Below are 72089 nucleotides of genomic sequence, written 5' to 3'. Positions count from 1 at the left end.
TATGAGGATTTTAGGACTTGGAGAACATCTTTGGTAAGAAGGCCGCACGGTTGTGTACTCGAAGGAAAAGTATTAGGGATGGTACAATTTTCTAGTTTTATGAAGTATACGGTGAGGGACAGTAGGAGGATTGTTTTTGGCATGATGTGTGGGGTGATGAGATTGCCTTAAAAGACCTCTTTCCATTTATTTTCTACAACTGAGGTTAAGGACCCTTTGGTAGATTCTTATTTGGCCATTTTGGAGGGAGGAGTGGTTCAAGCTTGAAATTCTAGATTTATGTGTGTTTTTCATGATTGGGAATTATTGGTGGATTCCTTCCTTGAGTTGTATTCTAATCTCTTGTCCGATGGAGGGGCTAATAAGAGGATTTGGAGGCCAAATTGAAACAACGTTCAGACCTTTTATGAGGATTTGAGAGTGTTTATTGCTATTCTTTTCCCTTTGGAAGAGTATTTTGGGCACAAAGGCACCATGGCAGGTTGTTTTTTTGGTTTGGACAGACAGCTTGAGAAAGATTTTGATGGTGGATAATCTTATTAAAAGGAATTAGATTGATGTTGCATTTGTAAATGTAGTGGCAAGACAGATGATCACTATGAGAAGCTTATGGTCACTTGTTTCTTCTTTCTTTGGGGTTCATTGGGTGATGCCTGAGAGATTGTTAAAGTGCTTTTTTGTTGAAAAGGGGTGTCTCATAAAAGTTTTTTGAAGAGTTACCCCCTTTGTATTATGTGGACTATTTGGCATGAAAGAAATAAATCAGACTTTCAACAGGGAGGAGATTTTGGCAGACAAGTTAGCAGCTATATATATATTTTCGATAAGTAATTGAAATTTTTTTAAAAACGAAAGGGTTCATCCCAAGTACACAAAAAGTATACGAGAGAAACACCTAAACAAAAAATGGAAAAAGATCAATTTTTTTTTTGAAAGCTTGTAAAATGAAGACAATTAGAGGCTGATGTCCGGTGATAAGGGTTTTGAAGAAGAAGGCCTTAAGCTCCATCATCGATCTCTCGCAATCTTCAAAACTATGGTTCTTTCACTCTAGATATACCACATTAAGCAAGTCAGGAACATCTTCCACACTATTACACTTTGAGAAGAACCACATTGCCCTTTCCATCATGCGAAGAGATCCACTACATGACCCACTTTAATCCATAAAGGTTGAAAATGGAACTCCTTAAGGCATAAATAGTCTCGTAAAGGAGTAGAAGGTGATCTATAGATTCTTCACTTTTCTTGCACATGCAACATTAATCTACCACTACGAGATGGCGTTTCCTTAAATTATCCATAGTGAGAATCTTCCTTAAAACGGCCGACGAAGTAAAGAACACAACTCTCGAGGGAACCTTCACCCAATACTCTTCCAAAGAAAAGAGTCATTATCATGGGGAGTTAGGACATTATAAAACGATCTGACAACAAACAACCCTCTCTTGGAAGGGGCCCAACACAACCTGTCTTCACCGCCTCGTCTTAGCCTCATGGAATACAACATATTAAAAAACTTGATTAAAAAATCCACCTCCTAGTCTTGCACTGCTCTGATAAAATCCATGTACCATTGAGAAGAGTCACTGGTAAGCTATAAGTGGTCTACCACGAAAGCATTTTTGAAATGAGCTAAACTAAATAACTCTGGAAACCCTACCTTAAGGGAATGCTCCCCACTCTACACATCATGCCACAATTTAATCTTGGAGCCATTCCCCACCTTAAGTCTAGTGTTCCTAAAGAATTCCCGCCAACCTTTTTTGATAAATTTTCATAAACCAACACCATATGAACCATTAACCTCACCAGACCACTATCCATCCCATGAGCTGCCATATTTACAATCTACTACTGCTCTCCACAAAGCCCCTCTCTCAAAAGCATAGCGTCATAATCATTTTTCATGAGAGCTTGGTTAAATAGAAGTAAATTACTCACCCCCAACCCTCTCTCAGAAATTGGATAACACACCTTGGATCAACTGATCAAGTGATATTTGAACTCCTCACCAATGCCACCCCACAGGAAGTCCCGCTATAACTTCTCAATGCGATTGGCAATGCTAGCAAGGATGAGAAAAAGAGAATGGAGGTAGGCATATTAGACAAATTACTCTTAATCAAAGTAAACCTACCACTCTTTGACAAATACAACCTCTTTCAACCGGTCAAATGAAACTCTATCTTCTCAATTATGCCATCCCAAATAAACCTGGCCTTAAAACAAGCTCCCAACGAAAGACCTAGATACTTCATAGGTAAGGAAGAAACCCTATAACCAAAATGCGAGCCAAACCTTCTACATTACTGGCATTGCCAATAGGGACTAGCTTTGGCTTAGTCAGGTTGATCTTCAAACTTGAGACAACTTCAAAACACAAGAACAAGCATCGCAAATAACTGAGGTTAAGCCCACCAACATTCCAAGACCCCACAAAAAAGCCTAATAACAAATCCCAATTCATTGTTGCGGAAATCACTTTACTTAAAGCCTTCATAACGATGACAAACAATAAAGAAGATAAAGAACCTCCTTGTCTCAAGCCATGAGAGTTACTAAAGAATCCTGCCAACATGTTGTTCCCCAAGACAGAGAAATGTATCGAAGAAATGCAATGAGCTATCCACTTACACCATTTCTTCCCAAAGCCGCACCTCCTTAGCATATACAACAAAAAACTCCAATTCATGTGATCATAAATACCTAACTCCCCAAATTTGATCCTGCTATCGAGGCATTCATTAACAATGAGAACCGAATCTAGAATTTGTTTACCCCCAATGAATGCATTCTGAGAGTTGGAAATGATGTCCAGAACCATTTTCAACTTGTTGGCAAGAACTTTGGCTATGATTTTGTAAACTCCCTCGATAGCCCTCGACTTTTCCAGAACAATAGTGATAAAAGTGGCATTAACACTTCTTTCAAACTTGCCTCTAGCATGGAAAAGACCTTCATTATATCATCTTTTAGAACATCACAACATGCTTGGAAGAACGCCATAGAAAAACCGTTAGGGCCAGAGCCTCATTACAGTTCAAAGCTTTCACCACGTCAAAAACCTCACCTTCCTCAAACACTCTTTACAACCAATTAGCCTCTACCTCACCAATGGAGTCAAAAGTAAGGCCATCTAGCTTAGGTTGCCAACCAAACTGTTCAGTATACCAACTACTATAGTACTGCACAATGTGATCTCTAATCTCAGAAGGATTTGTAGAAATTGTACGATTAACCATCAAAGACTCAATGGAATTATTTCTTCTATTTGAGTCGGCCACTCGATAAAAAAATTTCGTGCATTTGTCACCTTCTCTTAACCACAACACCCTCAATTTCTACCTCCAACTTACCTCTGCCAAGAGACTGGTCTTCTCCAACCACTGATAACTTTAACCTTCCTCAAGTTCTCCTCATCACATTAAGTTCACTCTTCTTCCAAATGATCAAGAACATGTAACTCCTCCTAAAGAAATTATTGTTATTATTATTATTTATTTTTTATTTTTGTCTCTATATAGTGCTAAACACCTCCTCATTATAGACTTTTAAATCAGCTTTCAAAGCCTTTATTTTAATAGCCTAGATGAAACTCAAAGAACCTTGAAAGTGATAGGATGTCTACCACCGTCTCATCCTATCCAAAAAACCCTATGAACTTAACCACATGTTCTTGAACTTAAGATACCGTTATCCTCCATGAAATTCTCCATAATCAAGAAGAATAGGGAAATGATCCGAGCAAAGCCTTTGCAACCTCTTTTGAGATACTTCAGGAAACTGGGCTTCCAAAGTAGGAGAAACTAGAAATTTGTCCATGATACAATCAACTAGTAAAAAAGTAAGGAAAATATGATATGGGCTATTTCGAGAGAGCCTTGATCTCCAAAACAACCAAAAAGGTCTAGGTTTTCATAATATTCAGCATGTTTATTCATTGAGTAGGATTACACTTAAATAGATGACGGCTAGGTCATAAGACATAACCATTAGGTCTAGCCGTCATAACACAATGCAGGAAAATAAACAAAGAAGGAAATAACTAATGAAAATATATTCCTTATTAAACTAAATACTTAAGGAAATAAACCATGGAGAATATACTCCTTATTCTCTGCCGAATTGGGCTTTAGAATTGCCACATGTGCTGCCACATAAGCCCTAAAATTATGAACGTATCATCCCTCTCCCCTAATATCTTCCTTGTCCCCAAGGAAGAATTCTGGTTTTGCAAAAATCCGTCCTTGCCCTTCCAACCTTGGCTCCATCTCTTCTTCCTTCTTCCCATTTTGTTTCAGTTCTGGTTTTGTAAAAATCACTCCCTGCTCTTCCAACCCTTGCTCCATCCCTTCTTCTTTATCCCCCTTTTCCCGAGTTGCTTCAGCGTCTGCTGGTTCAGAACTCGAATAACATACTAGCAACCCAAAAATTAAGCCAGCCAAAGCACATCCTTGTGGCCAAGATACTGGTCCCACGTTACACTTGATTCTAGGAAGCATTCCTTGTTTTGAGACCAAAAGCCTTGTATTTAAATTTTGGCATGCTAATGAAATTTCAAGGTGTTTCCTCTGAGGTCCATTAGCCCTACCAACACATTTAACTTGCAAGCTTCCTCTTTGATAAGAGAAGCAAGATCGAAAATAGATCCCCTGAAATGTTTGGCCAATAAAGGATGGAGAAGATACTATCCTGTAAATAGGCGAGCTACCACAATTTGTTTTTGAATGCCCAGGGTACAAATAGAAAGAAGATGAACCTAATGGTCTGCGGGAGACTACAGCCCAAGGTTTACTGCCCATCTCTGATTGCACATGAGCACTCAGGTAGACGACATTTTTAGCAGGCGTATTGATGGTGGACCATGTAATCATATCAGCACCACCAGTTATGAGCTCCAATCCAGCAATAAAATCCCAAACACAAGGACCTGTGTTTTCTTTCTTTCTCTTCCTGAACCAAACAAAAGCTCTATTCTTTACCTCTCTTGTACCGCGGTGAACACGAGTGACTCCTAGAGGCATGGAGGCGCAGCGTGAATTGATGACAACACGTTTGGAAGGTTGGGTCTGGTGCCTTCTAAATTTACGGCTGAGGTGGGCTGATTTGCGGTCGATCAACAGTGGTTTGGTGGAACGCCGGTGTGGATGGATTTTTGTTGTTTCAACCACTCTTTTCTTCCTCTTTTTTGTGATGGTGGCAGTCGGGGGGGTAGGTGTTATGGGCGGAGTTTGGCTTGCCGGAGAGGTGCTTGGTGGAGAAAAGCTTTCAATTGTTTTCCTGATTTCCTCATTCTGTTTGCTCGCTTCTTCTTTGTACGTGAGGAGTTCTGACCGCATCTTGTCTAGCCTTGCTCGTTCTTCTTCATTCCAGAAAAACATGGTGATGATGTGGATCGGAGATTGTTGTAGAAAACAATCAACTTGGCTCTGATACCACTTGATACAATCAACTAGTAAAAGAGCAAGGAAAATATGATATTGGCTACTTTGAGAGAGCCTTGATCTCCAAAACAACCAAAAAGGTCTAGGTTTTCATAATATTCAGCATGTTTATTCATTGAGTAGGATTACACTTAAATAGATGACGGCTAGGTCATAAGACATAACCATCAGGTCTAGCCGTCATAACACAATGCAGGAAAATAAACAAAGAAGGAAATAACTAATGGAAAATACATTCCTTATTAAACTAAATACTTAAGGAAATAAACCATGGAGAATATACTCCTTATTCTCTGCCGAATTGGGCTTTAGAATTGCTACATGTGCTGCCACATAAGCCCTCAAATTATGAACGTATCAGTCTATTCTAGACAAAGAGAGGGAACATTCCTGAAAGAACAAGCAACATTAAACTCCCCCCACACTCCACTTTTTCCACCACTCTCTTATCCCATGTAAGCAAAATCCCACCTGAGGCCCCTCTAGAGTCTAAACAACACCAATCCACATGTTGGCAGTCCCACAAATTACTTACAAGGCTGTAACATTTGATCTAGTTTAGTTTCAGGAAGACATAACATTGTATTCCATTCTCTGAGCAGATTTCTAACCCTTAGGTGCGTATCCCTCTCATCAACCCTCCTACATTCCAAGAAAGTAACTTAGGCTTCATAAAGAACCGAAGAAACCCCTCCCCTTAACTCTCTGCCTTGGCTGGAACTACTGCCTTTTGAATCATAATTAATGGAGCATGACAATCTTTTTAGCTCACTATTTCCTCAATTAACCAGTTTGGAACTGGAGGCTGAACCCTCTTGGAAGCGACTTGCCTCAATGGCCGTAAGCAAGGTCATAAGCTCCTCTTCAAAACCCTCACACATTACCCACAATATGGAGGATATCCTTTACTTTCTCCAATACCCAATATGAAATCGCTGAGCCTGGACAATCCGGTATCTCATGCACTACTGGGCGACAAGAACTCAACGGCTTACAAGTAATTGGCTCATCTTTTTTTTTTTTTTTTTTTAATAACTAATTGTAATTCAATTCAATAAAAGCGCAGAGGGGCGCAACCTTTATACACAGAAAGTATACAAGAGAGCCCCTAAATGGGATGAGAAGAGAATAAATTTAAAAAGTCTAGATCATTCAAGCAATGGTGGGACGCTATCCAAAAATATAATATATTAAGCAAACTCTTTCGTAGCTCTATCATTGAAGTCTCTACATCTTCAAAGAGCCGCGCATTCCGTTCCCGCCAAATACACCACAATAAACACAATGAAGCTAACCGCCAAGCTTCTTTAGCACGACCAAACCCAACCGACGTGCCCCAACTAGTCAACAACTCCAACATCGTTCGTGGCATAACCCACTCTACCCCAAATAAAATAATAATGTAACTCCAAAGATCACGGGCGACTTTGCAGTGAAGCAACAGATCAATAGACTTCCCATTCTTCTTACACATACAACACCACTTAATCACTACAACATTCCTCTTACGCAAGTTATCATGTGTTAAAATTTTACCCAAAGCTGCTGACCATACAAAAAAAGCCACCCTTGTTGGAGCCTTAACATACCAAATACTTTTCCACGGAAATGATGGGCCATTTTACCTCAAATAAACCCTTTTTAAAGGGGTTCTAAACTAACCTGTCCCCCTCTCTATGTTGAACCGAAGTGGAATAAAGCCGCTCGAAGAAATAAAGAACCATCTCCATCTCCATCTCCTAATCATAGATTTGCCTCGTAAAAAGAACATTCCATTGAATAACTCCATTATGATTGACCAAGTTATCCACCACCATTGCATCTTTGTTCCTCACAATACTAAACATAACTGGAAAGTACTGCTTCAAAGATCTATCCTCACCACCAATTATGCCAGAAACTAACATGTGACCCATTCCCCACCTCAAAACGCAAAAAATTACAAAACTTCTCCCATCTCCTCCTAATATGTTTCCACACACCCACTCCAAAGGAACCCGACACCCCTTCGAACGCCACCCACCCTTTAGGCTCTCAAATTTTGCATCAATCACCAATCGCCATAAAGCCTCTCTTTCCCTACCATATCTCCACAACCGTTTATCCAGAAGTGCTCGATTAAATTGGATGAAGTTGTGAAATTCCAACCCACCTGAATGCAAAGGAGTACAAAACCTATTCCATTTCACTTAATGAAATTTGGCCTCATCTCCAAAACCACCCCAAAGAAAAGCCTTTTGAATTTTATCAAGACGATTAGCCACCCTCCCTAGATTAGGAAACAACAATAAGAGATACGTAGGAAGATTGGAAAGCGTACTTTTAAGAAGAGTCAGCTGCCCATTCTGACAAATACATACACTTCCTTTGAGCCAACCTCCTTTCTATTTTCTCAATAACACCATTCCAAATAGTTACGGACTTGTAAGATGCACCCAATGGCAAACCCAAGTAAGTCAAAGGCAAAGAAGCGACCCGACATCCAAGTAGGTGAGCCAACCCTTTGACATCCTCTACTGCACCAATAGGAACAATTTCTGATTTTTCTAACTTAATCCTTAAACCTGAAGCGGCCTCAAAGCATAGGAAGATACACCTCAGATGTTGAATTTGTTTTTCTTGTGCACCATAAAAAATCAACATGTCATCAGCAAACAGTAAATGATTCACAACTAAAGCCTCGGACTCCCTGGATTCCATTGAAAACCCTGTCAAATTGCCCTGATCCAAAGCGGCGATCAACATCCGGAATTGGCTTCTCCCTATATTTATAAGATTCTTGTGTGAGTGTTTATTTTTTGAGGTTCCCTTGTATACTTCCTATATATTTGAGGGCAATCTTTTGTCTTCAAATATATTCATTGTTACTTATAATACAAGGCTCTGTTTTGCTTGCTAGTTTCATCAACTTAGCAGCCATTAGTGATAAGCTTCAACTAGAAGTTACCAAAAACACTAGTGATGCAGACAAAATTCTGGCAGCATTGAGATAGGGTACTGACATGGATTATATGAAGATAATAATATGGGACAGTCAATTATACGTTTCCGTTAGGATATTAGTGTCCAAATCTCTTCTTCTTGCCTCTCCCCTATTTTTTAGGGCATTCCTACCCTCCTCCCTTTTTCATAGTTTGTTTTTTGGAGGGAGAGGGGGGAGGAGTGGAGGGAGGGGAGGTTTGAGGGAATGAGGCGTGAGGGAGGACTTGTACACTGATATGTGGGCCATATCAGAGAGTGGCTCCTTGCAGTCATGATGGTGATTGTATTAGTGCACTCAGGAGGTGATATGCAAATGTCAGGGCACGCTCCTGCTGTAAGACCCATGTAGATCTACAGCTCAAGAAAATATCTGTGGTTATGTTACAGTTAAACCATTTAGGGTTTTTATTTTAATTGAGGCTTATGCTGATGGTCTGAGGTTCTTATGAAACATGTATGTCGTAAGAAATGCACAGTTTTTGGGTCTAATAAAAGAATGCACTTGTGGGATTCTTTTGTGTATAATCTTGATTTTGAGGCATTTGAGTCTATTGTACTTTGAAAATTTCGGAACTGGTAACATTTTTTTCAAACACTTTTCTGTTTACAAAACAAGAAATTTGAAACGCGAAAAGTGAAACACTTTTCATTTGTGGACCCCACCAAAAAACATTTTCGTCATTATATCTCATCAATACACTTTTCCAAACCAAAATCACAAAACTTTTTTCAATTTTTTAGTTTTCAGCAAATTGTAGAATACAACTTTTAAGCCTTACATGTTGTTCTTGGTGGTTAAGTATCTTTGTTTTCATTTTCATTTTAATATGTATAAATAAGATAAGAAAAGTTTGGCTCCACCTTTTAGACCTTCATTCTGTTCATGAACATACTCTCCAGAGCTTGTTATATTTCCGTGTGTCAAAACTATCATGCAATAACAGCATTGTAATTCTCTCTCTCTCTCTCTCTCTCTCTCTCTTTTTTTTTTTTTTTTTTTTTTTTTTTTTTTTTTTTTTGTGTGTAAAGTATGATGCATTAGCATTGCAATGGATGAAAGAATATACTTCTAATAACTTCGAATTTTCTACAAAAAAATATCTGCAGATGATGCAAGGTAACATATGGATATCCCACGACATGCTGGGTTTTGCACAATGCATGACACTTGTTCTTAGATTCCAAATTCGACCATCTTTTGGAAGAGCTGACTTTGGCCATGGAAGTTCCTCAGAGCCAAATTCCAACTCAAAGTTTAGAGGCCTTCGGGTCATACTAGCTGATGATGATGATATAAACAGGATCGTGACAAAGAAGCTGCTCGAGAAGCTTGGTTGTCAAGTAACTTCTGTTTCGTCCGGGTTTGAATGCCTGAGTGCTCTTAACGCCACTGAAAAAACTTTCCAAATTGTTCTTTTGGATCTTCATATGCCTGAAATGGATGGATTTGAAGTGGCATTAAGAATCCGGAAACTCCGCAGCCAGAATTGGCCTGTAATTATAGCCCTAACAGCCAGTGCAGAGGAACATGTGATGGAAAGATGTCTGCAGACAGGAATGAGTGGGGTGATTCGAAAACCTATTCTCTTGCAAGGGATGGCAGATGAGCTTCGAAAAGTTCTTTAATGGGCAGATGAAGGATGATTGTGAAGAATTCCATTTTGGCATAGAAAAAAAAAAAAAAAAAATTTAAGGGGGTCTTTGAAAGCACGTCTTTGAGATCCCACTAGAGAAGTTAAACTTAGTATTTAACTCAATATCATACAAAATATGGCTCTTATTTCTTGCCTACTTTTTTCCATGATTAGGTCCATTTGATAGTGAGATTAATATGATTCACAAAACTGAGATTTGGAAAATGAACATATCTACCATTAAAACACTGTCGATTCTCCCACTGGCTTTTAAAAGGAAAATCGTGACCTATGAATGCTATCAGGGAGCTCTGAAATCAATCACCATCAGAAACGCATAGATTAAAAGATCCGGCTTCTGGACTGTAAAATAAAGGAAAAGCTGAGATGTTATGTGGATCTAACGAAAGATTCTAATGATTTTGAGTTTCTTTTAACTCAAACGACAACGTTTTTATACTCAAAGTTGTCTGAAGCAAACATTCGAGGGGATTTATATGGACAACTAATAGATGATGCAAAAATTATGCTCAACAGTCTTCAGTCGTAGAACGTGGGGTATGTAAAATGGGTGGCTAATGAAGCCGCTCACTGCCTAACGAAAACGGCAATCCATCTTGGAGCAAGTGTGAATGAAGAATTATCCTGTATTTCTTCGAAAGATAGTGCTTGCGGAACAAGCTGTACTTTCATAATATTAATGAAAGTGTATTGATTTTATCAAAAAAAAAAAAAAAGAAAAAAAAAAAAGAGAAAGAAATCCCAGCTATGACCAACTATCAAACACAACCTATCTCAACAATAACTAATCTCCAAGACTCCAACCATATTGCTAGTAAGCAAATACGGTTAACTTCAGAATATTGTTGAAGTAATTCCATGTTTGTTGGTACAGTTTCCGGTACGGTGCCGTGTTGCCTTGTGATTCGTTGCCTTCCTCGATGTTCGTTCTCCTCGTAATCTGCAAAATAACAAACGGCTCGTCGGGGGTGCCGACCGGACCCCCACTCCGAAGCCTAAGTCAGTTCAAATTTATTTTCTGGAGAATATCAGTAATCTCAAGAGTTCAGAGAATCTGTTTTTTAATACCTGGCGTAGTAGTCTTATTTATAGGCTCACAGTTATAAAACTGCTAAAATACTTGGAGCATAATCTGATTAGGAGTCTGAGTCCTAGATCACATAGTCTTTAATTTTATCTTTCTGGAATTCAAATTGGGTAGTAGAGTCCAAACTGGATATGACACTCTCTTTAGCTAATGTCATTCTATTAGGTACCTTATCCCATATTTGATGGGATAGAAGTCTATCTTGATATACTCGAGATATATGTCTTTTTGGAGATAACGAATGGTCTTATAAATTGGGTCTAATCTTGCTGGGCCGACCCGATGGGCTCGACCCACATGTCTTTGGAGCTAATTATTTCTCCAACAGTTACCCCCCTAATTCTCTTATTTGAATTTAGAATGTAAGAGAATTAAATACCTCAATTTCTGAATCTGGATCTTCCATAATCTGTATCTGACAATTACTGCCTCTTTCAAAGTAATTATGACGAATAATGCCTCGAATCTCTGGAAGGATTAGAATTCCTGCTCTTTGTCGATCTAGAACTGCTGTCAAAGTTCTAATTGGACTCTGATCCTTTATTAGACTTCTAATCTGATATCTTCTTAGACTTCTGATCTGATCATTCTTCTTATCTGATTGGACCATAAGTCCTATCCCAATTCTACCAGGGATAACTGATACCTGATTTCCCTGAAGTAGTTGCTAAATGTTTATCCCCTTCTTGGATCGAGTTGAGTGGATCCAACTTGTGATCTGTCATAGTACTAATAGCAACTTCTCATAGATATCTTCTTCATAAATGCCTCTACATAATATTGTTGGTAGGACCAAAGTTGTCAAAATGATCTCCTACTCTCGGTAGGAGATGGATCGGACTGATGTAGTTGATTTCACCAAGATTGTGGTGAAATGCCACTCTGAGAGAACACTTTGCGTACACCTTTCCTGAGATCAAGGTTCTGTCTGACAAAAATGGTAAACCGTTGAAGAAAAGGCTTAACATACCCGAAGCTTCTTCATCGGTAGCGCTTCGTAGACCGCTTCCACAAAAATCTCTCTTGGGGGCTTCGGAGGCCCAGACTAGCGCTGAGGCTTTGGTTGTCCGAGACTTATAACGACTAGGGGCTTCTGGTGGCCCGAGGTTTTGTGCTTGGCGTACTGAATCTTCTAATCTGAATACCATCTAGCTTGGTCTCACCTGTGAATATCTTTATTTTCGAACTTTGTAATGTTTGAATTCTTTGTTATGGAAAAACTTTCCATGACAAATCAATTCTCACCTATCCTCTAATAACTTGAACAAACAATCGGTTTGCGTAAGTTAACTCCGAGGAGGGTAAGAAAAATCTTTTGTTTCAAAAATCTTTTGTTTTGAACTCCATGACTAGGAGAGAAAAATCTTACTTTGAGTTATCCTCCTTAACTTAAACAAACAATCGGTTTGTGTAAGTTATGACCGAGGAGGATATGAAAAAATCTTTTAGAAGCGATGAACTTACTTGGTTATTTTTTGTAGAGGTGATATCCCCGTATGGTTTGTTATAGGGGTTGTCTCCCCGTATCTTTGTTCGAGTTGCTCCTGAGAGATCTTAATTTGAGAGTTTGGTGTAGCTTCGGTGATTTTGCCTTTGTAGAAGCTTTAACTTTGTTGAGTCTTACTTGATGATTTTTTAAAGAGGTTTTATCCTCATACCTTCCTGAAGCTTTTCATTCCTGAAACTTTTTCATTCTGAAGCTTTGTCATCCTAAAGCTTTGTCGTTCTGAAACTTTATCTCCCTGAACCTTTTCCTTCCTGAAGATTTGTCTTTCTAAACCTTTACCTTCCTGTTTGTTTTCCTGAAGTTTTATCATCCTGAAGCTTTATCTCCTTAAACCTTTACCATCCTGAACCTTTGTCATCTTGAAGCTTTGTCATCCTTGAAGCTTTGTCTTCCTGAATCTTTACTGAAACTCTTTCTGAAGCTTTATTATCCTGTTTACCTTTTTGAGCTACCCCCTATAACTTTAGTCTGCGACAGCAGGTTAAGTCGTTTGAGGTGGGTAGTCAGGTCGCTGAGCTTTACCTTTCTTTTCGGAAATCTTTGTAACCTGTAAAAGACTTTATATATTACTGAAATGAAATCATAACTTGAAATCTTTACCTTTTAATTTCTTTATCTCTGAATGCTCCAATCTTTTAACGTCTGGAGACCTCCAACCGAGAGGTTTTCTTGTCTTGGTGTCCTTTCCATAACCATTTCGGGTCGTCCAAGGAAAGGACTCGGGCCGATTCTATCTTGGATGTTCTTGTCCTTCCGAAAACCTGCAATCCTGCCGTTGTATCCTTTGTTGGACTAACCGTTAGGTTTTTCTTGCTCTCGGTGTTGGATAGACCGAGAGACTTTTTATTTTTCTGCTCTCGGTGTTGGACTGACCGAGAGGCTTTTCCTGCTCTCGGTGTTGGACTGACCGAGAGGCTTTTCCTGCTCTCGGTGTTGGACTGACCGAGAGGCTTTTCCTGCTCTCGGTGTTGACTGACCGAGAGACTTTTCCTGCTCTCGGTGTTGACTGACCGAGAGACTTTTCCTGCTCTTGGTGTTGACTGACCGAGAGACTTTTCCTGCTCTCGGTTTTGGACTGACCGAGAGACTTTTCCTGCTCTCGGTGTTGACTGACCGAGAGACTTTTCCTGCTCTCGGTGTTGACTGACCGAGAGACTTTTCCTGCTCTCGATTTTGGACTAACCGAGAGACTTTTCCTGCTCTCGGTGTTGACTGACCGAGAGACTTTTCCTGCTCTCGGTGTTGACTGACCGAGAGACTTTTCCTGCTCTCGGTGTTGACTGACCGAGAGACTTTTCCTGCTCTCGGTTTTGGACTAACCGAGAGACTTTTCCTTGTTTTCTCTGCAAGGTTGTCTCCTTGGCTCTCGGTGTTGGACTGACCGAGAGACTTTCCTTGTTTAATTTGTTGTAGGGGTTGTCTCCCCGTATCTTTTCTGCAAAAAGGGTTAACGAAGCACTGCATATCCTAAAACAAAATAGCAGAATGCACAGTAGCACCATATATTCTTTTCATCCGTCGGGATGATTTTGTGATCCTTTCACTCACGACAGGAGTGAAGCCTCAACATATGAGTCTATTTTATCAAAATATATATACATTTCGGCAAAGCGTACAAGTGCATGCATATATATATTTTTTCCTGATTGGTAAAAACCAACATTTATCCTTACTTTAACATAAATCATGTTTGTCAAAGAAGAGTATGAACTTATCTGGTGAATTCGATGAAGATGAACCGTCTTACTTGGAGCTCCTTATCCTGCACACCACTCGATATGGTGCTTTTTGGAAGAGTTCCTCAAACTGGACCATCGGCTCGGATTTGTCCCTCGGCACGTGACTGTGCACTTAGGAGGATGGCAAATCTAGAGGGGTCCTCAAAGTGTGCCATTTGGAACTAGGAGCTCGGGCATAGTCTCCTCGGGATAGTACCCTCGGAATAATACTCTCGGTATGTGTCATCTCGGTACATACTTTTCGCCTCGGTAGAATACCCTCGGATCAAACTTCTCGGATTATACTTTCTTCTCGGTATATCACCTCGGATCTAACTTTTCGCCTCGGTAGAGTACCCTCGGATCAAACTTCTCGGATTATACTTTCTTCTCGGTATATCACCTCGGATCTAACTTTTCGCCTCGGTAAAACACCTCGAATCTAACTTTCCGCCTCAATAAATCACCTCGGATCTAACTTTTCACCTAGGTAAAACACCTCGGATCTAACTTTTCGCCTCGGTAAAACACCTCGGAAATAACTTTCAGCCTCAATAAAACACCTCGGATCTAACTTTCAGCCTCAATAAAACACCTCGGGATCTAACTTTCAGCCTCAATAAATCACTTCGGATTTAACTTTCAGCCTCAATAAAACACCTCGGATCTAACTTTCAGCCTCAATAAATCACCTCGGATCTAACTTTTAGCCTCAATAAAACACCTCGGATCTAACTTTCAGCCTCAATAAAATCACCTCGGATCTAACTTTCAGCCTCAATAAAACACCTCGGATCTAACTTTCAGCCTCAATAAAACACCTCGGATCTAACTTTCCGGAGTATAACCCTCTTTCTTTCTTCTTCTTCTTCTTCTTTTTTTTTTTTTTTTTTTTTTTTTTTTTTTTTTTAGGTCTGTCTCTTCTTCCGAAAGATTAACTCCAACAGTACTCATCAAAGAGCCATCTTGGGAGATTAACTCCATTCCCGTGGCCGATGAAACCGACGCGGAAACTGTTCTCTTCATCCTCGAGATTGAACCCAGGACTTCGGAAAATTTTGGTGATGGGTGACCCAAAGATCGTCCGAGGAAGCAAAACATGTACTAGTGTGTCTCGGTGAACCTGCAAGTATTTCTAGCAAAGCAATCCTCGACCCACTTCATGAACTCATCACCTGTTCAGGGGCTCTATATGCAATCTGTAGTGGGTCCGACTCCCCCTTCAAGACTTTGAGGGTGCTAGTTATCGGCTTAAGCTCTTCAGATCCTCCAAAAATGGAGAAGATTTCTGAAGAGCATCAGAATTTCAATCCCTTTCTCTCTGGGCTGGGATGATCGGAACCTGAAGTTTCTGGAGTTGATCTGGATCACGCAATTTCTGACTTGAGGTTCGAGAGTTCCAGTTCGGGCATTGTGGGCGAGCTAGGTTCGGTTGAGCTAGAGGAACTATACAGCCCGGAGGCGGGCGCAGTGCCAAGGCAGAGGACTTGATGACGTTTGATGAGGCCCCTGATTGTGGTTTCATGGAAACTTCTGGAGTCTTACGGGATGAACGGTGCTGTTCTGTATTGTTGCTTGACAAACAAGCCCTACATCTCTTGATCTTCCAAAAATCTCCCACTGTCCGATCTCTTCAAGACATTGGCGGTTTCAGATCTGGTTCAGGCTTCGGTGGGTCACAGCCAGAGCTCGGTTACTTCTCGGGTTCGCTGTTAAATATAAAATCTTTGAATACGACATATGTTATTCAAAGCTTTTAGAGTGAAGTCCTCGGTCATCTGGCAGAGACCCGAGCTCTCGTCACATTGCTGGTCCATCTGATTTTTCTGACTTCTGTAACTGCAGAGGCTCGTCTCGGAAAGCCAGTTTCAAAAACTTGATTTGGCTTCTTCAAGTCTCCCTGTATCTCTTTTTCTTCTTTTTGCTCTGTTTTTCTGATAGGTCAGAAGGTGTAATACTTGTGGTTTTCCCGCCTGGCAATGCATGGGCATAGTTGCCATATTGAATGTGGGACAAGTGCCCCGTGCCCGCATACGTGGGAGAATCAACGCCCGCTATTCTCCTTTCTTTCTCCTTGACCGTTTATCACCTTTGCATCTTCCAAAAAGGTGGCCCGATTCTGAATACAAAGAAAGAAGTCGATCCCTTCTGTGGCTATCGGTGAAGCACCCTTCTTGGTTCCTAACTGCAACTTTCGAGTTCCTCCGAAGCTATATCATTCTCCCAACTGAAAACCGACACTGACTCTTCTGAGCTCTGACCGCCATAAGCTACCAGCACTTCCTCACTATCGCCATCTGCAACCTCTCACTGATTTTTCAAGAATCTTCCATTAAAACATGAGGTCTCGGGCTTTCTTGTTTACAGAATCTCCCTTACAATCACCGTCTGTTAATGCAAACAGGAGCTTAGAGCTTGGGATTTTCAATTCGGGATTCTCTGGGCTCGGTTCGAGAGAGGCTGATGGAAGAGGGAAGTCGGAGCGGGTCTTCCATGTTGCCGCTGTCCCGGAGGTTCAGAAGTAGAATCTCTCTTTCTCGTCCGGGTCTACTGGCCACCGACTAGGTTTCTCACGCTCCAGCTCCGTGTTCAGTCCGACCAGTCATACATGAGGATCCATGGAAATCGTCCTCTGTTTCTGGAAACCATTCTTGATGACTTGGGTTGTTTCCTGTACACCAAATCAGGTGCACCGAAAATACCCCTGATTTCTTCTAGAGCCGCAAGCCCCAGAAAATGAGGTGCTCTAATTCCATTTTCGGCGCTGGTGGTTTCGGATCTAGCTTCATATTCTGGCGGGTCACAGTCAGGGCCTGATTACCTCCATGACTGGGTGTTAACTATGAAACTTTGAGTATGGGCTGTGAGAGTGAAGTCCTCGGGATATGGCCTCTATTTAAATCACAGTCGAATCATCCTCGGCCTGTACAGATAGTCTGCTTTATCCTCTCGAGGGTCTCCATCTCACTGGTCACGAGTCTATGGCCACGGATTGGGTGAAAGAGATGTGAGCTTTCCAATTTCCAGATGCCTGGCATAGACGATTCAACAACAGGTGGGGGTGAGCGTGAGGAGCACGAGTTGCTGGATTCTGAGTGGAGTGTCGCCATCTCCTGAAAATCTCCAGATTTGTGAAGAAGACAACCTCCATGTTCGGGGCTCCGACATCCCACTGGGCGAAACCCGAAGTGTCGGGGATTTGCGTTTTGACGTCATGTGGATCGCGTCACCGGCGCTTTCGGTGGGTTCGGAGTCAGCAGGGAGGATCCAAAGATGGACCTTCACGGTGGCGGATCCTCCATTACCTAACTCGGTATCAACCGAAAGGTTATGGACTTGAACTGAGATGAGCCATCGTGGATCATCCTTTGACAAGGGTCTGGATCTCGTAGCCATCATTTTCTTCGAAGGAGAAAACAGAAACCGGATCGAGTTAGGACTTAGGTACCCGTGGATTCTCTTCTTTTTCCTTTGGGCCGTTGATGTAGCTTCAGAGCAACAAGGTTGCTTCTTGTCTTTTTTCTTTTTTTTCTTTTTCTTTTTTTTTTTTTTTTTTTTGGGCCGACTCCCTGCCTCTTGGCCCATCTTTCTCTTTGATTTGTTTTTCAAAAATAAATTGACCTATCATCACCGAAAAAATTCTTGAGTTTGTGCACCCATGTATAGTCGTTACTTCTGAATATAAATCTAGAACATCTGTTTACTGTCAGCATCGATTTGGTGTAATCAAATTCCGATCTATCATTACAATAATCTTTTTCTTCTTTTATAAACCCAATTATTTGTCTTGTAGTACCAATAAAAAAGATCAAAAATCAACAAGTATTAGAAGAGAAACACCATTCCAACCAAAACTCACAGTATAGTTGAAAGGCTTCATGTTTTTTAACGAAGCGCTTGTAAACGTACAAGGCCACAATAATTATTGATCTTTGTCTTAAGAGAATTTCAGATCTGACACCCCAAAATTTCTTTCCACAATTTGACAAATCGAAATAAAAAGAAAAGTATGGACTTATCTTGTTTTTCTGACGAAGGCGAGCACTGATTCGATGCCAATTGAATACTGATACGTCATAGTTGAACGTGATCTACTATGTATGACTGTAGATCTATATAGATCTGTCTTGGTCTAGTGATGATCTTTGAAGGAAGAAACCACAGGCCAGTTTCAGCCATGATTTATCGCGTAGTCACCGTTGCGGATATTTTTTTTTGCAAGAAACGATTCGTCGTTTCCCACAGACGGCACCAAACTGTTGGTACAGTTTCCGGTACGGTGACGTGTTGCCTTGTGATTCGTTGCCTTCCTCGATGTTCGTTCTCCTCGTAATCTGCAAAATAACAAACGGCTCGTCGGGGGTGCCGACCGGACCCCCACTCCGATGCCTAAGTCAGTTCAAACTTATTTTCTGGAGAATATCAGTAATCTCAAGAGTTCATAGAATCTGTTTTTTAATACCTGGCGTAGTAGTCTTATTTATAGGCTCACAGTTATAAAACTGCTAAAATACTTGGAGCATAATCTGATTAGGAGTCTGAGTCCTAGATCACATAGTCTTTAATTTTATCTTTCTGGAATTCAAATTGGGTAGTAGAGTCCAAACTGGATATGACACTCTCTTTAGCTAATGTCATTCTATTAGGTACCTTATCCCATATTTGATGGGATAGAAGTCTATCTTGATATACTCGAGATATACGTCTTTTTGGAGATAACGAATGGTCTTATAAATTGGGTCTAATCTTGCTGGGCCGACCCGATGGGCTCGACCCACATGTCTTTGGAGCTAATTATTTCTCCAACAATGTTATTGTTTGCATTATGGTAATCCACTAACTAAAATTTTTAATCGTCAAAGCCATTCCTCTAATCATAATTAACTTTAGAATTGAGATGACCAAATCTGTTCTTGATATGATCTTATTAAAGAGTATGATTTGTGTCTTGTGTAGAGAGAAAGCAAGTTGGAGATACTACATCAGTAATTGGGGGACGTGTAGCACCCTCAACTTGTGTCATGTGCATACAAGTATAGAACAAAAACCAAAGCCCTTATAAAGAATGTGTTTTAGAACATGAGTAATTCTATACATTGCACTTTTAATTTTACTTTACTGATGTGACATTACCGATCGGTTCTTAAACTTGTCTCTATTTTTTATTTTTTAAAAGAAAAAACTGTAATTATCACTCTTGATCTTTCATCACTTTTGCAATCATATCCTTAAATTTTAAAAAACGTCAATTTAGTGTATCCATATTTCAATTTTTTTCAATTTCATCAATCTGTTAAGATTTTCAGTTAAATTCTGTCAAATTTTTCAAAATATCCATTTTTTTTGCAAATTCTGTTAAACCTCGACCAATGCCTAAATCTTTGCAATTTTTTTTTTTTTTTTTTTTTTTTTTTTTTTTTCCTAAAAGAAAAGGAGGGGTGTTTTAAGAATTATGACACCCCTCATTTAGGATTTAATGTAAAATTTTAACGGAGGGTTGAAATTGAAAAAATTGAAAGATAGATTCACTAAATTGACATTTTTTAAAGTTTAGGAGTATGATTACATAAGTGATGAAAGATCAGGGGTGATAAGTAAAGTTTTTTTTTTTTTAACAAAAAAGATTCAAGGATTAATTGGTAGCTTCATACCGATAAAGTGAAATAAAAATGTGATAAATAGCATTTCTCTTTAATATAAAAAGATTTAAAATGTTTAAAATTGTTCTATATACACGCATGTCCGATCCTGAATTTTCATAACGTGGGCAGGTATCAAGCCCTTTGTGACTCTCCTCCATTTTGATATTCTCAAAGCACTAGTAGATAAATAATGCTATCTGGTTTATGTGAATTTTTGCTTTAAGACTTTTGGTGATCGAATCAAGCTTTGGATCACAATGAACGAACTAAATGGATTAAGTATATGGATTATTGTACTCATTTTGTAAGAGTGCCTGATGCAAATAATAGCTTTATTTTTTATTTATTTATTTTTAATTGAATAAGGAAAATGGTTACAATGGAGGATCCTTCCCACTTCTGATCCAAAAAGAAGAAGAAGTTGACGATCTTATAAATGAAAAAAGGGTGGACTCCCCAACAATAGACTCAAACCGAACCAAAACTCTGCTGAAATAAATAAAAAAGGTAAGAAATGGGTCTAACAAATAATTCAGTTCTCTCAAAGGGGTGCACAAGGCAGTTAAAAAAGTTAAAAGGGTAGAGAGTAAAGCAAACCCATCTGTTCCCCCACTTGGGAACAATGACAATAACCCGAAGATAGTTGAAGCGGTAGAAGTACTGAAATAGTCTAAATCTGGAACTGTAAAACAGAGAGGCCCCAACACAAATTCAGATATAAGAGTCTCTCCTAAAGACATTCTAAAACCCAAGCAAAAAAATAAAACAGAAATAAATAAACAACAAAAAAGCCTAAAAATCAGCAACTCTAGTGACCAGGGAATTTAAAGTTAATGTATGCAACGGTGTATATGAAGTTAATATTGACATGTTTTTTTAAAATTTAAATAGTGTGGCATCTTGTACGCCTTTAGATCATAGATGCGCCAACTTTAAATCCGAATTTAAAAGCATTCGAACATGTGATCATCAGAGACTACTTATGAGACCCACCTGACCTATTGAATTTTAATTTGATTAGGTGAATCTTATAAGTGATCTTTTACAATCATCTACTCAAACTTTCTAAAATTCGGACAAATATTTTTAAACGATTTTTAGGTAGCTCAAGCAACACAATTAGCAAGAAGAAAGTTAGGTGCACAATTTGCACCGACGCAGACTGCTCCACCGATCATAGTGTATTATTGGACATCGCGGTCTCGTTTTTCTCAAGAAGCCGCTCAACGGATCCTCGTGATGGTTACGTCGATGCATGGGTTTGGTAAAACCTGATCGAGATCTCGCGTCAGCCTCTTAGAGGATGGCAATGGTGGCCAGGCTGATGAGGACCATCACAATCCTGTCGCAATAATTGGCTTTGGATTCACATTCATTGACGTGACCATGATTAAAAAAATATCACCTACATGGAGTAAGCAGAAACGTACAGTACTATAAATATAATGTATAGGACTGTGGCAATCATCAACAACACAAGCGGAACTTGAAGAGTACTGTCCAGCAAAAAACTCAGACATGGAAATTCATCACCATCAGCATCCTCTTCTCTTGTACCTCCTTGCTCTGGCCTGTTCTTTGGCTTGCACTGAGAGTCTTAACCGGACAGATTTTCCGGCTGGTTTCATGTTTGGAGTGGCGTCGAGTGCTTACCAGGTATATATGCAAACTGCACTAACATTCGTATGCACGTATTTTGAACGAAAAAAGCTAGATATTATAATTTTATCCAACATTATTAATGTGGCACTCAAAATAAATATATTACTTGAACTCTAGCTGATCATGTTATGTTTGGGGTTTTTATTCCTTTTGAAGTCCGAAGGTGCTGCAAACCAAGATGGAAAAGGGTCCAGCATATGGGATACTTTCACTAGGACACATCCAGGTTCCCCCCCCCCCCCCCCCCCCCCCCCCCCCACTTCTCTCTCTCTCTCTCTCTCTCTCTGTGCATGACCATTTCCTTTAATTTGAGACATTTTCCCAATGTATTTTGATTTTCTTTTTGTCAATCTAGCATGTAGTATTTTCTTAAATGCTTGTAGATATTGAGGGCCCGTTTGGTAAGTAATTTTGTTGTGAAATATTTGTGTGTTGTGTAGTAAAAAGTGATTGATGTGATATAAAATTTGAGAATATTTTATAGAAAAGCGGAAAATTTTTGTTTTATAATGGGTTTTTTTTTATTTAAATAATAATAAAAAAATGATTGATGTGATATAAAAAGTGTAAAAAAGTTGAAATATTTTTTTTTTTTTGGGACAAGTGAAAAAAAGTAGACGGAAAGTTTGAGTAGTTTGCCAAACTAATCCTCAGACTTTTTGGAAGGAACAGAAAGAAAAAGAAGAGAAAAATGGAAAGAAAAAGAATAGTCCCCAATAAGTGCAGGAGCACTAATCAAACACGTTTTAATGTTTCTCAAGCCTACTACTAATTACCATATAACTCATCTTAAATAAGCCCCATTGGGTGGGTAATTTACTAAGCAATAACCAAATCAACCTTAAGATAGTATGAACCTATAAGTCAATGGACTTTAATTATTAAACCGTAAGAAAAATAATGAATGCAATCTCACCTACAAGTAGAGTCAAGTAACCCACCTACAAGTCAAGGAAATTCTGTACATCACTGTTGAGAAAGTTTCTCTTTCATTTGTAATCTTATAATATCTTCTGATGTAACAGAATAATATTTCAGAATCACGGAAGAAGCAAAAAAATATGGAAAAGAAAATAACAACACAATTACATAAAACACCAAAATTTAAGTAGTTTTGCTTAACAAGCCTACGATCAAAGAGAAATTTACTATCAACTATCAAAAAAATGGAGTATAAAGAGCAATACAAATAGAATCACTTATCCCATCTCATGCTCACACAAAAGGATAACTAAATACCAAAGAAAAATGGTGAGAATACAAGTGAGACAGAACTGACTTATCACTCTCCCAAGAGCACTGCCATTGTCTTCACTGCAGCAGCCTCTCTTCTTCGTTTCTGGAGAATATCTGTTTTTTGCACACCCCTCATTAAGTCCGAATCTTCACACAAGGATTTCTTTTTTTCACAAAGCTTCGGGAAGAATCTAGCTTTTGGAAGAAGCTTTACAGCTCACATTCACACCTGTGTGCAGGAAAAAATAAGTCAAAGATTGTGGGGGGCCACGGTAAGGCTCGATAAAAAATCAAGTCACTGTCTCATCTTCCTGCCCAGAAAAATGGGGCTGCATAATCAAGTATTTAGTTGTAGGAGCCTCTCCATTTTACATAATCATTCTACTATTTAATTTTTTTTTTTTTTTTTTTTTTTTTTTTTTTTTTTTTTTTGTATTTAACAATATACATAATATCAAGTCATTTAACAGTTTAGATTTTAAATAACGTGCAACATCTATATGCAACATTATTTCTATAAAATTTAATTTTGACTATGAATGATTTTTTTTCTTTCACTTGAAATGAAAGAGAATGATAATCTGTCCATATTATAATCACACAAGGATCTGTTTTAAACTCCATCTTAATTAAATGTCCTAGATGACATATGTTTCATATTGTAATTAAAATAAAAGTCAGTTTTCTCTTTCTCATGTGATAGTACTGTAGTTTGATGTTTGATTTTTTGATTTTTTAATTTTACCACTCAATCCAATGACTATTTATTAAAATTTTGTGGGGCAGAAAAAATTTCGGACCATACTGACGGGGATATAGCTGATAATTTTTATTATCTTTTCGAGGTATGATTAAATTACTGTATCCTCTTAGCAAATAAACCAAAAGATTAATACTACTATTTATACTTATTTATCACGCTCGTTTTAAACGGTTTAATTTAATATATTTTAAGTTATAAAATTATTTAAAATATATCACATCAATTAACATAAAATGAGTATAATAAATAAAAGTACGTAAATACAGCACTAACCTGACCAATGAATAAGTATAATAAGAAGACTGAAATGTTTCAGGATGACATATCTCTGGTTAAAGAAATTGGTTTCGATTCGTTTAGGTTCTCCATCTCATGGCCCCGATTACTGCCAGGTAAGTCGTAAGAATATGCTGTCCTTTTTTTGTTGGGCTATTAAAAGAAAAGAAAAAAAAACATCTGATTTGACTAAAGCTTGCTTTTGTTCTTAGCGGGAAAAATTAGCGGGGGAGTGAACCGAGAAGGTGTTGCATTCTACAATGACCTCATAAATGAGCTCGTACATAAAGGTAAAATTTCCTACTAATTTATTGTTTGGATTGTTAATCGGAGAGAGTTTTTATGAGTCTTACTTGTTCAAACAAATAGGCTGACATGCCAAAAGGAACTAGATCATGTGGGTTCAGATTAACTTTTTGGCATTTACAGTCCAAAATGCTATCAATCTAAAAGATAAAATTACTGAAAATCTCTATCACCACATGCCAATAATAAGGCTAATTATCATAACTTTGGGGTTTAGCAAAGCCACTTCCTAATCAACTTTGACTAAAATTTAAGCAGGTTTAGAACCTTTGGTAACGCTATTCCATTGGGATCTTCCACAAGCCCTTGAAGACGAGTATCGTGGATTCTTGAGCCCAAACATCGTGTAAGTTTGACATACTCGTGAAAATGCCTTTATGCAACGGATTCAAGAAAACATGGGTGGAAGGATTTTCCTTCAATTCCTTCTATTATACTTACATATGGTTAAAATGTTTGTGAAAATTACGTGCTCTTTTAAAAATGCACGTGAGAATTATAGATATGGATATCTAGTAATTTATTGTTCAAATTGCTAATGGACAGTAAGTATGAAAAAGTTTCTTTTGAACTCACCTGTCCAAATAGGTGGCGGGCTACCCGAAACCTGATCGGACAGGTAAGTTCCATAAGAACTCTCTCAAATCTTGTTTTGAGAATTATATGCATTTTAGAAGAAAACTTTATCGGCATCCAACCTTATAATCAATTTCCAACAATCAGGGATGATTATCGAGACTACGTGGACTTGTGCTTCAAAGAATTTGGTGATAGAGTGAAGCATTGGATCACATTCAATGAGCCAAATTATTTTGCCAGTGGAGGGTACGCAACAGGCACCAAGGCACCTGGTCGATGTTCTAACTATATTGGAAATTGCACGTTTGGGAACTCAGGGACAGAACCCTATATAGTGGGCCATAACATCCTTCTTTCTCATGCAACTGCTGTTAAACTGTACAGGGAAAAGTATCAGGTTCGTGCTTCTAACATTACTTTCAGATAACTCTTTTTAATAAATCATTGCTTATACTTACATGGACAAAGTTTTTATTTTTTATTTTATTTTTTTATTTTCTAATGAATGAGATTTCTGTTCAAGATTATGAAGCATGTTGCAAGATTTCTGGCTAGTCTCCAATCCCAGTTTCTATCTTTCAACATGCTTCATAATCTTGTGATGCAGGATAAGATCAACATTAGTTTGGATTAATCTTGTGATGCAAGAGAAGATCGACATTAGTTTGGATTTATTTTTATTTATATATATATATATATATATATATATATATATGTGTGTGTTTTTTAGTTTTTCTTTTTCAATAAGGATTAGGTTTTCCCTTTTCTATTAGAATTATGTTTCTCTTTTCCTATTAGGATTTGTTTTAATTTTCCTTATTAAATTAGGAGGTACCTAGCCTATATAAAGACATCTAGTCTTTTGTTATTTTCCAATCAAGTTTTAAAGCATCAATTAAATTTAAGTCTTCCAGAGTTGTTTCTCTATTTGCTTATTTGGGGCAATTATGGTATTTCTCTTCCCTATTTGTTATTTTCTTTCTTTTTAAATACTATTTTCAATCTTCGATTTTTAGTTTCTACTACTATTATACACTGTCAAAACAATCTTAATTATTATGTCCTGCGTCATCTTGCCTCCACTTTACTATGCGCATCATATACTACTCTATGTCCATATCTTTCGGAAAGCACTCCATCAAGATGCCACCAATCCAACCATAGGTGAAAGGGGATAACTTCAATCAGGTATCGGCAAAAACTTATTGGTTTTTGCCCTCCAATGAGAGATTCACACATCAGCATCAAACAAAAACAGTAAATTTTAGCAAAACTTAGCAAAACACCGGATGAAACCCTTTTTTTCACTCTTTTAGTCTTTTTTTTTTTTTAAAAAAAAAAAAAAAAAAAATTTCCCAGCCACCGTCACCACGCTGCCGCCACTGCCCCACACTGGGAACCACCGCCATTTCCGCCACTCCTTCATCGGTAAGTTCAACCTCTCTCTCTCCAACAACATCCTCTAGCTTTTGTGTTTTATTTCTTCTGTTTGGTTACTCAGAAAAGTGTGGGAAAATAATTTCAAAACTCAAAATTCGCTAGAAAAATTTATAACAGCCGCTGTAAAACCACCGAAAATTTCTAGATCTCGCCGGCCACCTCTAGATCATCTCCGACCGGCGAGTTTTGGAACTCAAAAAGGGTCCGAAAAAAGAAAAGAGAAACGAAGATATTTGGTGTGTTGAGTTTGAGGGCATTGGAAGCAAAGGGTCCAAAGAGAGCGGTGGTGAAACGAAAAACAACCAAAATGCCCCAGTCCTCTGGGAGTCAGGGGTTGTCAGTGACAATTTCCAACGACTACTTCCAAAACTCCATGAGAGAGAGAGAGAGAGAGAGAGAGAGGGTTGAACTTACCGGTGGCGGAGAGGTGGAACCGGTGGTGGAGGAGCGGCGGAACCAGCGGTGGTGGCGGCGGCGGCGGCGTCTGGGGTGGGTGATGGCTGTGGTCGACGGTGGCTAGTAGAATTTTTTGTCCTGTTATTTTTTTTTTTCATGCTAAAAGAATGAAAGGAAGGGATATTTTTGCCAACACTTGTATTTTTTGTTTTAAAGTGATGTGTCAATTTCTTATTGGTGGGCATAATACCCTTATTTTTTGCCTTGACCGGACAGAAGTTGCGCTCTAGGTGAAATATTCTTTCGATCCCCCCCACTATAAATTTTATAAACTTTCTAGCAGTATTTCTCAATTTTAAAATCTTCCTCCAACTCCATGTGCAGCTTTGAGGAATCTTTACCTTCCAAAAACTCTTCCCTTTTCAATAAATTCTCCTTTATCCAAACAACCCAAAGAGAACTAGCTTTTGCAAATACACTCCATGTATGTCTCATTATCCTTCCTTTTTTGGAACACACAACTCTCAAGCCACTTTTGCTTTTGCTGCACCTTCCTCATTCCCATTCTATAAGAACCGATTGAATTTTGCTCAATAGTTTTAATAATTTTCTTTGCTAGAATGAAAATTCCAGTCCAAGATACTTGTACGTACACTATATAGAATAGATGCCAAGAGTTGCAGCCTACCAACAAAGAAAAGCTTTCTAGATAAACTATGAATCGTTTCTACCAGTAATTTTCTCCAAGAGAACTGAGCAATCTGCAGCACTTAACCTTATTGAAATCAAAGGAACTCCCAAGTAACCAACCAGAAGCTTCCCTTCCTTGGTCTGCAAACATCCCAGTAGCTGCTTCTTCACCATTTGCGATACAACAAAACAATAGAAAGTCCTGTGGATTACCTCGAACACTGCATCCCTAGTTTTTTCATCCGTGAATCTAAAAATATACATGTAATTCTCCACAGAGAAAACTTCCACTTTCCCAAAATTACTCCACATGCTATCCACAGTTTTCTTAACAAGAAAAAATGGTAATGGTTTATCAAGAAATTTCCGAACAATTCACAATGCCTTCTTGCACTACTTCCATTGGTGGCTTGACAACTATTTTTCCATTAACCTTTTCGGGTTCAAAGAATTGCAGTGCTCCTATCGATTTTTCAATTTTGAACAGACTTCTCCAATCTTGAGTTTCGATTCTGCTCTCCATTTTCTTGATTCTTCTTCTCCTCCACTCTTCATGATTCTTCATTATTATCAGCATTTCACTCCATGTCTCCATTTCAGCTTGTTCACTATCAAGATTATTGACAATCCTCTATTCTTCCCCTCGATTCACAATCTCTATACTTCCCGATTCAGACGCCTACCTCAAGTTCCATACTCAGTTTTTCCTCATACCTGCTATTTTCCTTTCCATTTTCATTACTGCTCTCCTTCTCTTCTATATCTCCTTCATCTCTACGCACTTATTCTAAGAACATACGTCAATTTAATAGACTAGATTGAAAGATTTATTTATTTATTTGTTTTAAATCCAATTTGGCGGAAAATTTTGTCTTTTCAAACTTAGAGGTGATAATTTGTGTTCTCGTGTCTGGATCAGGTCATGTCGATGCATAGGTATAAGATTATGTAGGTTAGACCTAACCCGACCAATTTAATTCAACGAGTCAGACCTCTTAATTATAATCCACTAATTTCGTGTTGAGTTTGTATAAAAAATTGACAATCTTAATGTTGCGTGTCAGGTTTGGGTCGTATCAAGGCATGTGTAAGATTATATAAGCCAGATTAACCATAAATTGACTCATTTAACTAAACATATTAGACCTTTCAACCTTAACACATTAATTTCGTGTTAATTAGGTTCCTATCATATTCGTACATCATGTCAAATTTAGTTAGGCCTCAATCAAATTGCATATAATAAGAGTTTGAGTCTTTGAAGATTTTACTACCCTTCCGTATAAGAGCAAACAATCTTTAGGGAAGAAACAAGAACAAAGTTGAAATTCTTGGATATATATATATATTCCTAATATGAATTTTTTTTTTTACCATATGCTTTGCAACCATTGCCTTTCAAAATAAAAATGCTTATATATATATATTAGTTTGAATGGATATGGTTAACCGAATTTGATGTAGGCTTCACAAAAGGGAAACATTTCAATTATAGTAGCTTCTTACTGGATGGTGCCCAAATTCCAAACAGTTGCTAGCCGCAAGGCTGCCTTGAGAGCTCTTGATTTTATGTTTGGATGGTAAGTTTTATGAGTTGGATTTTCTATTAGCTTTTATTTTGTGAAGACAATAAGAAGGACAGTCTTTAAGTAAGGTCTTGATATAATCTTTTGAAGCAAAACCTTAACTTAAAGCTTAAATTTAAGAGTTTACGACCAACAATTAATGTCTATCAATTATTTAATCTTTTTATTATTTTTTATGGAAGAATTTTCACTCACACTTAAACATACATACTCCAACTCCACCACATTATTCCTATAAAGAAACACATTTGACCTCAGAAACTGTGTTGTGGCCTGCATACCGTACCTATGAATTATTAGAATTTTATACTTAATGCCATTTTTGAAAGAACAAAAAAATCTTTAATTACTAAGATAAATTTGCGCTGGTAATGTTGAGTAACTTCTAGCTAGCATATTCAGCTCAAATTTCTTTTCCTGTCATTACTTTATATATATATATATTAGAATTATTGTCTTTATCTAGCTTCAACTATTCAAAGAAAAAGGTTACTTAATTGTATGCAATTTGTTAAACTATTAATTAAAACAATTAAATTCATCATTTACAATCAGTTTAAGCTTTTGAAATAAGTGGTTGATTAAAACATTGTATAACAACGTTTAAGCTTGGTAACTTAACACACTTCTTTTTCTTCTTTATTTTTATTGCTATTATTATTTGTGTAGGTATGTTCATCCAGTTACCTTCGGTGACTACCCTGAGACAATGCGAGCTTTGGTAGGGAATCGACTGCCCACATTTACTACATCGCAATCGAATATGTTAAAGGGGTCTTATGATTTCCTTGGAGTAAATTACTACACTGCAAGATATGCAGAAGACTCTACATCTTTTAGCAGCGTCAATCAAAGTTACACAACTGATAGCCATGTATATCTGACCAGTAAGCTCAGAATCCTCGACCTTGATGAGCTTACAAGTTAACCATATGTTTCCATTTGACACTCACATGATCGCATTGTTTTTGCCACAGCGGAGAAAGATGGCATTCCTATTGGTGAACCTGTAATCTCTCTCTCTCTCTCTCTCTCTCTCTCTCTCTCTCTATTTCTCCCTCTCTCACACACACAAATGCACAGATATGCAAACACATGAGACTGCTGAATGAAGATAGTTTTTCTTTAAACAGGGTCGAAAGAATTCCTCCACTCTAATCTATTAAACTGATATGTAATTAAAATTTTAAAAATATATATAAGAACCACAAGTGTTTAAATAATGGGGTGGTAATTCGTGTTTGCATGTCGAGATCAAGTCGGGTCAAGGCATAATTATAAAACTATATAGGTCAATCTTAACTCGGTCCCTTTAATTAAACAGGTCAGACCCTTAACCCTAACCTGCTAAATTTGTGTTGTGTTCATGTCGGGTCTGTAGGTCTTGTAAAAAATTGTTAACCTTTATGTCGAGTGTTGGGTTCGGGTTGTGCCGAGGCATGGATATAATTTTATTTTTGGTTCGTGGGTCGTGTCAAAAATTTTCATCTTTAATTTAAACATATGTCAGTTTAATAGATCGAGTCAGCCTAGTTTAAAGGAAAACTTTGTTCGTTGCCATTTTTAAATATAAATGAGTATAGTATGCCCTCGTTACACTAATCAAATTACTATGTCACAAATGATTTTGTAGACGGCTTCTAGCTGGCTTTATGTTTATCCAATAGGAATTCGAGAACTTGTGCTATATGTAAGGAGAAGTTTCAACAATCCACCCATTTACATTACAGAAAACGGTAAGAAAAACAAGCTTATATCCTTTTGCGTATGCTTTAGTTAGTGTACTTGAGATTACAATCACTAAATCAAGTTTCTATATATTTGTTCTTTTTCAGGAGTCAATGATAAAGGCTCGTTGCCGATTCAAGATGCTCTCAATGATAGCTTGAGGTTAAACTACCACCGCAGCCATCTGTCGAATCTCTCAGAGGCTATCAAGTGAGTGTCGATGCAGATAGGCTTTTCTTTGAGCCATGCACGTAAAATTAATTTGTAGATTAGAACCCTAGGCACACTAATTAAAAGAAAGGGAAAAATACACTTACTTTTTTTTAGATGAATAAGTAAGCATATTATTAACAACTAAACCACCAAAACAGAGTTACACAAAAGCAACTCAACAAAACCATCCAAACTGCAGAAACAAAACTGCAGCCAAACAAAACAACATCTCTCGACAAAACAAAACAAATTGCAACCAAACAACAACAAACTAAAAATAACAGACTGGAATTAGTTCAAAACAGAATCATCTAAATTCCAAATCTGACAAAGCAAAACATTTTCTCTAGTCTTCTTGAAAGAACCTTTCCCAGAAATCCGGGTTCTAACATCCCAAAATATCCTCTTAAGAATCTGCTCCTCAGTATAAGGAACTCCACAAAACCGAATAGCATTTCTAGCTTTCCATAAACCATGTATAGCAGATCCAAAAATCAACCTACACAAAACCCCCAACATAGTTTTCTTCTTCCAATTTCTGCAACCCTCCGTCAACAAAACCTACCAGTCAAGCGAACAAGGCACACCAGGACACCTCTGTATACAAGACTTCCAAATTCTGGAACTGAAACTACACTAAAAAAAAAGATGATTTCTACTTTCAATAACATGATGACAGAACCCACAAAGAGGATCTCCATTGAAACCCCAAACAAGAAGGCGATCACTTGTTGTTAACCTGTTTTGTACTGCTAACCAGAGAATAAAGGCATGTTTTGGGATAGCATAAGGAAATCAAATCAGATGCCACCATTCAACTTCAGCTTTCTTATCCCTCAAGAAATTCCAGGTTTCAGAACTCACAAAAGAACCATTCCGAGCAATCTTCCAAACTGGCTTATCAACATGGCCCAAAACAATTTCAGGTAGTTGACTTTGAATAGCAACAAGATCCTCAGACCTGGCCGGATTCCAGCACCAATTCCCATTACTCAAAACAGAAGAAAGTTTAGAATTTAGCCCACTTCTAGCATCATAAACAACCCGAGAACCAAACCTCTCAATCAACACACCACAAGGATGCCAATTATCAAACCATAAATGAATATTCTGACCATCTCCAACCTCAATAGAAATAAAGTCCCTAACAACATTCCGAAGTTTAAGAAGACTTCTCCAACACCAAGAACAATCCTGAGGGATGTTCACACTCCAGAAACTCCTACCTTTCAGCAAGTACATTTTAATCCAAGCAACCCAAATGGATCCAGCACAAGCAAATAAGTTCCAGATATGCCTCATAATAGAAGTTCTATTCCAAACTTCTAAATTTTTCAATCCAAGACCTCCCTCTTTCTTAGGAAAACAAACATCATTCCAAGCTACTTTAGCTTGAGCAGAATTACTATCTTTTCCATTCCACAAAAACCGATTAAACTTTTGACTAATATCCCTAATAATCTTCTTTGGAAGGATGAAAATCCCTAACCAAAAGACTTGAAGACTATAGAGAACTGAGGATAACAACTGAAGTCTTCCAGCAAAAGAGAGGTTCTTTGAGGTCCATGAACCTATACGGCCTGAAATTCTATCAACCAGAACCTTACAATTAGATGCAGACAACTTCGTAGAGATCAAAGGAACTCCTAAGTATCTGATAGGAAAATGACCCTCCTTCATCTGTAGTTTATCCAACAAAGAGATCTTCAAACCAGAGGAAACACCCGAACAAAAAAAAGAACTTTTTTCCGGGTTAGCTTTCAGACCAGATAATTGCTCAAATTCCATAAGAGCCGCTTGAATGATAGAAATAGATGACATATCAGCCTCAGAAAAAATGAGAAGATCATCTGCAAAGCATAGATGGGTTAACTTCAATTTAGAGCAACGGTAATGGAATTTAAAACCAGAACCAACAGAAGTGTATTCCTTCAAAATCTGAGATAGCACTTCCATGGCAATGACAAACAAATAAGGGGAAAGAGGATCCCCTTGTCTCAGCCCCTTAGCCCCTTTAAAATATCCTGTAAGAGTACCATTTAAAGACACAGAAAATCTAGGGGAAGTTATACAAACTTTAATCCAATTGATGAACTTTTCTGGAAACCCGAAACAAGCCAAACATTGAATAATAAAATCCCAGTTTACAGAATCATAGGCTTTCATCAAGTCTATTTTCAAAGTACACCGAGGCTTGCCATCCTTTCTATGATAATTTCTCACAAGCTCTTGAGCTAGCAACACATTTTTTGCAATGTTTCTGCCAGGAATGAAAGCAGATTGGTTTCTGCTAATCATAGAATCCAAAATGGGAAGAATTCTATTAGAGAGGAGCTTAGTAATGCACTTATAGATCACAGTGCAACAGGCAATAGGTCTGAAATCACCCATACCAGCAGGGTTAGGCTTCTTTGGGACCAAAGATAAACTGGTTGCATTTATCTCCTTTAGAAGGAAACCAGTATCAAAAAAATTCTTTACTGCAGCCACAAAATCCTCACCTACAACCGACCAAGAAGCCTTGAAAAAATCCGCAGTAAACCCATCCGGGCCAGGGGCCTTATTAGGCTTCATGCCAAAAAGTGTAGCTTTAATCTCCTCAGCTGTAACTTCTTTATTCAACAAACCAGCACTCTCCATAGAAACAATAGGAAAAATACACTTACCCCATGAACTGACACTTCTTTCGCACTTACCTCGCTAAACTACCAAATGCGACACTTACCCTATGCAACGACAATTTAAATGCAAGGAAATCTGACAGAAAAATGAGCACAAAATATGCATGTGCTTGCCCCCCTAAAAAAGAGAAAATTAAAACATGAAGAAAAAAAAATAAAGAGGAGTGGTTGTGTAACACCTTTGGATTTAATTAATAAGAATAATTAATTTAGAGAGTTCCTGACAATTCTTCCCAAATTAATTTACTTGTAACTAACAGGGAATCTATCCTCTAACATATATAAGAGTGAATAAAATTCTGAAAAGCGGAAAACAATGATTTGAGTTACAATTAATACCTAAAAAAAAGCACCTCTTAATTAAACAATTACAATCAAAATCCATAACAACGGCAACTAACACAAGATACATCATCAGTAAGATCCAGAAATACCAAAATACAATCAAACTGCCTATGACTCTCACTCCACATCCAAGCCTGATGAAGGACTCTATGCTTCAACTCGATGTAGAACTGCTAAACTGCAAAATACTGAGGTGTTTCATAGGTGGAAAAGTAATTACATAAGTCCACGATTTAGTAATTAAACATCACATAGAAGTAACAAATTCACAAAACAAGGCTTAATAAAATGACTTTTCATCATTCCATACCTTTTAGAAGGATTTAATAAAATGTTTAAGAAAATATTTGATTATGAATGTAAAGTAACAAGTTCACAAAACAAGGCTTGTCTTTATGACAACTTCACTTTGAGCTATTTAAAAATAGTTGAGTTTAAAACAAAACATTTTTGCACATTCCATTTACTTTAAAATCATAACCTTATTTAATCACATCATCATACTCGTATCTTACCCTCATTTAGTTCAGGCCACCTTATCATACCTTTCCATATCGGTACATGAGGCACCATAGCATACTAGTACATTAACCCTCGTATTGTAGAGGTTAGGGTAACATACCAGATTCCATATAGGTAAACTGTATCGTACCAGCACCTCCCTATAAAGCACCATAAACATACCAGTTAGGATGTCGTATTGGTACCTCAGTACAAGGTAACTGTAGTTCATACTGGAAAACCCATTATTGAGTAACCGTAACGCATATTGATACCGCCCATTACAAGGTAGTTGTAACTCATACTGGAAAATTTTCTTTTATTAAGAAATAAGAATAGCACCCAACGATGTCGCCAAAAAAATTATTTTATTAAGAAATAAGAATAGCCCATCTTCGGTTGGCACGGATCGTCCACCTAATCACTAAGATGCGGTACGATCCATCTTCCCTAAGTATGAACTATCAAATCTCTTAATTAGCATACACGTAATCAAGTAATAAGCATAACTCATCTTTCGGCAAGGTATAAATTGTTCTACCTAAATTAAACTAACTAGGATGTAGAGCAATTCATCATTCCTAGGCATGACCTATTAAACCTCTTGATTTTGTGTCCATTAAAACCGTTGTAAAACCATTCTTCATACAATCACACAAAATACGAAGGTTGAGGTCAATAAAAATAAATGACTTTCTAAGACAAGATAAGAAGTTTATTAAAATTAAATATAAACATTAAAGCATAATCTCAAGATTAAACAACCATCATTCATGTTCATAGAATTCTCAAAGAAAAACACAATTACACCATAATTACTTGGAATGGCTACATCAATACCCTACGGATGAATTAGCTGCTCATGGAGTTGCTGGAAATCGTTTTTATCAGAGAGAAATCCATTCCAAGAAGCTGCTGGAACTTTGAAGCACTTTTCTCCTTAAAACTAGCCTCGGAGAATGGTGAAAACATTGAACGTTTGGATAAAGCAAACATTAAACGTTCTAGTGGGATGCTCTAACAGTCGGATAAGGAGAATGGTGAAAATATCGATTTTTTTTTTTTTTGGGAAAAATTTGGTTTGTCACACTTAATGAAATTCTTTTATAAAGCAGATTTTTTGTATAAACTTATTTATTTTATTTTATGTTTCGGGGTATTACATTCTCCTCTCTTTATTAAGATTTCGTCTACGAAATTTCTTTTTTAAATTGAAATCTTCGGAATTCCTTTAAGAGAGATAAAATCTTCTTTTAAAACCTTTGTGAGCGTATAAGTTTTAATTCGCACGTATGCGTGACAATCATTGACAACCATATCATAATGCAACCAAGTTGATAGTTAATACTAAAGATTATCCAACCATAGTAACCACCATCGTGGTGGAAAATAAAACATAATAAAAGAAAAATAATGTCAGAACAAATCCCAAAATAACAATAGGCCAAAGCCTAAGGTCAACCAAAATAAAAGAAAAGAAAACAACAAGCTAACTACTCGGTCGCTCCATCGCCTGGGAACATACTGTCATCGATCACAAAATCATCCACATCCAGTAATTGACTGTCTCTCCTCCGCACAATGCCCTGGATCTCGACAATCCTCTCCATCATGGCGTCAAGTGCTTGTCGCTTGCTGGCCATCCTACCCTGCTCCTAAACGAATGCTGTAGAGAGTCTCCCTACCTCCTAGTGCAATGTCACCATCTCTCGCTCTTGTCGGGTCACTATATCCAGGATGCAAGTGATCACCAAGGAAAATTGCTTGGAGTTGAAAAGCACATACTACTGTCTAACTTGCTAGCAGGATTCTTGAGCTGGTGCAGTCACTACCGGCTTCCGCACATGAACACCACTTGCTCGGAAGAATCAACTGGTGAATGGTCCCTCTGAGTGCGCGATACTTTAAGTGGCCGTGGATATATGGGAGTGCTTGTCAATGTGGGTGATCAGTGCTCAAAAGGTAGTGTCATGACCGCATCCATGTCGTCAACCTGCCTTATGAGGGAGATGGTGATGAAGGCGAAGTTAACATGCAAGCACGTCAGGATAGTGTACAAGCAAATTGCTCAGTCAAAAGTGATGAGACTTTTGCCCTTACTTGGGTCTACTTGGTTGGCAATGATGCAATAGACCAACCGAAACTCGACTGGCAGCTAGTTGAGAGCAAACCCTTTAGTCCCCTCCATGGCCATGGCGTGGGGTCGTTCCTCTGCGAAGCACTCTACGGGTACTCTGGATTAGTAATCGCAGAGTGTGGATGATTGTGTTGATCAGCTTAGGGTCCACTTAGATGTGGTGACTGTGAAGCCATGTCATGAAGTAGCCCTCGCCACGTTCATAAATGTTCGCGTAGAACTCACAAACCAACTTCGTTGCCGCAGGTACAGACTTAGAGATCATCTGTGTCCACTTCTTGAACTCAAAAAGCTTTGGGATCCTCTGGGAGAGTCTCCTGATATCAAGTAGATCTACACCACTCTCCACAAGAAAGGCTCATGCATAGTAGCGGTGGGAATGCTGAGAAGCTACCTCAGCATCCACAAATCTCGTTGCGTTGAAGATACAGATTGGTGGTGCCTCTAGTACTAGTTCGACGGGTGTGGTGGTATCTGTTGTCTGAGTCAAGGCAGATCCCTAGGCTAATGTCAAAATGTCCGTCTCCTCAATCTCAGTCTCAATCCCGCGCCGAGATTGTGCATGCCATCATCCTGTTATAGCAAAAAGCCAATCAATTTCTAACTTAAGTGTAACCCTAGCTATGACTAGTGACTCTTCAAATTCCAACACGGGTGCGGGGGGTAAATCGTGTCAAATACAGAGTCAGGTCACGAATACGGTACAATGTAACCCAAATGATATTGGTCAAGGTATTATAGAAAAGGTTATTCATGGGTATGGGCATAAGGCCTAACGAGGTAACCTTGTCGGGGGTGTTTGGGAAAAGTCTGGAAATTACCCCACTGGCCATCCCTGGGTATATCGAGTGGGTGAATGACCCTATGGTATGAAAATGGGTGGGTTTTACAGCATGGGTTCTCACCTAGTCATTTCACCGAACTCATGGTGTTCATGAAAAATTTGGGCATGGCAGGGTCATGGGGTCAATGGGTTCTTCCCAAAAAACATGTTCACAACAACATTGGTACCCCATTTATCGCAAAAATTAACAAGGACCATCAAGTATTAAAGGAAATTTTCCGATTAGGCAATTTTTTTTTTGCAATTTCGAAATGGGTTCAATCAAGGTCATGGGTGTCAGATACATGCTACCCAACCCTCACAATCCAACATAAAACGATCCTATAACACCTAGGTACCGTAATTTTTTTAAATTAAAATGTAGGTTTTGAAATTTCAACAAAATTTGAAAAATAATTAGTCAAAAGTGCACATACCTTCTTAATCCTTGAAATTAAGCATGGTTCTTCAAGAAACAAAGGAGAGATGGGTGAAATTTTCTTTGGAAAGGTTTGGATTGAGAGAAATGAGAGAAAATGAGGTTTTGAAAATGGGTTTTGCCGTTTAAAACTTGGTCTTATCGCATTCTGGTAAGGTCAAACGTTTGGCCTCATGTTGAGCGTTTGACGTTGAATGATCGGCACAACCATTAAACGTTCGGCCTGCATTAATATATATATTTTTAAAAAGAAGAGGAACTTCTTTTTGAGGAACAACACTTTAAGTCAAAACAAAGAGCGGTCCACTACCCCAAAAGTGCAACCCTCACCTAACTATAAGGTGCATGTGTGTGACCTAATTATTCTAACTACTACATACAAACTAATTACCCCATGTGTGATAAATCATAGACCTATCATGGAATGCTAAGACTCACAAAATACTTGATAAACAACAAGGTAAGAATTCTAATATTATGAAAAACATATTTGAGGTTCAAAAGTTATCTTTTGGAGGATGGAACTACACCAAATTCCACGTTTCCCCTTTCTAGGTTTATGGTTTGCTCGAATGTTAGAATGAAGGATGTGGGATAAAGGGCTTAGTGTGCTATTTATAAGCATGGAGAATGGATAAAATTAACTAAGGTGGCTAAAAAGTAAAGTACTTTTCAGGCATGATCAAACTTTTGATAGGGTTTGTCATGTTGGGCGTCATGCACATACAGAGTAAGCGCAACAGACGCTGATCCCAGGGAAATTTTTGCTTCAAGATAAACAAGCCTAGATAAAACAAATACACAAGTTTGGGGTACTTCCAATCGAATTTGGCTTCTCCTAGGCATGTAGAGCTATTTAACTCTGGCTGAGATTCTCCTTCATGTTGAATGATCAAGAACAAGTTCTTGACATTCTTAGGGTTCTTGATTAAACCTTCAGATCTTCTCTTTGATTACTGATTATGACCATGAATGTGGACTCACAAACTATATCTACCTCTTTTTGAGGTATTCTTCTTAGAAAGGTTTTATTACCCTTTCTCAGAGGAAGGTCAGCCGATCGCTGATGAAGCTAGGCGATCGAGGTCTAAAGGCTTCTTTTGGCAACTTTTCATGGACGTGCTTAACAATTATGAAAAAATCGTTCATGGAACTGGCCAGAGCCTAGACCAACTGAATCGAATGTATCCATACGGTAAGTTCGGGTTCAAGTCTGAGGGATCAGGGAAAGTGAGAATGTGATTCCTAACGTGAAAGAAGACAATTTCCCGATAGTGAGAGCAGGAATGAATTGAGATGAGCACAATCAGATAAAGATAGCGGTGAGCACGCGGCTATCCCAGTGCGATGTCTCGAGCATGATACCTACGCTCCCTTCCTCTCATCAGTCTCAAATCAATAGAACAGGTAGAAGCATAACCTTGAGAAAACCAAATATTCTCTCTTGAATATTTCTCACGATTCTCTTTGCACGTTCTTACCCCTTTCACACAAATATTTGTGAAACTTGAGTCTCGCAGTTTTTCAACTTATGAATCGATAAATTCTATCAATACTGAATCAGTGAATTGGTAAATTATGCTTCACTATGGTCCTTTTATTTATAGGCTTGGATTTACAATCACGATTGATTTAAGAGATAAACTGGAGTTGTCGTAAAACTAGGACTGGAGTAATGGATGAACCAAGACCTGGCAAGACTGGAGCCACAATAGAACTAAGACTCCTAGTCCTATCCTACTAGGAGCACGACCAAGGGGGGAAAGTAACTCCCCTTGCCCCTGCACCACATGGCCATAGGCTCAATGCTCATTTAACTCCATTTACACCTTTGGAATAAATTCCAAGAGCCTAAAGCTTTTTAATCGCTTAAGCCCTTAGAAAATAAATTCCTAAGCCCAATCATCTCTAAGTAATAACCCATTTAGGAATCATATTCACTTGACCAATTTTTTATCAAATAAAACAATTCAAATAAATAAATGCAAAACCAAGACTCAAATCAAGCAGTCAATTTATATCAGCTCAAAGAGGGACCTAAAGGAAAAAATATTAGCTTCAATAGGTCCATGGCAATATCACACGACACTATTAATCACAATCGATTCCACTAAACAAATGTGGCTGCACTCTAATATGAAGTAATCATTGTGACATAGTTATTTATTATATATTGGGATTTGATTCATACACAACACCATCACAACAACCACACAACAACCGCTCACATGAGGGTGGGCCCCAGTGTGTGGGGTCCACCCTCATGTGAGGGGTTGTTGTGTGGTTGTTGTATTGGTGTTGTAAATTTAACATTTTCCTTATATATTACCCCTCTATAAAATCATTCGGTGGTTGAACCAAAGTCATAGTAACTTTGTTCACTACCTCTTTTCCTTGATAATCGGATTTAGTTACATGATATTTCCTTTTCGTACACTGTGAGATTTAATCTCATGTTGCACAGAACAAAATTTCAGTAAATATAGCTAAAACACTCAGGCCCAAGCTTTAGGATAATCATTCACATTAAATGTACATCAATGTGAATATTCCTTATCTCTGTATTCCATGAAAAAGTATTTGGATTCCTTATTGAAAAGTGTGTTCCCACAATACTACATGTGATCACCCAATGCACAAATATGTAGACCATAGATATGATTTCAGTCTCATACATCAAAGTGACCTACACTTTATATATAAGTTCACAAATTTCTCAAGATTTAGTGTAACTGTTATAAGTTATCGCACACATACATCATTCTTTATCACAATGTTGAAAGAATGATAACTCACGTAGCCTGTTCGATGCATGGCACTAGCTTACTCTTACACTAACATATCAACCCGAAGCCCTACCTGCTTCGCTTAATCAAGATAGATCGTTAAGGTTGACATGTTATAGTTTAGCTAGATGGATTTTCCAGGTCCATTTTCGACTATGAACAATCTTTTATAAGTTTCAAGGACCTATGACTATGATCTTCTTTGTGATAATCTCATTACTCATGTCATAGTCAAATACAATGTAACTTAGGGACCTTACATGTATATAATGTGAAACATTAAAGTATATGTCCAATGTTCAATATTATAAAATTATTGAAAAACATCATCAATGCAATTGGGGTTTTGGACACCAGTCCCAACATGTTGAACGTTCAATAAGAAGGTAGGGAACGTTATGGGTAATGACAGCTCAAACGTTCTAGTGGGATGTCGAACATTTTTAATAGGGCAAACATTGAAAGTTCTAGTGGGATGCTTGAACGTTCGAATAAGGAGAATGGTGAAAATATCAAAGTGTTTGGGGAAAAATTTGGTTTGTCACAATTAATGAAATTATTTTAATTTTAACTAAAACATTGGTGTTAGTTTAGAAAGCCTATCGAGGAGGGCATCTCACAATTATCTGCCTGATTACAGGGGACATTGCAATTGTAAGGGACCAATTGCAGGGATCTCAATCCGAATAAATGGCATATCTATTACATACTTATTATTATTATTATTATTATTATTATTATTTTTCTGAGCATATCTATTACATACTTGAGTACTAATTCAAAGGTATTAACGAGTACAATTTATTTTGGCAGGGTAGGAGCTAACGTGAGGGCATACTACGTGTGGTCATTTCTTGATGACTTTGAGTGGGAATTTGGTTATACTCTTCGGTTTGGCATCACTTACGTAGATTACAAAAATGAGTTGAGAAGATACGTCAAACAATCTGCTTTATGGTTCAAAAGTTTCCTCCAAAAGGAAAATGTCATCAGAAACCCACCTTTGTTATATCCTGAGTAACAATCAGCTTTGTAGAGACAGCTGGTTTGTTGTGCAGAACCTTTTGAAGAATTTCAGATTGAAAAATAAAGTGACTTCTAATTTAATGTGCGTGTGTGTATCATGTAACAAAATATTATAAAAGTGGAATTTAAATGACACAAATATTTTGTTAACAAAGTGGAAACTCAATTTAGAGAAAAACCACTCCGGGGCAGTCAAACCCAAGATATCCACTATTCAGAAGACAAAGCTAGTTACAAAGCAGTAACACTCATATATCCTTATGCAGTAGTCATACCTTGAACTCTGATATGTAACCCAACACGAACGCCTCCTAACCAAGTCTCCTAATTGAAGGGATCTTCAATGGAATCCTTTACCTTATGGCTCCTCTCTAAGATAGACTTCACACAAACACAACAACGACACTTGGCAACGGCTAGAGAGTAAGCGGATTAGCACAACAACTCCTAAGATATTCTCCCTAAGCATTATGAACTTTGTTAGTTTGTAATTGGCCACATTCTGTTGGACAAAATCACTTCTTTGTAAAGATGCTTTTTATTAGGGATTCCGCTATTCAGAAGTGTCTCCAGAAGATTATGCACATTTTGCAAGTCAAAAATTTCGGTTCCCTGCCAGTTGTCTAGACGACGTGTCATCTAGTCCGGACGCTCAGCTGTCCAATGCATCAGCCATCCGGACGACGTGACATATCGTCCGGACGCACATTAGACTAAAGCATCATCCGTCCGGACGACGTGGATTCCAGTCTGGACCTTCCTCTGTGTCGAGAATCTTCGAACTGCTACAGCTTGCATTTGTCCGGACGATTCAGCTGCCCGTCTGGACGATCCTCAGTGTTCGATCAAGCCTCAGGATTTCTTTCCAAAACACAGATATGGGAAGATTGCTGCAACCGTCCGGACGACATGGATTCCCGTCCGGACGCACTCATCCATAAGGCAAGTATCGTAATTCAAATCCAAACATCCGGACGCTAGTCATCATGGTCCGGACGCGCAAGCATCAGATATGGAAATTGCATGCATTAGATCAGCCGTTCGGACGACCATCCTCCGGGCCAGATGTGGGAAGCCTCTATATGGAAATTACTTGCAGCGAACGTGCGACCGTCTGGACGACAGGGCAACACTGCCCGGACGCGGCTCTCAAACAAGAAAGATCTTCAGTGAAATTTTCAGAATTTCGGTCGTATAGTTGTCCATCCGGACAACGCCCAATTTTATCAAGCCAGACGCTCATTTGAACTGTTTGCCTATAAATAGAGGCCCTTAGGCTTGAGAACTGGGAGAATTCGGTATTGAATTCCACTAGTGCTTAGAGAGTTATTTTGTGAGGTTATTGAGATGAGTTGATCTCTCTGAAGCCGTTGCTGTGTGTGCTGTTCCTGGGCTTAAACTGAAGTCTATCTTAGGGGTTGGCCCTAAGGTAAAGGATTCCATTGAAGACCCCTTCATGTAGGAGACCTGGTTGGGAGGCGTTCGTGTTGGGTTACACGTTAGAGAGCAAGGTACGACCACTGCATTAGGGGTATGTGAGTGTTACTACTTTGTATCTAGTCTTGTTTTCTGAATAGTGGATATCATGAGTTTGGCTGCCCCGGAGTGGTTTTTCTCATCTTGAGTTTCCATTTCGTTAACAAAAATTATTGTGTTATTTATTTTCCACATTGTTATTTTGTTAACACTTTGTGCAGACACTTGTTTTATATTAGAAGTCAATTTCATTTTTCAATTGGTATCAGAGCTTGGTACACTCTGTTAAGATTCAATTCTCGAGTGTTATTTTTTTGACTTCTATCATGTCTCAAACTCTTAATACTGTTCCTGTTTTTGACGATACTAACTATGGCTATTGAAAGGCTCGTATACGGTTCTTTTTAAAATCTATTGACTGTTGGAGTATTGTTGAAACTGGTTGGACTAAACTAGCGGATACAGCACTCGAACTAGTCCTTCAGAAGAATGCACGACTTTCAAATGATAAAGCCCTCCATGCTCTATGTCAAGCACTTTCACCGTCTGAATTTGCAAAAATTTTAAACTGTGAATTTACTCAAGAAGCATGGCAAATCTTTGAAACAACATATGAAGGCACTAAACTTGTAAAATCTGCCAAACTTCAAATGTTGATTTCCAGATTTGAAGAAATTAAGATGTTGGAAGAAGAGACATTTGGAGAGTTTTACTCCAAGATGAGTGACCTGAGAAACTCCATGGTGAGTCTTAGGAAGCCTGTCTCGGATGTAAAACTCATTCGAAATTCTAAGATCTTTTCCTGACCGTTTTAGGATCAAGGTGACTACTATTGAAGAGAGCAAAGATCTTGAAGAAATGAAGATTGAAGAGTTGGTGGGATCTCTTCATACTTATGAGCTGTCCTTGCCCCCGGTCAAGAAGCTGAAGACCGTTGCCCTGAAGGCTTCCAAGAAAAGGGTAGAAGCCTCATCTGGAGATGACTTTGAGGAGGAAGAAAAAATGGTGGCTATGCTGGCCAAAAATTTCAGAAGACTAATGAGAGATGACCGATTCAAGAAGAAATTTTTTGAAAAGATGAAGAAAGCTGCCAGAGAAGCTGAACCTAAGGAAGAAGATAAGAAGGATCCCAGAGGTCCAAGATGTTTTGAATGCTCAAGATTTGGGCACATACGGGCTGATTGCGGGAACCTTAAGAAGGGCAAGGGAAAGGCTTACAATGTGACTCTCAGTGATGAGTCAGAAGAAGAAGCTCCAGAGTTTGAAAAATTTCTAGCCTTTTTGGCTCCACTTGTTGAAGAAGATGACTCTTATTACTCAGAGCATAGTTATAATGGGGATGAACTCAAGGAGGCATACACAACTCTCTATGTAAAGTACGAAAAGCTGAGGGAAGGACGTAAGCAGCACCTTCATGATCTTAACAGTTTATAGACTGAGAAGAGTTCATTGCTGCTAAGAATTCAAGAGCTCGAGGAAAAGCTACTAGAGACACAACTCCAATTAGAAAGAGTCACTGATGAAAAGCTGACTCACATGCTGTCCATTCAGAATAGCCCAACCGACAAGATTGGTCTCGGGTATGTAGCTCCTCCCACTGACAATCCCTCTACTTCCAAGACTGTATTTGTCAAACCTGCAGTCCCAGAGCCTCCCCCCATTGCTGAAGACAAAGGGAATGACAAGATCAATGATGATGTTCCAGGCACTCAGAAGCCTCATTCCATCAGAAGATCTTATATTTGCCACCACTGCGGTTTGAGTGGGCATGTTCGACCTCAGTGCTCCCTCCTTAAAGCACAACAGGCGAAGGACAAGAAAGAAGTGCCCAGACAAGCTAATCATGGCACTAGACCTCTGACTCAGCATCAGACTCCATGGTATCAAGCACCGTACCAAGCTCCATGGAGGCAAGCACCAAGGCATCAAGCTCCTCAATATCAAGCTCCTTGGTCTCATGCACCTTGGCACCAAGCATCTCAGCATCAGTGACCTCAGTAGCGAATTGTACCTGCCAATCACAGTGGCAAATCCAAGATCAAATCCAAGCACTTGAAAAGGTCGCAGAAGGTGGAAGACGATAAATACTACCAAGAGCCACCTATTTGGATGCAAAGTATAATGGAGTGGATGGGCCAACAGATGAAGTCCTGCTAGCAACCACCCATTGAAAGGCAGGCTTGGGTCAAGAAGAAGAATAACATTCACCCTATGAGGGGGAATGGGCGCACCTAGCAAGAGAAGGTGTTCATGCCTAGGATTTGGTTCCTAATCCTAAGGCATTAGGGTTGATTGCTTGACTTTGACTTGTTATATTTTGTATGCAATCTAGGAACCAGTGTTGTTTTTGCCCCCTATTTCTCGTGAGAGAACATTGCAGGTACTTGTTGGGGAAGACAGAAAAAGCAGGTCGAGCGACTGCTTTTCTGTATTGGCATCATCGAGCTTTCACAGGTTTGATCGTGCTTTGCATATGATGTCATTTCCATATTGCATTTTTTTAATTTTAAAAAAAAAAAATTTGGGAAGAATTTGCAGGATTTTTTTTGGCATATCAGATATTGCATGTGTTTTCACTTGATATCTCAATTCATTATGCATTAATCTACTTTGCTTAGATATGATTGAGAGTTTATGACTATATCTGCCAAGTGATTTTCCTGTATATGCAATAATTGGATAGCTTCTTTTCTCATGTGATGAAAATGTATACTATCCAAGACTCCCCTAAAGGTACATCTCTCCTTCTCTAACTTTTTGTTTCTAGAGATTCTGGATAAGAGAAGAGGTATTTGATAAGATGACCAAATTGACCAAATGCTAGTTGAACCTAGAACCTAAAAATTTTGTCATTCTTTCTAGGTTGCAGCATCAAAAGAATCAAGCAGTTACCATCATGAATTTTGTAGTCTATATATACATATTTTCTGCTTATGTGCTAAATTGCCTTGCCCTTCATGGTGAAAGTAAAATATTTACCTTGTCCTTCATGGTACAAGTAAAACTATTAGATGCTGCATCTTAGGGGGAGTGTATCAGATAAGGGTGGCTAGGCCCTAGTAAGTTATAAGGTTTGACTTTTGACTATTCTTTCACTGATTTTCTCTCTTGTCTAGAAAATCTGGTTGCATTTTGTCATTTCAGTGAAAGTCATACCTTGTGGGAAAAGTCTTCATACACACACGCACATTGCATGAGATGAGTTGTCTATTTAAATTTTCTGTCTACAGGAAAATCTTTGTGCTGATTGAAGTCTAAACTCTCTCTTATATCTCTGCTTAGTTTTGAGATGCTATTTGATTGTGTTATCAGTTGATTATACATGTGTGTTCTGCAGCTAACCTTAGGAAAATTAATTTCTGCAAATTTTTCCTCAGTTTTCTGCATTTTAAGTGTGAAGCGTCTGAACGGCCTCTCTCTGCGTCTGAACGGGTGTTGCTCAGACGGCCTGACGGAACTCCTGTCAGTCTGAACGCGCGCGGCTCCAATGGCCGGACGATAAGGTTACTTGTCCGGATGCGCGCGACCTATCCGCATGTTTTCGAGGTAGCGTGCGTCCGGATGGGATTAATTAGCCGTCCGGACGGGGACCCCATAGGCTCTATAAAAGCCCCTGGCCGCCGCATTTTCACCTTGCCCCACCAAAAATCTCTCTTTTGGCTTCTAGTGAGTGATTTCTCGCTAGTTTTTGGCATTTTCTCGCCCTTTCTTGTCTTTTTGTGCATTACTCTCTCCTCCCAGGTATTTTTCTAGCCTTAGTCTTTTTAGTTTTTTTGACTGTTAGATTTTGATTATTTAGGGAATGTTGTTGAGTTTTTCAAATGCATATTTGTCATATCTGCTGTTATTATGGACTGTTATTTTTGGAAAAAATCCTTTTTATTGTTGTCATAATGCCGGATTTTCTATGTGCACTAACAAGATTATTTCTTTTGGATTTTTTTTTTTTGGCAAATCTTGTTGGTTTCTTTTGCAGAACCATGTCAGCAGGCAGTCCACAGCGCAGAGTTCGCCAAAGGACAGAGGGAGATAGGGCAGCTCTCAGAGCCAAAATTATGGACCACACAGTCATTGCAGCGCGGAATGTGGTCCGCTCTGATATTATGGTGGCTCCTTTGGATAGTATCCATGACACTATCTAGACATATCATTAGGGATATCTTCACAGCTGCGCCTGTGTTGTATACACTAGGCTGGTTGTTGCTAGTCCCTTAGCAATGCAGAATTGAAAAAAAATGAAAACTAAAACAATAACTACTCTACCTCCTTTGTCCCAGGAAACACGATTGCATTTAGCGTATGCAATAAGCCTTTTAAACCCCTAGGACTCCCTAGTGGACGAGTGAAGTCTCGTGAGGGTTTGCCATGAATGATACCCACAAACATTATGCCAAAATTCATGTTTATTCCAAAGAGTTAAATGTCACCAAAATTATGATTCTCATTCATTAGCAAGCTTAGAAAGATAAACTCCATCTTCAATATAAAATAGAATTCCAAAGTCTAACCACTTACAAACGACAAGCTCAGGCATCATAAGTTCAATTCAGTGTAAGGTGAACTAACACATAATCATGAGGCTTCAAATTAATTCCAATGTGCAATGACTCAATATCTCAAAATTCACTGGGATCTCCATCAAATTGAATGACCAAGGCATCATAGCAAGAGCTTTATTTAATTATTATTTTTTTTTATTTTTATTTTTTTTCAGACTGTGCAATGCTTAGTTCTCTTAAGCTTTCTAATTGACCCATGTCACGAGTGTTAGGCTAATGCTCCCAAACCAGATGGTTTTAAGGCATTAAGTGTTGAAACACCCCTAAGAGCTTACTAACTCGAGTCAAAAAGGCTACAGAACTAAACTAGTCATGACTTTAACCAATCTGAATTTCTCACTTTTGACGTGAACATTCACTGCTTAATGAGGCAAGAAGTCCAGTTACTCAGTGAAAGCTTCAAAAATGGTTTTCTTTTCTTTCTTTTTTTTTTTCTTTTTTTTTTCTTTTTATTATTATAAATATGCCAAGGTATCCATTCAACAAGTCACCCAGCTTCATCCAAGACATTGAAAAATACACAATCAGGTTCATATATCATACCCCACAAAATTATATGATAATGTGCTTGTGATAGTTTAGATTGAAAAGTTAATCCTTAGATGCCAAAAGTAAGTAAGACTTTAGAATCAATTTCAAATGATCATGTGTTCAACATTCTAAGCTCACCAATGAAATTTAAATCACAATTTTTAGATCAACCAAAGTCTTAAAAATAACATGAACATGCAATTTCAATTTTTTTTTTTTTTTTTTTTTTTTTTTTTTTTTTTTTAACAAAAAGTGTGTGTGTGTCTCATACCCCCAAACTTAAATTACACATTGTCCTCAATGTGTAGATAGAATGGAAAGATCATACCCGGGAGATGAGAAAATTGGTTGGACTAGGTATGGCTCGTAGCACACCCCCAAACTTGAATGTAGACACACTTTTCCTGAAAAACAAAACTAGAAAAACAAAACCAAGGAAAGGAAAACTGAAAAAATAAAAATAAAAATAGAAACTAAAATTAACCACAATAAAACTAAAATTAACCAAAATAAAATGAACAATAATTAAAAACAAAACCAGAATTCTTTAAAGGATATGGATTTGTAGTGCATGCAGTGGCCTCAGTACCACTAATCTGGGCAGATGCGCTTGAGCTCCTAGACTGCTCGAGCGCTTTTGGTAGTAGCTTTTGAGTTTAAACTTGAAACACCAATCTTTTCTTCTCTTGGACCATAGAGAATGAATTCTACCTACAGAAAGGTAGTTCCTAATTTTTACAGATTTGGGTAAATCAATCTGAGAATTCTCAAACAGTTTCTCATCCGGAAGGGAATCATGAACTGAAATACTATGAGGAGAATACTTAGAGAGTTTTTCTATTTTGATGACCTCAGTTTGCTCGTCTAATGGTCCTAACAGACTACTCTCATGGTCTCTTGGTAATTCAGGAATAGGAGTTGATGTTGAAGAAGCCTCAAGGCTCACTTTCTTGCATTTTTCCTGATGTAGATCATGTGTGACCTCAATTTGCTCCTCCTTCCCCTCTTCCTCATGATTTTCGACCACTTCTTCACTCAATGTTGTGATAGCTTGCTCATTATAGGAAGAACTCCAATCCTCCATGTAATATCCACTAGGATTACCCAACAACTGACTTTGAAGCTCTTCTTCTCTTTCTCTTTTGAGGTGGTTGATGATTTGTTCACAGCCAGCTTCCATTGGGAATTCGCCCATTTTTCTCTCATTGAACTCTTTGGCCAACTGCCCCACTTGTGTTTCCAATCTTTGGACAGCTTGACTGATCTGAGCATTGGTATGTTGTTGCTCAGTTAAAAATTTGAGTAGAGCATCTTCAAGGTCATTCTTCTTTGGTTTTGGATTCGGTTCGACCGCTTGTGGTGGAGCTTGATAGTTATTTTCCTGTTGGAAATTTCTTTGCTGCCCTTTGGGATTTTGCACATTCTGAGTGTTACTCCATGAAAAATTGGGGTGGGTTTGCCACCCTGCATTGTAGGTGTTGGAGTATGGATTGTTCTTTGGAGGATAGTTATTCTGGCTCACATAGTTCGCTTGCTCCTGATCTATAAATGAAAGCATGGGGCAACTCTCAGTGGTGTGGTCAGAATGAGAACATATGGCACATACCTCAACTTGAGCAATCTGTTGAATTGGAGAGATGTTATGAGTAGTCATGACTTTCACTAGCATATCCAGTTTCCTCTCCAAGGTAGCCATCTGAGTTTGAACTCCATTATTGACATTCACTTCATAGACGCCTTTTCTTTTGAGTCCTTGCCTCCCACGGGATGAGAATTGTTGGGAGTTTTCGCTTAAAGTCTCAAAAAGTTCTATGGCTTCCTCGCTATTCTTCTCCATTAACATGCCTCCACAAGCTAAATCTACAAGACTTTTGTTAGAATAATTTAAACCTTCATAAAAAGCTTGTACCTGATCGTCTTGAGATAGATTATGATGTGGACATTTTAGAAGTAGCTCCTTGAAGTGTTCCCATGCCTCAAAGAATAGGTCTCCATCTTTTTGTTGGAAGGTTTGAATCTCCCTCCTCAATTGCCTAGTCCGTTGGGCTGGAAAGAATCTTTTCACGAACTTTGTGGTCAACTCCTCCCAATTGTGAATAGACCCTGCAGCCAAAGAATTCAACCATAACTTAGCATTATCTTTCAAGGAAAAAGGGAAGAGAATTAACCTGATTCTTTCCGCATTTAAGCCATGGATGTTTTGAGTTTTGCAAAGATCAAAGAAGTCCCGAATGTGTAGATATGGATCCTCTGTAGGTGTGCCTCTATAGTGTGGAACCATATTGAGCAACGGAGACAAATCAAAATTGCTTTGCACATTTGGTTGAAAAGCAATGCAAGATAGCTGATTTGGATTTTGTGGTATGAAGGAACTCTTCATCGGCTTCTGCTCAGGTGGATTCTCTACACGTACGTCTGCCATGTCTTCCTTAACTTTGAATTTTTTTTTTTTTTTACATGAACATAAGCATAACAAAAGGAACACAAAAATAAAAAATAAAAATAAAAATAAAAATAAAAATAAAAAAATTAAAGGAAAAAAACCTTTTTTTTTTTTTTTTTTAAGATTATCATAAACAGAAATAACTAAAGTAAAAGGAAAAACTTTAAAAACACAATTTAACACAATCCCCGGCAACGGCGCCAAAAACTTGTTGTGCAAATATCTACCTAAATAAATAGGCAAATACTTGTACGTTTTACTCGCAAGTGCACAAGATCAAAACAATAGTATAGCAGGCAAATACGAGATCATTCCCACGAGGATTGGTATAAATTGTCTTTAAAGAGAAATTCCTAAAAGCGATATGTTGAATAAGACAGGATAAAAGATTGAATTAAAAATACTATGAAGAAAAGGTAGGGCTTTGATATCCACCGCTAATCATACTCAAATAAGATTCGCAATATGCACAATACTACAATCATAACATGATGCTTAATGCTTACCAGCCACAAGGGAATGGTATCTTCTCCTAAAGCTATTGATTTCCCTAAACAACGAGTTAGGCATGGTATCTACTCTAACTCTTTTCTTCCTTGAAGGATTTAGCATGGTATCTACTAAGTTGTTCTTCAAGGAAGCATAAATCTATGGAAATCGGTAAACACACTCAGATTGGAATATGGTATCTATTCCAGTTTTCTTTATGTTGATTAATCCAAGAACCTGTGTCGGGGTTCTTTCGTTACTCTATTATGCCCAGGACTCGGTTATCCAAATTGACATAAATAACAAATCCATACCACATGCATATGATGGCCAAACATAAACATGCGAGGAATTCAAGAAATTAGAATGAATCAAGTTAAGCATCAATATATAAATTGTAGCAAAGCAAATTGAAAAAACTTAAAAGAGACATGATTAGGGCTTCAATCGAGCCCTAACTAAAGTATTAGTTACAACTAATATAAACTAAAATTATATACATACAGAAAATAAATAAAAGAAGAAAATAAAAACTAGAAAGAACCTCGTTGATGTAGTCTTTGATTCTTCCTCAAAGCTTGTGTGTCTTTCTTCAAAGGCTAGAGGCCTATTTATAGGGATTAGAGAAGCTTTAGAAGCTCTAGAATTCCTATTACAATTCTAAGTAGGTTTTCTAGTCCAAAAAGAATAATTACAAGTCTTTTCCTTTTCTGAAATTTCTATCCAAGTAGGAAAAGGATTCCAAAATTCGTACAAATTTGCGGTCTTTTATTGCGGGGCAATTTTGGCATGGAAAACGTCCGAATTAGGAAAAATCTATTTCTGACATATTTGTTGAATTTATTATTAGCTTTCCAACTCCATCAATTTTGTTGCAATCTGATACTTGAGCCGAAAGTTATGATTAAATTACTGTGATGTGCTCATTCTGGATTCCTTCCAAAGATAACGAATTTTGGCCAACTTCTCTTTCCTTAAATTCAAAATTGATTTGGAGTTTGAATCTATCCAAAAGTGAGTTTGCTGACTTCATTATAATCTTGGAATTTGATCGGTTTTTCTTCTAAAACCTGTAAAATATAAGAAAATACAAAAACAACACAAAACATTAAATTATAACAAAACTAAGAGCTTAACATATGTAAATTAAGGGGCTTGAATGTGTAACATTCAGCACTTATCACTGGTGAGACTTTTCTATACCAACCTAGAGGTGGTGCAGGACGATGACCGCGGGCTGGTACTTCAGTACATTGTTGACGGGCATATTATCATTGTTGATCCCAAGATCATTAGTCAATTCATAGGAGTCCCTGTTCCCCAGTTGTCTTGAGCTGGTACTGCGTCCTTCTATGGAAGATCTCCAAGAGTTCTTCCACGCAGTTCCACAGGGAGAGGAGCGCCACCACCATCAGGATCAGTGCCTTATCCGCCCCTCATCGCATGTTGGCCAAGATTGTTCAGCACAACCTATGGCTAGTTGTCAGGCGCAGTGACCTGATTTTGAAGAGGGCTCAGTTTGTCTACGCCATTCATCTTCGCTTGCCCTTCTGCCTGTGCAAGCATATTTTGGGCGTTATTCTTGAGGCCCGTGATGAGAGCAATACCGGTCTTGCCTTTGGTTGCCTGCTCACTCAGATTATTCTACAGTCAGGCATAAGTATTGCTGGCGAGCCAAAGATGAAGATCCATGATCCATTAAGCAAGCAGACGCTGATGAAGTCAAATGCTCAGCTGCGGAGAGATGATCTGGATGACGATGTGCCCCCGCCTCCTCCTATTCCTCTAGGCATACCGAGTGTGGCTTCCTCTTCCGAGACTGCACCGCCACCACAGCCGGATGTCAGCTATTCTCAGATTATAGAGGCTTTGGCAGCTATCCAGGGGGGCATGAGTTCCATGCAGCTGTCTATGTCATCTATGTAGCAGCCTATCTCTACCATGCAGCAGGAGGTTCACTCCATCAACCTTCGGGTAGAGCAAAACCAGCTTGACTTCCGGGAGTGTCTCAAGTTCCACCACCCGTCCGGTAGTGATGACGAGGACGATGCCCCGATGGCCAAGGATCCTTGAGTTTTTGTTTTGTAGTTGTCTTATTTTCTTTTGAGACATTTGTGTTATATTTTGCTACTTTTGTTAAACTCTTGGACTTTTTTTTACTTTGTTTACTCTGGTCCTTCTGAGACCTTTAGGGGGAGTAAATTTTGTTGTGGTTGATTTTTATTACTCTGTTTTACCCTTTGTCCCTTTGTGACAAAAAAGGGGAGTAATTTTTATTTTTGAACCAGGATTGTATTTTTAACTGGTCAAGTGACTTTTGTCACAGAATGGACAAAGGGGGAGTTTATTAGTTTGTAATTGGCCACATTCTGTTGGACAAAATCACTTCTTTGTAAAGATGCTTTTTGTTAGTATTTTGGCCTTATTTTGTGTTTGGACAAAATCACTTATAAGTAATGATGCGGTTAATAGGGATTCCACTTTTAGAGTGATGTCAGAAGATTCTGCCGGCAAGTCAGAAGAATTTCAAGTTCCCTGTCAGCAGTCCGGATGATGTGTCATCCCGTCCGGACGCCCATCTGTCTACTGTTCCATCCATCCGAATGACGTATCATTCTTTTCGGACATTAGACAGACAAGCATCATTTGTCCGGACACCTACATCGTATCGAGAAACTTTTATGCCGGCTTGCTCCGTCTGGACGTTTCAGCAGCACGTATGGACGCCTATTAGTTCTCGAACGGTTCACTGATTCTTTCCAAGTTCAAGAAAGGGAAGATCAATCAACCGTCCGGACGATGTGGTATCCCGTCCGGACGAGTATCTCTGTAAGGCAAGAATCGCAGTTCAAAATGAACCATCTGGACATTTGACACCTGTGGTTCGGACGCTGGTGCATCGTATATGGTAACTGCCGATTCGACTTCAACCATCTGAACGTCTCCCCCTCATGGTCCGGACTCAAGCGCATCAGATATGGAAATTGCGTGTTGAAGTTTAGCCGTCCGGACTTTCCTGCCCCTTGGTCCGGACGCGCGAAGCCTGTTATGGAAATTACTTGTAGCGGACGTGCGTCCGTCCGGACGATCAAGCCATCCTGTCCGGACGATGTTCTTATACAGGAAAGATTTCTCTGTGAAAATTTTGGAAAATCCTGTCGCACAGTTGTCCGTCCCAGGCAAATTTTGCCTGACGTCCATTCTGACCGCTAGCTTATAAATAGGGGTCCTTGGGCACTTAGAGCTGCAAGAATTCGGTGTGAATTCCATTAGAGCTCAGAGACGTGATATCTCCTCTGAAGCCGTTTTTCAAGTGTGCTGTGCTGCAAACCGAAGTCTATCTTAGAGGTCGGCTCTAAGGTAAGGAGTTCCATTGAAGACCCCTTCAGGTAGGTGAACCTGGTTGGGAAGCATTCGTGTTGGGTTACACATCAGAGATCAAGGTTCGACCACTGCATCGATACATGTGAGTGTTACTATCTTGTATCTAGCTTTGTTTTCTAAATAGTGGAATTCCTGGGTTTGGCTGCCTCAGAGTGGTTTTTCTCTTAACTGAGTTTCCACTTCGTCAACAAAAATCTCTGTGTCATTTACTTTCCGTTGTGCTTTAATTTTTGTTGACACTTGTTGCACACACTTTACTTTTAGAAGTCATTTCAATTTTTCAATTGGTATAAGAGCTTGGTACACTCTGAGAAGATTAAATTCTTGAGTGTTATATTTTCCTTGACTTCTACCATGTCTAAATTGAGTATGGACAATGTTGCTTCTATTTCTCATGATATGTATGTGCATAGAACCATGTTTACAAAGCCTGTCATATCTCATAATCATACTCATTCTGTCAGTAAGGATAAAGGGGCAAATCAATCTATACCTGCGTGTCATCATTGCGGTATTAGTGGTCATAGTCGCCCAAATTATTTCGAAATTAGGTCTCAGCAACCTTGGAACAAAAGTCTCATCCCTAGAAAAGAAGAACCAGGTCTTGAAGAACCAGGTCATTAGTGAGAAGTTAGCATACTTCACCCCTAATGAGCAAAAGTCTGTCCTGGTTTGAAAACATAGGAAAACTTCCAAACAAGTTTGGGTCAAAAAGGAAGATAATCTGTGCTTAGTTTCTCATGCTGCACTAAAAATTCTTGATACTTGTTTGTGGTATTTGGATAGTGGCTGTTCTAAACACATGACAGGTGATAAGACTCTGCTCAAAGAAGTTCAGATGGGCAAAGGCGGGCAAATCACCTATGGAGATGGGAGCCAATCCAGAGTCATCGGTAAAGGGATCATCGACATCCCATGCCTCGGAACATCTCAAGAAGCCTTGTATGTTGAAGGGCTCAAGGCGAATCTCCTCAGCATCAGCCAGTTCTGTGATAATGACTTGGTGGTGCAATTCTCCAAGAAGGAATGTAATATATTTGACAGCAATGGCAGATGGCTCATGAGAGGAGAAATAACTGCTGACAATTGCTACGGCCTTGCTGGTTTAACTGCAGACCCTTAGATCTTTTGCAACAAAGCAACCATAGATGACAGTGAGCTATGGCACCAGAGGTTAGGGCATCTCAATTTCTCCGATATGTTGAAAATTACAGGCAAAGAAGTGGTTAAAGGCCTGCCCAAAATGGAGAAGACTGAAATAGGAGTCTGTAGGGCTTGTCAGCTAGGGAAACAGACTCGAGCTGCCCATAAGAAGACCTCAGGTATTCGTACTTCCAAAAATCTAGAATTATTGTACATGGATCTCATGGGTCCCACTAGGACTGCTAGTCTAGGTGGGAAAAGATATATTCTGGTTGTTGTAGATGATTTCTCTCGATTTACTTGGGCCATTCCTATTCGAGAAAAATCTGATGCTTTTGATGTAGCTCAGCAGTTGTTCAAGAAAATTTAGGTTGAGCAAAATTGCCAGATTATGAGAATCCGCAGTGATCATGGAAGAGAGTTTGAAAATTCCAAGTTTGAAGAATTCTGTCTCTCTTATGGAATCAAGCAGGAATTTTCCTCACCTATTACTTCTCAGCAGAATGGAGTTGTTGAAAGGAAGAACAGGGGAATTCAGGAGATGGCTCGTGTGATGATCCACTCAAAGAATCTTGCTCAACACTTCTAGGGAGAAGCTGTAAACACTGCCTGTCATATCATCAACAGGGTCTACCTTAGGCCTGAAACAAACAAGACTCCCTATGAAATTTGGCGAGGTAAGAAACCCACAGTAAAGTATTTTAAAACTTTTGGGAGTAAATGTTATATACTTCGTGACAGGGAAAATCTGGGGAAATTTGATACCAAGAGTGATGAAGGCATCTTCTTGGGATATTCCACAAACAGTCGGGCTTAGCGGGTCTTCAACAAAAGAACAGAGACTATGATGGAATCAATAAATGTGATTGTTGATGATGAAGGAGTTCAGAGATCTATCAGCGGGGAAGAAAAACAGATTGATTCAATTGATTCTTCTGCAGCTCCAACTGATATTATTGAGCCCTCTTCAAAAGAATCTCTAGATGAATCTTCTCCTACCACTTCGAGTTCCATTCCTATTACTTCCGAAGATGAGGATATTCCAGCTAATCCTCCTAGGCAATCACGAGTGAGGCATAATCATCCTCCTCAGTAACTTCTTGGGAATTTAGATGAAGGGCGCAGATTGAGAAGCAGAGTCATTCAACCTGCCAATGAAGTAGCAAATCAAGTCTCCTACAGCTGCTATCTTTCTTACTCAGACAAAACCCAAGAAAGTAGATGAAGCCCTACAAGATGAAGGATGGGTATTTGCAATGCATGATGAGCTCCATCAGTTTACCAAAAATGATGTCTGGACCTTGGTTCCCCATCCTTCAAAACAGAATATCATAGGAACCAAGTGGATCTTCAAAAATAAAACTGATGAGCATGGTACTGTGGTTAGAAATAAGGCCCGTCTTGTTGCACAGGGATATACTCAGATAGAAGGGGTAGATTTTGATGAAACATTTGCCCCAGTTGCCAGGTTAGAATCCATTCGAATTCTTCTTTTTGTTGCCTGTCACCTTGATTTCAAGCTATACCAGATGGATGTAAAGAGTGCATTTCTGAACGGTGTTCTCCAAGAAGAAGTCTATGTCGAACAGTCGAAGGGTTTTCAAGATCCTCATCATCCCCATCATGTGTACAAGCTGAAGAAGGCTCTCTATGGACTTAAGCAGGCGCCTCGAGCATGGTATGAGCGTCTCACCACTTATCTCTTAAGCAAAGGTTTTGCAAGGGGGCAAGCTGATCGAACCTTGTTCATCAGAAATCAAGGTACTCATAAACTGATTGCTCAAATATATGTTGATGACATCATTTTTGGAACTACTTTAGACTCTCTTGCACATGAGTTCTCTGAAGAAATGAAGAAGGAGTTTGAAATGAGCATGATTGGTGAGCTGAACTATTTCCTTGGCCTTCAAGTCAAGCAAACTGCTGAGGGTATCTTCATCTCTCAATCTAAGTATGCCAAGGATCTGGTCAAACGGTTTGGATTGGATGGAAAGAGTCGTGCTCGCACCCCCATGAGCACCAGTGTCAAGATTAGTAGTGATCTTGCAGGAAAAACAGTTGACCCATTCCTTTACAGGAGCATGATAAGGAGCCTCCTGTATCTTACAGCTAGCCGACCAGACATTGCCTTCAATGCGGGAGTTTGTGCTCGCTTTCAAGCCAATCCTAAGGAATCTCACCTCACTGTAGTAAAACGTATCATCAGGTATGTAAATGATACCCTTTCCTATGGCATTTGGTATTCTAGAGAAACAAATCTTGTTGTTGCAGGATACTCTGATGTAGATTGGGCTGGAAATGCTGATAATCGAAAAAGCACCTCAGGAGGATGTTTCTATGTAGGGAACAATCTTGTAGCTTGGATGAGCAAGAAACAAGTCTCCATATCTCTCTCCACTGCTGAGGCTGAGTATATTGCTGCGGGTAGCTGCTGTACCCAATTACTGTGGATGAAGACATTGCTAGGGGACTACGGATTCTCTCAAGATACTATGATTATCAACTGTGATAATACTAGTGCTATTAATATTTCTAAGAACCCCGTTCAGCATTCTCGGACCAAGCACATAAACATCAAGCATCACTTCTTACGTGATCTTGTGGAATCCGAGGTAGTATCTCTCTCATTCATCCCTACTAAAAATCAATTGGCTGACATTCTTACCAAACCTCTAGATGGTAGCAGGTTTGAGTCTCTTCGGAAAGCCATTGGTGTTTGTGCCATGTCCTAGACATGATGTTTCCATGCTAGGATGAACTCTTTGTCCTCTGATAGCATGATGTTGTATTAAAAAAAAAAAAAAAAAAAAAAAAAAAAAAAAAAAAAAAAAAAAAAAGGGAAAAGGGTGGAGTTTTCGTAGCAAGTTAAGTCTTTCACAAGGTATGTCAACTATTACGTGTATTCTCTCTGTTTTACTAGTTTGTTGAGCATTGATATATTATGCTTACATGTCGATGAGAACATTAGTCTGACATCTGCAACAGTTTTTCCTGCTCATTGTTCTGTTTGATAGTAGCTTGTCTCATGTGATGACCTCATGCACTATCCTAGACTCCCTGAAGGTGCGTATTTTTCCTTCTCTGACTCGTTGCTCCTAGAATTTTTGATAAGAGAAGAGATTTTTGCTTGGATGGCCAAAATTGACCTCAGGCTAGTTGAACCTAGCACTTATAAATTCTGGCACTCCCTACAGTTTGCAGCATCATAAGTTACAAGCAGTAATTCATACAAAGTTTTGTGCTTTAAAATGTTTAATCACGGCTTATGTGCTTAAATTTACCTTGCCCTCTATGAGCAAGTAAAATTTTTTACCTTGTCCTTCATGGTACAAGTAAAACAAAATATGTGCTGTCACTTAGGGGGAGTGTATCAGAAGAGGGTGACTAGGCCCTAGTACGTTATAAGGTTTGACCTTTGGGCAATCTGTCTCTGATTTTCTCTCTTGTCTAGAAAATCTGGTGGTTTCTTGTCATTTTTTGTAAAATGCAAACCTTATGGATACGAGTCTTCACACACACACGCTTTACATGAGTTAAGCAAGCTATCGTCATTTTTTTTTGGCAGGGTAACTTTTGTCTGTGTTATACTTGTCTATCACCTCCATGCTCTCATAATACTGACTTGCTCTATGACTAGTTTTTCAGATAGAAATATGTGTGTGTGCTACTTTCCATGTGAAGGCCCTAACTTTGCTGATTTCTCTCTCTCAAAGAAGGTTTCGTCAGCATTTTTGTTTAGGCTTTGTTTTTGATAAACTGTTGAACTTCTATTACTCTGTTTCCCGGGTCCTTCTGAGACCGTTAGGGGGAGTAATTTTTATTTCAGTTGGTTGTTTTATTACTCTGTTTACCCTTTGTCCCTTTGTGACAAAAAGGGGGAGTAATTTTTATTTTTATTTTGGACTGGGAATGTATTTTCAAACCGGTCAAGTGATTTTTGTCCCAGAATGGCCAAAGAGGGAGTTTGTTAGTATTTTGGCCTTATTCTGTGTTTGGACAAAATCACTTATGTGTAATGATGCAGTTAATAGGGATTCCATTTTCAGAGTGATGTCAGAAGATTCTGCCTGCAAGTCAGAAGAATTTCAAGTTCCCTGTTAGCCGTCCGGACGATGTGTCATCCCTTCCGGATGCCCATCTGTCTACTGTTCCATCCGTCCGGACGACGTATCATTCCGTCCGGACATCAGATAGACAAGCATCATCTGTCCGGACGACATGTTTCTTCTGTCCGGACACCTACATCGTATCGAGAAGCTTCTGTGCCAGCTTGCTCCGTCCAGACGCCTATCAGTTCTCGAACGGTTGACTGATTCTTTCCAAGTTCAAGAAAGGGAAGATCAATCAACCGTCCGGACGATGTGGTATCCCGTCCGGACGAGTATCTCCGTAAGGCAAGAATCGCAGTTCAAAATGAACCGTCCGGACATCTGACAGCTGTGGTCCGGACGCTGGTGCATCGTATATGGTAACTGCCGATTCAACTTCAACCGTTCGGACGTCTCCCCCTCATGGTCTGGACTCACGCGCATCAAATATGGAAATTGCGTGTTGAAGTTTAGTCGTCTGGACTCTCCTGCCCCTTGGTCCGGACGCGCGAAGCCTGTTATGGAAATTACTTGCAGTGGACGTGCGTCCGTCCGGACGATCGAGCCATCCCGTCCGGACGATGTTCTTATACTGGATAGATTTCTCCGCGAAAATTTCGAAAATCCTGTCGTACAGTTGTCCGTCCGGACAGCCATGGTCCATCGTCCGAACGGCTCCCAGGCAAATTTTGCCTGACGCCCATTCTGACCCCCAGCCTATAAATAGAGGTCTTTGGGCACTTAGAGCTGCAAGAATTTGGTGTGAATTCCATTAGAGCTCAGAGACATGATATCTCCTCTGAAGCCATTTTTCAAGTGTGCTGTGCTGTAAACCGAAGTCTATCTTAGAGGTCAGCTCTAAGGTAAGGAGTTCCATTGAAGACCCCTACAAGTAGGTGAACCTGGTTGGGAAGCGTTCGTGTTGGGTTACACGTCAGAGATCAAGGTACGACCACTGCATCGGTACATGTGAGTGTTACTATCTTGTATCTAGCTTTGTCTTCTAAATAGTGGAATTCCTGGGTTTGACTGCCCCTGAGTGGTTTTTCTCTTAACTGAGTTTCCACTTTGTCAACAAAAATCTCTGTGTCATTTACTTTCTGCTGTGCTTTAATTTTTGTTGACACTTGTTGCACACACTTTACTTTTAGAAGTCATTTCAATTTTTCACTTTTTATCAGGGATTCCGCTATTCAGAAGTGTCTCCAGAAGATTCTGCACAATTTGCAAGTCAGAAATTTTGGTTCCCTGCCAGCCGTCTAGACGATGTGTCATCCGGTCCAGATGCTCAGCTGTCTAATGCATCAGCCGTCCAGACGACGTGACATACCGTCTGGACGCATATTAGACTAAAGCATCATCCGTCCGGACGACGTGGATTCCCATCCGGACCTTCCTCTATGTCGAGAAGCTTCGAACTGCTACAGCTTGCATCCGTCCAGACGATTCAACAGCCCGTCCGGACGATCCTCAGTGTTCGATCAAGCCTCAAGATTTCTTTCCAAAACACAGATATGGGAAGATTGCTGCAACCGTCCGGACGACGTGGATTCCTGTCTGGAAGCGCTCATCCATAAGGCAAGTATCGCAATTCAAATCCTGACGTCCAGACGCCAGTCATCATGGTCTGGACGCGCAAGCATCAGATATGGAAATTGCGTGCATCAGATCAATCGTCCGGACGACCAACCTCCATGTCCGGACGCTCGAAGCCTCTATATGGAAATTACTTGCAGCGAATGTGCGACCGTTCGGACGACCGGGCAACACCGTCCGGACGCGGCTTTCAAACACGAAAGATCTTCAGTGAAATTTTTAGAATTTTGGTCGCACAGTTGTCCGTCAAGACGACCTATGACCACCGTCCGGATGGCGCCCAGTTTTATCAAGCCAGACACTTATTTGAACTATTTTCCTATAAATAGAGGCCCCTAGGCTTGAGAACTGCAAGAATTCGGTATTGAATTCCACTAGTACTTAGAGAGTTATTTTGTGAGGTTATTGAGCTAAGTTGATCTCTCTGAAGCCATTGTTGTGTGTGATGTTGCTGCGCTTAAACTGAAGTCTATCTTAGGGGTCGGCCCTAAGGTAAAGGATTCCATTGAAGACCCTTTCAGGTAGGAGACCTGGTTCGGAGCCGTTCGTGTTGGGTTACACGTTAAAGAGCAAGGTACGACCACTGCATCAGAGGTATGTGAGTGTTACTACTTTGTATCTAGTCTTGTCTTCTAAATAGTGGATATCCTGGGTTTGGCTGCCCCGGAGTGGTTTTTCTCATCTTGAGTTTCCACTTCGTTAACAAAAATTCTTGTGTTATTTATTTTTTGCATTGTTATTTTGTAACACTTTGTGCACACACTTGCTTTATATTAGAAGTCAATTTCATTTTTCAAAATTACTACTGAATTCTTGCAAATTACATGCCTAGGGACCTCTATTTATAGGCTACAGAAGACCTAAATCGGGTTTGAGACGATTTCCTCTAGGCGGCGTCTTGACGGATAACTATGCAACTGGCTTTTCAAATTCACTGAAATTTTTTCCAGAATAGAGCCACGTCTGGATGGTGTTGCCCTAGCGTCAGAACGGTTGCACTTCTGCTGCATGCAATTTCCATAAAAAGGTCTAAGCATCCGGATAGTGGAGACTGACGTCCGGACGGTTGAACGTCTTCTACTCAACTTACCTTAGCAGAGATAGCGTTCGGACGGAATACCACGTCGTCTGGACGGTTGCAGCTGTCTTCCCATATGTGCGTTTGGAAAGGAAATCCCTTTACTTGCCGAACACTGAAAGGCATTCGGACATGTTGCTAAGACATTCGAACGGATACAACCGAGAGTAGTTCAAAGCTTGTAGACACAGATTGGCGTCCAGACAGAAAGTTCTCGTCGTCCAGACAGATGATGCTTGACAAATGAGTGTTCGGATGGAATACATTGTCGTCCGGATGGATGCGAGGGACTTGAACTTCATTGTCTTGAATTCTGGACAAAGTCTTCTTGAAGTACGAAACCGAGATGTAGACTCTGAATGTAACAGCATCCCTGATTAATAAGCATCATTATATGAAAGTGATTTTGTCCAACAGAATGTAGCCAATCACAAACTAACACACATCATTAACTGAAAAATTGAAATTGACTTCTAAGTGTGTGCGTGCACAAAGTGTTAACAAAATAATAACAGTACAGAATTTAAATGACACAAGAATTTTTGTTAGCGAAGTGGAAACTCAATTAAGAGAAAAACCACTCCGGGGCAGCCAAACCCAGGATATCCACTATTCAGAAGACAAAGCTAGTTACAAAGTAGTAGCACTCACATACCCCTGATATAGTGGTCATGCCTTGAACTCTAACGTGTAACCCAACATGAACGCCTCCCAACCAGGTCTCCTACTTGAAAGGGTCTTCAATGGAATCCTTTACCCCTAAGATAGACTTCAGATTAAGCGCAGCAACAATACACACAGCAACGGCTTCAGAGCTGCGTCCAGGCGGTGATGCCTTGTCGTCCAGACGGTCGCACTTCCGCTGCAAGCAATTTCCTTATAAAGGCTTCGTGCGTCCGAACCGGGGGAATGGTCGTCCGGACGGTTGATTTGATGCACGCAATTTTCATATCTGATGTACGCGCGTCCGGACCATGCTGACTGGCGTCCGAAGGTTTGGATTTGAATTGCGATACTTGCTTTATGGATAAGCGCGTATGGACGGGAATCCACGTCGTCCAGATGGTTGCAGCAATCTTCCCATATCTGTGTTTTGGAAAGAAATCCTGAAGCTTGGTCGAACACTGAGAGTCGTCTGGAGTTGCTGCTAAAACGTCTGGACAGGTACAAGCTGGAGCAGTTCGAAGCTTCTTGACACAGAGGAAGGTCCGGACGGAAATTTCTCGTCGTTTGGACAGATGGGCGTCCGGACGGATGACACATTGTCCGAACGGCTGGCACTTTGGATTGATAGGCGTTTAGACGGTATGACACGTTGTCCGGACGGCTGGCAGGGAACATAATTTTTTGCCTTGCAAACTGTGCAAAATCTTCTGGAAGCACTCTGAATAGTGGAATCCCTGTTAAAAAGCATCTTTACAAAGAAGTGATTTTGTCCAACAGAATGTGGCCAATTACAAACTAACATTAACCTATGACCAACATCTAGCAGTTCGTGATGGGAAAGACGTCTTGATTTTATTATTATAATCAACCACTGTGCAAATTATGCACCTATCATTCTTGCTAACTATGCTATACGTCAGCTACTCGACGATCGATCACATGGAACTTGCTTAGATTGCCACGCATACCCCGCAATGAACCGAGCAACCTGTTGAGCCCCAATTTCCATGTGTTCATTGTAGGCAGCTAGACAGTTCAACATACATCTGAATCGTCTTACTCCTCTACTTACACTCCTGATACTATTGGAACAATCTTGCTCAAAATCTGGTGGCGGAACACTTCATTTTTAACACACAAAGTCATGGGAGCCATTCTTTGCCGCGCACGTGAGATTTTGCAATTGTTCCTACCATGCAGAAGTTCTCCTTTGTTAGTTTATGATTGGCTACATTCTGTTGGACAAAATCACTTCTATGTAATGATGCATTTAAACAGGGATTCAGCTATTCAAAGGTCTTCTAGAAGATTTTTCACAGTCTACAAGTCAGTGAAATCGGATCCCTTGCAGTCATTCAGACGATGTGTCATTCCATCCGGACGCTCAACTGACCAAGCATCATCCGTCCGAACGAAGAGAACTTTCTGTCCGGACCATCCTCTGTGTTGAGAAGGTTTGAACTACTCTAGCTTGCATCCGTCTTAACGTTTCAGCAGCACGTACAGACGCCACTCAGTGTTCGACCAGCTATAGGATTTCTTTCCAAAACACAGATATGGGAAGACAGCTGTAACTGTTCGGACTATGTGGATTCCCGTTCGGATGCGCTCATCCATAAGGCAAGTCGTACATTCAAAATCAAGACTTCCGGATGCTAGTCCTCATGGTCTGGACGCGCGTGCTACACATATGGAAATTGCGTGCATCTGATCAACCGTCCAGACAACATGGTCTATGGTCTGGACGCGCGAAGCCTTGATATGGAAATTGTGTGCAGCTAAGGTGCGACCATCCGGACTACAGGGCAACACTTTCCAGACGTGGCTCAAATCAAGAAAGAATTTCAGCGAAATTTTGGAAAGCCGATCTCACAGTTGTCCGTTCGGATGCCTTATGTCTACCGTTCGGACGGCGCCTAGGTTTTTCAAGCCAGACGCTCATTTGAACCTTCAGCCTATAAATAGAGGTCCCTAGGCTTGAGAACTGTAAGAATTCAGTATTGAATTCCATAGTGCTTAGAGAGTTATATTTTAGAGCTATTGTGCTGAGTTAGTCTCTCTCAAGCCGTTGCCGTTGTGTGCTGTTGCTGCGCTAATTTGAAGTCTATCTTAGGGGTTGGCCCTAGGGTAAAGGATCCTATTGAAGACCCCTTCAAGTAGAAGACTTGGTTGGAAGGCGTTCGTGTTGGGTTACACGTCAGAGTTCAAGGTACGACCACTGCATAAGGTTATGTGAGTGCTACTGCTTTGTAACTAGTCTTGTCTTCTAAATAGTGGATATCCTAGGTTTGGCTACCCCGGAGTGGTTTTTCTCTTAACTGAGTTTTCACTTCGTTAACAAAATATCTGTCTCCTTTAATTCCGCATTTTGATATTTTGCTCCACACATTTTTGCACACACTTGTTTATATTAGAAGTCATTTAATTTTTTCATTTAGTATTAGAGCTTAGTACACTCTGTTTAGATTCAATTCTTGAGTGTTAATCTTTCCTCTTTGACTTCTATTTGATATAATGTCTCAAAGTTTTAATACTGTTCCTGCCTTTGATGGTATGAATTATGGCTATTGGAAAGCTCGTATGCGGTTCTTTTTAAAATCTATTGACTGTTGGAGCATTGTTGAAACTGGTTGGACTAAGCCAGAGGATGCAACTCTTGAACTAGTCCCTAAGAAAAACGCACGACTTTTCAATGATAAAGCCCTCCATGCTCTTTGTCAAGCACTTTCACCATTTAAATTCTCAAGAATCTCAAATAGTGAATCCGCTAAAGAAGCATGGTAAATTTTAGAAACAACATATGAAGGCACCAAACTTGTTAAATCTGCCAAATTTCAAATGTTGGTTTCTAAATTTGAAGAAATTAAGATGTTGGAGGATGAGACATTCGGAGAGTTTTACTCCAAAATGAACGACCTAAGAAACTCAATGGTGAGTCTTGGGAAGACCGTCTCGGATGTAAAACTCATCCGTAAAATTCTAAGATCTTTGCCTGAGCATTTTAGAATCAAGGTAACTACAATTGAAGAAAGCAAAGATCTGGAAGAAATGAAGATTGAAGAGTTGGTGGGATCTCTTTAAACTTATGAGCTGTCCTTGCCCCCGGTTAAGAAGTTGAAGACCATTGCCCTGAAAGCTTCCAAGAAAAAGGTTGAAGTCTCATCCGGAGATGACTCTAAGGATGAAGAAAAAGTTGTGGCAATGTTGGCAAAAAAATTCGGAAGACTAATGAGAAATGAACGGTTCAAGAAGAAGTTTTATGAAAAAATGAAGAAGGTCCCCAGAGAAGCTGAACCTGAGGAAGCTGAGAAGAAAGATCCCAGAGGCCCAAGATATTTTGAATGCTCAGGGTTTGGGCATATACAGGCTGATTGTGGGAACCTCAAGCAGGGTAAGGGGAAGGCATATAATGCGACTCTCAGTGATGAGTCCGAAGAAGAAAAAGCTCCTGAGCAAGAGAAATTTCTACCCTTTGTGGCTCCGCATGTAGAAGAGGAAGATTCTTACTCAGAGCATAGTGATGATGGGGAAGAATTCAAGGAGACTTATAAAACCCTCTATGTAAAGTTTGAAAAGATGAGGGAAGGTCGCAAGCAGCACATTCATGATCTGAACAGTTTGCAGACTGAGAAGAGTTCATTGTTGCACAGGATACAGGAGCTAGAGGAGAAGCTACTAGAGACACAGCTTCAATTAGAAAGAGTCATCGATGAAAAGCTGACTCACATGCTATCAATCCAGAAGAGCCCAACTGACAAAACTGGTCTCAGGTATGTAGCTCCTCCTTCTGATATTCCCTCTACTTCCAGGACTGTCTTTGTTAAGCCTGCAGTCCCAGAGCCTCCCCCCACTGTTGAGGATAAAGGAAAGGATAAAATTAATGCAGATGTTCTAGGCATTCAGAAGCCCCCTTCCATAAGAAAATCTCCCATATGCCATCACTGCGGTCTAAGTCGGCATGTCCGACCCCAGTGCTCCCTCTTCAAAGCTCAGAGAGCAAAGGTCAAGAAAGAAGTGCCCAGACAAGCAAATTATGGCACAAGACCTTTGGCCCAGCATCAGACTCCATGGCATCAGGATCCTTACCAGACTCCATGGAATCAAGCTCCAAGGCATCAGGCTCCTTATCAAGCCCCATGGCATCAAGACCCCAAGCATCATGCCCCCAAGGCTCCAGGCTCCTCAGCATCAGCGGCCTCAGCAGAGATTTGTTCCTGCCAATCATAGTGGCAAATCCAAGTTCAACAAATCTATGCATTTCAAAAAGCCGCAGAAGGTGGAAGATGATCTATACTGCAGGGAGCCACCTATTTGGATGCAAAGCATGATGCTGTGGATGGATCAGCAGATGAAGTCCTGCCAACAACCATCCATAGGAAGGCAAGCTTGGGTCAAGAAGAAGGAAGACATTCACCCCATGAGGGGGAATGGACTCACCTAGTAGGTGAAGGTATTCGTGCCTAGGATCTGGTTCCTAATCCTAAGGCATCCGGTTTGATTGCGTGATCTTTTATTTGTTATATCCTATACTTATTGTGCAATCTTGGAACCTCTATTTTTGTGCCCCCTATTTCTCTTGAGAGAATATTGCAGGTACTATATGGGGAAGACAGAAAAAGCACATCGGGCGATTGTTTTTCTGTACTGACAACTTTGATCCTGCATAGGTTTGATCTTGCCTTGCATGCTTGTTTTATAATGTTGTTTCCATAAAGCATGTTTTTTGTATTTTATATATATATATATATATAATTTGGGTGAGAAAATGCAGGGAATTTTATTTTTCTTTTCTTGGCATGTCAGATATTTCTTGTATTTTTGCTTGATATCTCAATTCTTTATGCATTGATTAACTTTGCTTAGATATGATTGAGAGTTTATGACTATACTTTTGCCAAGTTTTTCCTATGTTTGTAAAAGCTGGATAGTTACTTTCCTCATGCGATGAAAATGTGTACTATCCAAGACTCCCCTAAGGTACATTCTTTTCCTCTCCGACTTCTTGCTTCTGGAAATTCTGAATAATAGAGATGTTTTTGATAAGATGGTCAAATTGACCAACATGCTAGTTGAACCTAGAGCCTAAAATTTTTAACATTCTCTCTAGGTTGCAGCACCAAGAAACAAGCAGTAATTTTTTTCTCTTCTGTGTGCAATATGCTTATATTCACTTCTGTTTTGCTGAATTAACTTTATGCCTTGTCCTTCATGGTGCAAGTAAAATTTTACCATGTCCTTCATGGTACAAGTTGTTAGTATTTTGGCCTCATTCTGTGTTTGGACAAAATCACTTGTGTAAAGATGCTGTAAACAGGGATTCCACTTGTTAGAGCATTTTCAGAAGACTCTGTACTGCGAAAAAGATAGAAGATTTCAGATTCCCTATCAGCCGTCCGGACGACGTGTCATCCTGTCCGGACGCCGATCTGTCCACTGTTCCATCCGTCCGGACGACGTGTTCATACCGACCGAACGCTAGACAGACCAGCATCATCCGTCTGGACGACGTATCCTTTCCGTCCGGACCCTACATTGTATCGAGAAGCTTCTGTTCCAGCTTGCATCCGTCCGGACATCTCAGCAGCCCATCCAAACGCCTATCAGTACTCGAACAGTCTCAGATTCTTTCCAAGTTCCAATAAAGGGAAGATCGATCAACCGTCCGGACGATGTGGTATCCCGTCCGGACGCGCGTCTCCTTAAGGCAAGAATTGTAATTCAAATATCACCGTCCAGACGTCAGTCAGCCTTGGTCCGAACGCGCGCTCATCAGTTAAGGAAATTGCCGATTCGATTTCAACCGTCCGGACGTCTGCCTCTCTTGGTCAGGACGCACGCATAAAAAATATGGAAATTGCGTGTTGAAGAATTGTCATCCGGACGTTCATCCCCCTTGGTCCGGACGCGCTAAGCCTTACATGGAAATTACTTGTAGCGGACGTGCGACCGTCTGGAAGCAAGTCTTAAACAGGAAAGATTTTCAACGAAATTTTTGAAAAATCCAATCGCACAGTTGTCCGTCCGGACGGCCCAAGTTCACCGTCCGGACGGCGTCCGTACATATTACAGCAGTCGCCCATTCTGCACCTCAGCCTATAAATAGAGGCCCCTGGGCATTGAGAACTGCAAGAATTCAGTATTGAATTCCACAAAAGCTCAAAGAAGTTCAAGATCCCTCTAAAGCCGTTTCAAGTGTGCTGTGCTACAACTGAAGTCTATCTTAGAGGTCGGCTCTAAGGTAAGGAATTCTATTGAAGACCCTTTCAGGTAGGAGACCTGGTTGGGAAGCGTTCGTGTTGCGTTACACTTCAGAGAGCAAGGTACGACCACTGCATCGGTACATGTGAGTGTTACTATCTTGTATCTAGCTTCATCTTCTGAATAGTGGAATTCTTGGGTTTGGCTGCCCCGGAGTGGTTTTTCTCTTGATTGAGTTTCCACTTTGTCAACAAAAATCTGTGTGTCTTTTACTTTCCGCTGTGCTTAATTTTTGTTAACACTTGTTGCACACACTTTATTTTTAGAAGTCAATTTCAATTTTTCAATTGGTATCAGAGCTTGGTACACTCTGAGAAGATTAATTTCTTGAGTGTTATTTATTTTTGACTTCTTTTTGATCATAATGTCTCAAACTCTTAATTCTGTTCCTGCCTTTGATGGTACGAACTACGGTAATTGGAAGGCACGTATGCGTTTCTTTCTGAAATCTATTGACTGTTGGAGTATTGTTGAAACTGGTTGGACTAAACCAAAGGAAACAACACTTGAACTAGTCCCTCAGAAGAACACACGCCTTTCCAATGATAAAGCCCTCCATGCTCTATGTCAAGCACTTTCTCCTTCTGAATTCGCCAAAATTTGAAACTGCGAATCAGCCCAAGAAGCATGGCAAATCTTGGAAACAACATATGAAGGCACAAAACTTGTTAAATCTGCCAAACTTCAAATGTTGATTTCAAGATTTGAAGAAATTAAGATGTTGGAAGAAGAGACCTTTGGAGAGTTTTACTCCAAGTTGAGTGACCTGAGGAACTCCATGGTGAGTCTTGGGAAACCTATTTCGGATGTAAAACTCATCCGAAAGATTCTAAGATCTTTGCCTGAGCGTTTCAGAATCAAGGTGACCACCATTGAAAAAAGCAAGGATCTTGAGGAGATGAAGATTGAAGAGCTGGTGGGATCTCTTCAAACATATGAGCTATCTCTACCCCCGGTCAAGAAGTTGAAGACCATTGCTCTAAAGGCTTCCAAGAAGAAGGTAGAAGCATCATCTGAAGATGACTTTGAGGATGAGGAAAAGGTTGTAGCTATGTTAGCCAAAAATTTCAGAAGACTGATGAAAGATGATCGGTTCAAGAAGAAGTTTTCTGAAAGAGTTAAGAAATCTTCGAGAGAAACTGAACCTGAGGAAGAAGATAAGAAAGATCCCAGAGGACCCTGATGTTTTGAATGCTCAGGCTTTGGGCATATCCGGGCTGATTGCGGGAATCTTAAAAAGGGCAAAGGGAAAGCATACAATGTGACTCTCAGTGATGAGTAAGAAGAAGAAGCTCCAGAGTCTGAATACTTTCTAGCCTTTGTAGCCCCACATGTTGAAGAAAAAGACTCGTATTATTCAGAGCATAGTGATAATGAGGAAGAACTCAAGGAGGCCTACAAGACACTCTACATAGAGTATGAGAAGCTGAGGGAAGGCCGAAAGCAGCACCTGAATGATCTGAACAATTTGCAGACCGAGAAGAGTTCATTGCTGCTCAAAGTTCAAGAGCTCAAGGAAATGCTACTAGAGACGCAACTCCTGCTAGAAAGAGTTACTAATGAGAAGCTGACTCGTATGCTGTCCATCCAGAAGAGCCCAACTGACAAGACTGGTCTCGGGTATGTAGCTTCCTCCTCTGATGCTCCTTCTTCCTCAAAGACTGTGTTTGTGAAGCCTACAGTCTCAGAGCCTCCTCCCATTGTTGAAGATAAAGGGAAAGACAAGGTCAACGATGATGTTCCAGGCATTCAGGAACCTCATTCCATCAGAAGACCTCCTATATGCCATCACTGCGGTTTAAGTGGGCATGTTCGTCCTCAGTGCTCCCTCTTGAAAGCACAAAAGGCCAAAGCCAAGAAAGAAGTGCCCAGACAAGCTCATTATGGCACTAGACCTGTGGCTCAGCATCAGACTCCATGGCATTAGGCACCTCATCAAGTACCAAGGTATCAGTATCAAGCCCCTTGGTCTCATGATCCATAGCATCAGCGGCCTCAGCAGCGGTTTGTACCAACCAATCACAGTAGCACCTACTAAAGCAAACCCAAGCACTTTAGAAGGCCTCAGAAGATGAAAGAAGAGCAATACTCCAGTGAGCCTCCTATCTGGATGCAGACCATGATGGAGTGGATGATGCAGTCCTGCCAGCAACCACCCACTGGAAGGCAGTCTTGGGTCGAAAAGGACAGCTACCCCATGAGGGGGTACAGACACACCTTGCAGTTTCAGGTGTTCATGCCTAGGATTCAGTTCCTAATCCTATGGCATCAGGTTTGATTGCTCAGTTTACTTGACATTTTGTTATATGCAATCTAGGAACCAGTTGTGTTTGCCCCCTATGTTTCTTGAGAAAACTGTGCAGGTACTTTTTGGGGAAGACAGAAAAAGCAGGTCGAGCGACTGTTTTTCTGTAGTGGCATCATTGAGCGTATACAGGTTTGATCTTGCCTTTGCATATGATGTAATTTCCATATTGCTTGTTGTTTTTTTTTTTAAGGAAAAAAAAAAAAAAAAGAAGGAGAATTTGCAGGATTTATTTTCTCTTGGTGTTTTAGATATTGCATGTCTTTTTGCCTGATATCTCAATTCTGTAAGCGTTAAATCTACTCTGCTTAGATATAATTGAGAGTTTATGACTATATTGGCCAAGTGTTTTTCCTGTTTATGCAAAAATTAGGATAGCTTCTTTTCCTCACGCGATGAAAAAGTGCACTATCCCGGGCTCC

The 72089-nt window shown here is 39.6% G+C and overlaps 3 protein-coding genes, 1 long non-coding RNA gene and 1 other non-coding gene across 5 annotated transcripts in view; 3 read left to right on the top strand and 2 right to left on the bottom strand.

Annotated features, from left to right (window-relative positions):
• The window catches only part of LOC133851580 (protein EIN4), a 14592-nt gene extending 4320 nt beyond the window's left edge, over nt 1–10272 (top strand). The window contains exon 2 of the mRNA XM_062288051.1: nt 9537–10272. Within this exon, the coding sequence (XP_062144035.1) occupies nt 9537–10055 (519 nt within the window). The 3' untranslated portion in view covers nt 10056–10272. The remainder of the gene's footprint in view (nt 1–9536) is intronic.
• Nucleotides 4185–4931, bottom strand: LOC133851449 (uncharacterized). Its single transcript, XM_062287884.1, has one exon. The coding sequence runs from the start codon at nt 4875–4877 to the stop codon at nt 4185–4187; it is 693 nt and encodes a 230-aa protein (XP_062143868.1). The 5' UTR covers nt 4878–4931.
• Nucleotides 10273–21513: 11241 nt separating the features above from the next.
• On the top strand, nt 21514–41730 carry LOC133852739 (beta-glucosidase 17-like). The gene is made up of 13 exons (XM_062289490.1): nt 21514–21694; nt 21857–21926; nt 23723–23781; nt 24016–24091; nt 24188–24265; nt 24540–24627; nt 25005–25257; nt 28851–28966; nt 29642–29859; nt 29950–29981; nt 30606–30708; nt 30808–30910; nt 41439–41730. The coding sequence occupies exons 1-13, from the start codon at nt 21557–21559 to the stop codon at nt 41644–41646; spliced, it is 1542 nt and encodes a 513-aa protein (XP_062145474.1). The 5' UTR covers nt 21514–21556; the 3' UTR covers nt 41647–41730.
• On the bottom strand, nt 35821–38028 carry LOC133852740 (uncharacterized). The gene is made up of 2 exons (XR_009895970.1): nt 37838–38028; nt 35821–37150 (listed from the first exon to the last, which is right to left on the bottom strand). It is a non-coding gene; the product is annotated as an uncharacterized LOC133852740 (long non-coding RNA).
• An 8412-nt stretch (nt 41731–50142) lies between the features above and the next one.
• LOC133853078 (small nucleolar RNA R71) lies at nt 50143–50249 on the top strand. Its single transcript, XR_009896202.1, has one exon. It is a non-coding gene; the product is annotated as a small nucleolar RNA R71 (small nucleolar RNA).
• The last annotated feature ends 21840 nt before the right edge of the window (nt 50250–72089 follow it).

The sequence above is a fragment of the Alnus glutinosa genome, chromosome 12 (genome assembly GCF_958979055.1).
Source record: "Alnus glutinosa chromosome 12, dhAlnGlut1.1, whole genome shotgun sequence".
Classification (NCBI taxonomy): domain Eukaryota; kingdom Viridiplantae; phylum Streptophyta; class Magnoliopsida; order Fagales; family Betulaceae; genus Alnus; species Alnus glutinosa.
The sequence above is the reverse complement of the archived record's forward strand: the minus strand, read 5'-3'. Positions and strand labels throughout refer to the sequence as shown.

Excerpts from the sequence above, each read along its gene's own strand:
- LOC133852739 (XM_062289490.1), top strand. The coding sequence starts at position 21,557 with ATGGAAATTCATCACCATCAGCATCCTCTTCTCTTGTACCTCCTTGCT. Across the intron at positions 21,927-23,722 it reads TTTCACTAGGACACATCCAG|AAAAAATTTCGGACCATACT; the intron begins GTTCCCCCCCCC and ends TTTGTGGGGCAG. Across the intron at positions 24,628-25,004 it reads TTCTTGAGCCCAAACATCGT|GGATGATTATCGAGACTACG; the intron begins GTAAGTTTGACA and ends TCCAACAATCAG.
- LOC133851449 (XM_062287884.1), bottom strand. The coding sequence starts at position 4,877 with ATGATTACATGGTCCACCATCAATACGCCTGCTAAAAATGTCGTCTAC.